The 72,089-nt window shown below is 40.4% G+C and overlaps 1 long non-coding RNA gene across 1 annotated transcript; it reads right to left on the bottom strand.

Annotated features, from left to right (window-relative positions):
- Nucleotides 1–31,318: 31,318 nt before the first annotated feature.
- On the bottom strand, nucleotides 31,319–48,552 carry LOC131839190 (uncharacterized). The gene is made up of 3 exons (XR_009356850.1): nucleotides 48,495–48,552; nucleotides 32,245–32,336; nucleotides 31,319–31,421 (listed from the first exon to the last, which is right to left on the bottom strand). It is a non-coding gene; the product is annotated as an uncharacterized LOC131839190 (long non-coding RNA).
- Nucleotides 48,553–72,089: the final 23,537 nt, after the last annotated feature.

Raw genomic sequence — 72,089 nt, forward strand, 5'->3', positions numbered from 1 at the left:
GCTGGGGGCCCTGCGCATCTCAGGGCCTCCGGTGCAGTGTCAGCGAGACAATGCGAGTCTGGACCGGCGCGATGCCACGCGCCCCTGCCCCATCGTAGCGGGCGCCCGGCTGCGGCTCGGCCTCCCCAGCCCAGCTCCGTCCGTTCCCTTCCTCGGGGACACACAGGTTGACCAGGCTGCTGGCTATCGGCTGTCCAGGGAGAAAATGCCCACCTTTTCTCTCAAAGAACCTTGAATCCCCTCTCCCTAGCTATAGGGAAGCCAGAGAAGCACTCATTTCCTGTTAACTATGACAAAAGACCTACAACAAAGACCCCCCACTCCTCTCTCCTTTTATAAAGTGGACCTTGGGGTGATGATGGAGAACAGGAGGCTGGTGCATTCTCAGGAGGTTTCTGGCCCTATTCCCAGAGGACTTCCATTATGATGTGGGATTCTCAACGCTTCCCGGACCGCCCAGCTTCAGGTCCTAGTCATCATTCCAGAGGAGCAAGGAGAGTCCCGCTCAGGCTTGTACTACAAAGAGTTTTGGAGATATCCCAAGAGTACTTTCTCAAATTTATCCTTTCAATTCCAAAGCACACTACAGAATTCTGTGTTCTCAGCAAAGACGCTGGATTCTCTTACTAAAAGGGGAGTTTTACGATGGACAGAACCAGGAAGAAATAGCACACAGAGGTATCCAAATGCTTCCTCAAATTAACCTTTCCCTAGGGGACCAACATGACAGTTGCGGTAAGAATGATGACCAGAAGAAAGCTGGATACAAGCGACCAGAAAGACACAGAAGTTCTTTACTGAGAAAATATGTCCAGAAATCTCCTCTTTGAAGATCATGGAGACATGTAGGTTGTTACATTTGAGGAAAATGTTGTCTCCATTCCTTGAAAATCTCCTGTTCCTAAAACACAGCCTCTTAACTTGGATTTGGCCATTACTGGAAAGAAACACCGAGTATTTCTGAAACGCCAACCACACTTTCCTCATCTACTAATAAGATGTTTTGACATAGTCTAAAGTTACATATAATAATATTTTTGGTCTCTTCTAGTTTTAAATGTAGGAATCCGGGCTCATTATAAAAGATGGCAAAGTTTTCATAATTGCTATCTTCTGCATTGTTAAATAATTTTCAAAACATTTGTATAAACTATCCCCAAACTAGAACTTCTCAGTCTGCATTCACATAAATGAGGCCCCAAAAGGTACTACAGCTTAGGAACTAAAACAGTTTGGGCCATGGGCTTTTTTCACTGTGAAAAATTTTTTTGATGTTAAAAACACGATTTTAAATATCTTGTTAACACCACTTTTAAGATTTTGATAACATGAAACACCCTATAAGAAACAGTGTCATGAACTAGATTCAATCTATATAATGAAGATGAGATTGTTCATAGTTGGAAAGACAGACAAGTCCGTGTTTTCTAAACACATTTTCATGGTTGTCAAGAATAATTGTCATCGAATTCTTGATGATATTCTTTTTTTGAGGTAAATATATAAATATCTATAAAGGTACCCAGTTTCATATGTTACATTCTTGTTTTTTCAGGTGGAAAGTATTGTTCAAAACATTCGGTGATGTGAAAGGAAAAATCTGTTCTTCAAAAGGTCAGCGGTTTCCCACAGGAGGGGGAGAGGGTCAGTCAGTGAAACAAATGACAGGCTTTTCTGTAATGCATCTTTTTATGGTAGCTGATTCTGCTGTAGTGGGTTATGAAAATGATTCAGTTGATCTTCTGTAAGGACCCTGATTCCTTCCTCAAGTGAGTTCCTACCCATTGTTTCACACAGAAAAATGTACAGATGCTTCCCAAAAAATGAGCTATAATTATAGTACAAAAAGCAGTTATATGTCTTTTATACAGATATATAAGCTAGATTTTCACAAATATTTAGAAGAATTTATGAAAATATCACAGGGTAATGAAAACTGTCCACAAGCAGTAATTAAGGATTTTAAAATAAAATTTTGGCAGGCTTTGGTTGAAAAACAAGTTGATATATGTAAATATATGCTGTTCATACCGTTGTTTTGGTCTCCTATTTTGGAATGGAGCATTTATTTCCGTGGCCTCCATACCGTGATGAGTGCTCTCAGTGGCTCGTGTCCGTGGGTTCATTAGAATGTAGGGCTGTGTGTGGACCCAAGGTTCACTATCCCCCATAGCTTACCCTTTGACTTGGCTCGACCAAACTAAGGAGGCGTCTTTCCTTCCCACAGGGTCTTGAACTTTGGGTAACCTACAAGCATGATAAAGTACTAAGGACACAGAATTCCCCCTCAGCGGCTCATCATGAGGGTCCGGAACCAACTGACCAGAAGGATTTCCAATGAAGCTGCCCCAGTCGTGCTGTCTGCTGTCCTCCTGGCCCCCTACCCTCTCAAGTCCTCTACCCTCCTTAGTCTCCCTAAAACAGACCCCCGTTTGGTTTTGAGATGCCTGCAGACCAATGTGCTCTCCGTATTGCGATCGTCTTTTCTAATATGTCTCTCTTAAGTCTAGATTTCTCTTACACACACACACACACACACACACTACCTTTTAACTGCAAGTAAGAGGGTGTTTGACGTGTTTAAGTGATTTGTATGTGACCTGTGAGGTGTTAGATGAAGTATGACAAAATGTCACCAAGTAATTTATTTAAAAAAAAAAAAAACACACACACACAAAGCCTTGAAGGAAACAGTCCAGAATGGCTAATCACAGCTTTTGAAAGAGTTTGGACGTGTAGACAGCCTGTAGGGAATGTACAAATTGGCTACTTCGGTAAACAAATGAGATTGTGATTGGGCTGGAGCCCCAAAATAATGTGTAAAAATGAACAAACAAAATGTGGAGCTTCCTCTGAAAAGAATGAAGGAGAATTGCGTCCGTATTGAATAGATTGGCACCTTCCCTCTTTTCTGGTGACTCAGTATTTGTTATAGACCTGGCATGTCACAGGAACTCAAGACCAGATGAAGCTTGAATTTGACCCCAACCATCCTCTCATCTCATCTTATTTTACTGAAGTGGCTGACATGATAACCCCGAATTGGGAATTTTTTATTTGTGACCTGACTTGGATAAGCTACCACAAGAGACCAGTAGGTTTTCCCACTGAAAAGGAGAAGGGGAAATATGCAATTGGGGAACCTGTGCAACTGAGCAGCAAGCCCTTTCCTGTGTGTGGAGGCTGGGCTCTGCGCCAGGTTCCCTACAATGTGGTCACTTCCACTAACACACTCGTCAAATACAGAAGATCGAACCAAGATGCCACCCCCAACACGGACTCATTTTCTCAGCAGAACCTGGCTTATTCTCCTAAAAGTGGCAGGAGGGGATGTGAAGCTGCAGTGGGCAGAGACCCCATGGGAATGAAGTAGTCATTTATGGAGTCCAAAAAGAGCCAGACCCTGAACTGAGACTAGTGTGGATGCTCTGTGAGAGGGGACGGAGCTCAGTGGACAGCAGTCAAGTGGCCATTCCACTGGCTTCAGCTCCCCAAATGGCTCTCTTGAATAAGTTCCTCTTCCTTGAAATTAAAATGTTCCACTACACACCTAGATCATGTGGAGAGCTTATTCCAACCTTCTGAATCCTTCCAATCTAAGAAACACAAGGTGCTCATTGCCAGTGTTGACTTTCTAGGTCTTCTGTAGATCAAAGAAAATGTAAAACATGGAGAATGTTTCTGTTGTAAGAAAACAGAAGCAGAGAGAATTATGGCAAACAGTAAGCAAGGGAAACTTGGGCTGTACATTTTGACTTTTGGTTTTTGCTGTTTTTTCCGCTGTACCTATTGACATGGCATCCAAAAATAGTTCTGTTTGTCTAGCTGTTTGTAAACTTGAATAGCAAGAATCAACCCACGTTGGTTCCCTGTGCCAGCCACTAGAGTAAGAAGGAATGACTCGTGGATGGAATTTAACAACAACTCGGCATGCAGGAACTCGCGTGGAAGCTGTCTGGGTGGCTGTGTGTGGACACCGTGATTGGACGAGCGCAGACACAGCAGCATCCTGTGCCTGAAGAAAGCATGCCAATTGCACACCATTGGGTAGGAGACTAGAAATGAGGGTTTCTGATTTTGTAATGCTGCCTGTTTAGCTGTCTTTTCTCTAACTGTTCTTTTGGGGGATGCCACTTGAGTTGTCACCTCTGAGCAATCTCCTTAAGAATGACTTGATGATCATCAGAACTTATCTGGGTCCGTATAAATATGATCTTTCCAGTATTCCTGGGTGGGACACCTCCACTGGAATTTAGAAACTCAGTCATTATTTCAAGTAAATCAAGCTGCCCCAGCATAACTGTACACGACTTTCCTAAAACTTAATTTGTGTTGTATAGGTAAATCATTACATTTACAGAGTATCAGCTTTCTGCTATTATTTTCTAGCTATTTGTGTCTATTGGCATTTGTCAGGATTAGGTCATGTCCATTCCCTCATTCGCACCTGCACCTTGGAAAGGCTCATTCCCCAAAGCTGAAGATGTTCCCTGTTGGTGGTCCCCTCAGCATGAGTACCATGGAAGGACCCTGCTGTTTGTTCATCTGGCCTCTACTTACTAATTTTACTGACCCATCAGGGTTTCTATCTTAAATGTAAGCCCTAGAAGGCTCTCTGTTTGTCTGTCTGTCTCAGATGTTGATGCTTTATTTTTGTTGTCATGGTTGGTTTTTTGTTGTTATTGTTTTGTTTTGTTTTTTTGGTGGGGGCAGGGTTTTGTACCCCATCATGAGTTAGAATCCATTTGTCTGTTTATTTTTCTCCCGAGAGGGGAGGTATAATTTATTGGTCTCTTGGGTACACATATGTTCCCAACTGGAAGTTCGGACGCTGTGATCCAGCATCCTTTGCCGATCGGGACCACACCTTCGACCAATTAAATCAGACATGGCGGGGGGCCGGGATGCTTTGGCAGCTGCCTGGGGAATTCTGAAGTGCAGCTGATGATAACCACTGGTGGGGTCTAGCCGTGCCCTCTGCGATTCCCCAGCCAGGGAGACAAAGAGACCCGCTCTAATTCACTTCCTCTTCGCACTTCAAAGCGGTTGTGACTACACTATGGGATCAAAGGGATTTCGAGCCCCTGGGGCCCTGACTGCCCGAGGGCTCACCGGTCTGTGGGGCCCACAAGGCTCTGAAGTCCACATGGGTTGCTAGGGCAGAGAGATGGGTTCATTGCAGGCATCAAGGCCACAATTTGCAAAAAAAGAACTTCTTCCCCTGTCCCTACACAGCAAGTCTGAGGTGGGGAGACTTCACCCCAACTTACATCACCCCAACTTACACTTTAATCTTCGCTCTATCAAATGTTGCCCTTTACGGTAAATGAATACTTTGTGTCTACATAAAAGTTGAGAATTATTTTCTTTTCAGCCCTTAATTCATATGTCTTTAAAAGTTTATCTGAGGCAGTGTTTCATTACAGAAAAAAATAACAGGAGGATGAATTCGTTGTCCATTAACATTCCCCCGCAGATAGCTGGCCTCTTGTAGACATCAGGTCTCTGCAGAACATACTTTAACTCAAACATCCATTAACAACAGAAGAAAAACGCAGATTCTACTTTCTAAGTCTCCAAATGTATCAGAACATAACTGTGTCTGTCCAACCTAGAGAGCAGAGGAGGGATTCTGGAGCTTTACGATTGGATATGATAATTAACCATAGGGGCTGTCTCTCTCTCTCTCTCTCTCTCTCTTTTTTTTAAATGATCATTTCTAGGAACATATGGTCCCCAATAATTTGACTTTACTGTACTTTTATGCCATAACCTGGTTGATTCTAAATATTAATATGTCAAAACTGCTAGATAAGACAGGGATTGATAACATTGCATTCCTAAAAAGAGGCAAATACAAATACTTTTTCTTAAAAAACTGCCCAAGAAAAGAAAAAAACAACAACAAACCCATTAGCCAATTTACTAATTGGGCTAATGCTTATATTTACATATCTTGTGAATTTTGATCATCATGTCATTCCTCAGCAATAAGTATCTATCTTCATAATATCAGAAGCTAGAAGTAGGTTATCAGAGTTTAGGAATAATTCACTGAGTCTTTTTGGAAATAAAGTAATGACGCAGTTTAGAAAGTAAAGCATAGGGCAAGAACAGACTCCACTCAAGTCGATTTTGATAATTAAAATTTAATCTATTCATGTGCCTTATAGGTAAATTGCATTTTATGAGAAGTCATCTCATTTTTTTTTAACAAATTGAAGTAACATTTTAAATACTAACAGACTGAATTAGTTATTTCTGGATATAGGAATCCTTATGTGTACCCAAAGGCTGTTTGTGGAAAGAATGCACTATAATGTAAGAGGCCCATATTCTGCAGATGGGAAAGGGAAGCCTGTCCCTGCAAAGCAAGGTAGTATCAAGCAGTGGCTTGGTGTGGAGTAAGAAAATAGCTACGTCCATTGTTCATACCTACTACCATTAGCTCATCTAGGAAAGATGCACAAACTCTTAAATGCCTTTCCTACCAGCACAAGTGGAAGGGCTAATGCTCCATGAGCAGAAGCTGCTGGACAAACACTTCACACCTCTCCCGCTATTACGACGATGACGAAGCAGGGCTGTGCTTTTATCGACTTCCAGCCAACTTCACAACATAGCTGAGATTTTGGCAGAATCCTTAGACTTGATTAAATATCTGCAATACTTAGATTTCCCACAGGCCCTGAGCTGGAAGAATGGCTGTCAACAGGCAGGACTGACTTTTCCTGGCTCTGGGTCCCAGGCCCCAGGTACTGAATGCTAGAGGCCTGGACATGGGGTCTTTTGGAGACGGGTCTTTTGGAGACTTAATCCGCAGTGGCCCATGAGACCACTGTCTGCTGTAGCTGGATGGTGATGGTGTAGGGGAGACCCTCTCCCACATGTGTGCGTCTACGGACTTCCATAAGCCTGGGTTCCTCACTTGCAAATGCAAATGGTAGCACTTGCTACTCAGACATGCTTCCGAAAATCACCAGACGCTGCGTGAAACCGAAACCACAGAGACTAAGGAACAAGGAACACCGGCTACACACTGGGCTCAAATATACACCACCTTTACCAGTCTTGGGGACTTTTGCAAATATACGCTGAAGTTCCTCCCCAGCTTGGAAAGGAGCACATGACTTCGCTGTCAAGGACGATGGTCCAAAGAATACCACATCATAATTTCCCTTGTCTTGGAGAATTTAGTCCTATATATGTTTATTTTTTCCCATAATCATAGGCCGGAAATGCATTACATTTTCCAAGGGCTAACTAAGCACATCCGACTTCAGTTTGTTCACATACAAAATCACTGACAGACAGAGGTCATCCTGGCGCTTCGCTGGTCTCGGTCGAAGCGAACACAGATCACCAAGAGAGCTCTTTCCATTAGATGTGGTGGCATCGTGCCCAGTAATTCTCCTATGTTGTTTGATGACTTTTCACATGCCTAAGGGGAAAAAAATTATTTTTTTCCTTTTGGATATGTTTTTCTCATAATAAAAACTCCCTCTAAAACTGAAGGCAAAATTTACTTTAATGTGGAAATATATTCCAGCTTGAGAATGAATCAACGCCACATTTTTTCCGCGGAATGAAAGCATGATGTCACTAAGCTTTTGTGTGTTTTCACAGATGTTAGTCTCCTTTTATCTGGATGTGAACTATCAGGATCCCATTTTGTAGCCACATATTTTGTATGTACAGGTGGAAGCGAGAAATCAGGGAGAAACTTGGCTGAAGTCTTCAGCTGCCTAAATTTCTATTTTTGGTAATTTTGCCCACCCTTAAAGCAAATATTTGGAACGTATCTATGTTGAATGGCCCTTCCCGACTCTTGATGGAACTTTTAGGACAAAGTGAACACACTGTTTCTGCTTCTTGTGCCCAGAGGGTGGGGACAAGGCCATTTTCTCTTTAAATAGTCACAGATTGTATCACTAACCTTTGTGACCTTTCCTAATGATCCATGCCCGTAACTTCAGCTTTAGAATACTGACAAGTTCAACTCTGAGTAGTGTGACCTTTAAAAACATATGTTTTTACTCTCTAGAATTTTTTCCCCATAAAAATTTCTGGTAGTAAGAGTCCACTCACCTCCCTTCTCCAATATGTGAATGAAAATATATGATCTTGATTTCTCAAAAAAAGAATCCACCAGGGCATAGTCCTGAATGATGTAGTCTTGGCTTGTACATCATCTCTAAGTCTATAAGAAACACAGATTTATATGTTTTAATATAAATTGGTCTCAAAGCATTTTTGTACCTCTTCTATCATTGTTCAGTATATATGAGGCTCAAGACAGAAATGGAAAAGAAAATTTAATGGACAGAACCTAAAACAAGGGTATGATGATGCCAGCTATGGTACAGTGGGAAAGAAAAGGCTTTGGAGCTAAATCTAGGGAGACCAGCTGTCCCACTCTGTCTGAGACTGAAGGGTGTCCTGAACCCGTGGACTCGCTGGGCTAACACCGAAGGAGCTGGTCACCTCACCAGCTACACACTGGGCTCAAATATAGACCACCTTTACCGGTCTTGGGGACTTTTGCAAACCAGCTTGTCAGATCTTTAGTCATCTCTATGGTAAGGAGAGTAAAAATAACTAACTAGGGGGACTGGGTGTCCCTAACCAGGGAGTGAGCATCTCTTTGTTTTAGCTCAGGTCATGATCTCGGGGTCATGAGATCGGGTCCTACATGGGGCTCCACATTCAGAGAGAAATCTGAGATCCTCTCTCCTCTCTCTGTTGCTCTCATTCCTGCCCGCGCTCTCTCTACAACAAATAAATAAATCTTAAAAAGAGAGAGACAGAGTAACTATTCCTTCAGATTTTAAAGATCAGAGGCAACATCTGCAAAGAGAATGGTCTGGAACATGATGGTGAAAACAGCAAGAATGCTCTAAGTCCTCCTGATATATCTGACCCAGTACTTGACACACTCTCTTCTTCACTCCTACAACAGCCCACCAGTGAGGGGGTCAAGCCATTTTCATCCCCTCCCAGAGGATGAAGCCTTGGCCTCCAGAGGCTGGACCTCCCCCAGGTCGCTGCCGGCAGCAGGCTGAGCTCCATCTTGAGCGCAAACCCTCTGCGTGCTGCTACCACCTGTGCCGTCTACACCGATAACCAAGAAGCTGGTGCTCCAGATAAAATTAAAAATGATGCATCTTGCCCCCCTCCTCTGCACCCCACACGTGCACATAGCAGTAACCCCAAAGCACTAAGCTTAGGAAGGCCTGCTGCTGCGGTGTGACCCCAGAATCAGAGACCAGTTGCCTTTGGGGTCCTGCGGAAAGCCACACAGATCCTGCCCCAGTTCTCCACAGCCAGGGCAGAGTTTGGGTTGACGGATCCCAAAGCAGAATGCAAGCATCTCCCTCTGACAGCCCGTGCCCTCTGACCCGTTTACTGCCCCATGCGTGAGTGGGCCATGCCTCCACGTCTTAATAGTGCCTTGCACTGGGTGGGCTATAGGCTGTTCTGCAGTGATTTATTTCTGGATCTCAAGAAGCTAGACTTTCATTTCATAACTATTCAAAACTGGCAGAAGTGCTTCTGCTGTCCCAGTGCTCCCGACCCCATCGCCGCAGCTGGACAGGCTGAGGATTCTGGGCCCAGGGATGCGATCGGAACTCCTTGTCTACGGGCATTGGCTTTCCTTTCCGTGGATTGCTCATCTGAGTTCTGGCTCCTGCCAGTCCCATCTTCAATTTATTTTGTGGCGTAAGTGCTCCCGACTGAAGACAGCCTGCGGCCATCGTCTGCCCAACCGTGCAGGATAATCTGTTAAGGAAAATCCCATTATTCTAACCATTTGAAGATCCATGGTTCCCTTGGCATGCTTTCGCACGGTTAGTGTCACCAGGACTCGGGGCTTTGTTGGGTGGAGGCTTCTGTGACCGTTCATGCCAGATTCTACTTGCCTTTCCCATTAGTGGCCAATTTTTAATCCCTTCTCTTACGCTGATGGAGATGTTCTTTTAATCTTCCTTCCCGACACAAGTGGGAAGCTTCCAGAGCCCAAAAAGAAGACGGAAAATGGACTTCCCTTGTTTATTTTAGTTTATTTACTGTGTGAATATTTTTTAAATATTTATATGTCCTATGAATCACTTAAATTCCAAAGTTTAGTGAAGTTATTTCCTTTACTTACCAAGAAAAAAAAAAAAAGAAGAAAAGAAAAGAAAGAAAGGGAAAAAAGTTTGAAATAGTCCTATGATCATTTAATGAGGAAAAAAATAAAAAAGATCACCATGCACTTCTTACTCCTGATTCTCTCTCTCCCTGTCTTTCATCAGCTTTTTGGGGACCCATTATAACCCTGGGTCATTACCATAGCTCAGTCATTTTTGGAAAGTCTGAGTCAACCATTACAAGTAGGCTTAAACTTCAAATATCTTCTGGGCATCTCCCATTGATTTTGCAATCTCTCCTGGGTTAACAGAGAATTAAGCAGATTAGTTTTGCTTTTTAGAGTAATGTATTGTGGCTGGCATAATCACTCCCTTCTACCAGAATCACTAAAGAGGGAAAGTAACATTTATATTGGATTTATATTTTAGGGGGGGGAAAAACACTCGCGTTTCACTGTCTCCCCCCAATATAATCAAAAACCCAAGACCAAATAACCAAGTCAACAACAAAAAAAATTGTTTTCACTATTTTTCAAAGGCTTTTAAGATATATAATAATGAACCAGTTAACTCTATGCCATCGATTTCATTCTTTTCATATCTAGAAAGCAAAAACGTGGACGTGAGCAAAAAAAGGGGCTGGTGGAACCAATAGAGTTTATTTAATTATATCATATCCATGAAGGTGCATGCTCTTTATTTTTAGCAGTTAGCTCATGCACAAAATCATTGATTACTAATTATTACCATAAGCACGATTTCCCCACATTTTCTTACACAAGTTTCCAACATACGAAAACATTAGCAGAACCGCATAATCAACACATAATCACCACCTAGATTTTACAATTAACCTTCATTATGTCTTATTCCATACCTATCCATCTTTTTCATTCCTCTGTCCATAAATCAATCCATCATAAGCACAATTTTAACAAGTTAAATTACCTCATTTTCCACCCACGGAAGTTTGGAAGCAATCAATTAGAATGGATTTCTTTCTACTGGCAAAGAGTACAGGGCCTGATAGATCCTGGTCTATTAATAACCGTAAGATTTGATGGGAATGACACTCAATGAAGTAACAGGTGCCAGGTACTAAGAGGAGCTCAAGAATCGTGACAGTTGGAGGCAGCAGTGTGGAGGGTAGGACATCATCCAACCTCATCATGTAAGCTACAGATCCCATCCTGGGCCAGGACAGACCATGTTCATAATAGCCTGTAATCTTCATGAAGCCTAGATAGGGACGCAGAATCCTTCTCAACACAGTACTCTGGGCAGCACCACCAGCAGTCAGAACTGCCAGGGCAGGTAAAACTTAAATGCCATCCATGGTTGGGCAGACACCCTTGAGACACACCTCACAACTGCAAGGGCAGCTACATAGGATTGATATTGATTATTGATGACCATGAGATTAACAAGTACAGAGTCCCTAGTATATGCAGTCACTGATTGCATTGATTGATTGCATTGATGCAACCACGACTCCTCCTCCAAGTTTTGCAAAGTCAAGTATTCTCCACAAATTTTGCTTAACAAGAGGAGGGAAGGACAGAAGGAAGGAAGGAAGAAAACTGAAGTTTTTCATGATGACTGTAACCCTCCTGTAACCGTTTGGATTCACCAGATGGCCTGAATGCATGCCGGGTGTTGGCGACAGGGCAGAGGTTGGGGATGAATAATGAGGAGGAAGGACGGTTATATGTAAATATGTAGCCACTTTCCGAATATTGGATTTTGTTGGAATAAACATGATTTGTCTTTTATCATTTGGTATGCAGTCTGAAAGGCCTTAATAAAATAACAAACCTCACTGAGCTTTATTTTGAATTTTTATGATTTCTTAGTCTACTGACTGCACACTCTTAGTGGCAGGGTAGAGATTATGGAATAATCTGAACAAAAAGTATGTAATTAAGACAGAAGACAGTGATCACTTTAATATATATATTTTTAAAGTCTACTAGGAGTATAAAAGTTAACTTTCCAAAATGTTCTAGCATACTAGTGGGAAACTTCATTCATCCAGAAGATTCCTAGAAGTGAACTAGCTCATTCTCTAACCAAACCAGAGATGAGACATGAACTAGCATATCCACAGAGCAATGGATTTTGTGACAGGTTTTTTTTTTTTTTTTTTTTAGCTTAAGTGAGAAAATTGCTTTTAATTCATCTAATCTTTACAAAGTCAACGGGATTGTGTTTTCAAAGCGTGCAGATGGTACGGCGTACCCGCGTGGTGGTGGCAGTGGGTGTCTGAATTCCGTGTATATAACTTGTCTCCTTACGTTGTTTGTTTAGCTGGCCACTGAACAGAAAGTGTTCTTTTTCTTCTCTTTCATTCTGAGACGCCTGAGGTCAATAAGGAATATCATGTTTCCAAGTAGTGTGCTGTAAGAAGAAGATTCCCTTGTGAGGTTCAGAAGCTCCATGTGTCCCCAACTGTGTCCACAAATACTTGAGCTGTGTTTCCATTCTGTTTATGGTTCAGCTAAAGCTGTCACATCTTAGAGTGGAGCCCTGGTGGGCAGTGGTGTCAAGACAGGAGCACCCTGGACATTTGCATCGTCAGGGTGGTCTATGGAGCAGCATGGGGGAGCATGAAGACAAAGCATCTTGACACATGTTGATAAAACGATGACACAGCAAACACGTGAAGGGACGCGTGTGTCAGTATGGGCCAGATGATCATCTCCAGGGAAGTGGAGCCAGGTCCTGGTGGGGCTAGTAGAAACAAAGTTTCAAAGAATGGAAAAATCGTTAAGACGCTTACAATTTGCCACAGTCTAAAACACAAACACGAGCTATTTCCTTAAAGACTCTCAGGATCCTGCCCCTTAACCTTCCTTGCATTCCCAGCCTGGCATAAATGCCTCCCGTTGTTGGCAATATTGTCGACAAAATCCTTTTCAGTGGGCTGCTTCAGAAACAATTGAAAATTGTGCATTCCTAGAATTGTATTTTTGGCTTCAAGGACATTTGAGAAGGGCTGACATGCTCTTTACAGAAACAAAATGATTGTGAAGGTACTAGCTTAATAACCTACTCATTTGGGATGTGTATTTAGTATGTGAATGCGAGTTTGTGTATGTGCATATAACATCCTTTCTAGACCCAATATTAGGGAGCCATTGTTAGTATTTGGTTGTTAAGAGAAATTAGTTTATTCTAGGCATTTTTTTTTCTCTAGCCATTTATCCTAACTCTGATATTGACAGAAGAGAGCTTTCTTTGTTGAGTTGTTATAAAGTAGTGTTGATTTTATAGACTGGGAAGCTGCCGTGTATCTGGGATTCTGGGACATCAGGAATTCCCAGCTGTCCCCCTAGAGCATCGTTCTCTCTATCACTGGACTATGACCTTTGACACTGAATCACACTACTGCCCCTCACCCATGTGGACCACCCTACACCTCCCCCTCCTTGTCTGGGTACTGTGCAGAGAGAATGCCATATATCTTAGATGCTAGTTTATAATTCTGGATTTATGTGCACTGTAGAATCAGTGTTATATAAAAAAATCACATTTTTGAGTCTGAAGTTTCTATAGTTTACATACAACAGAAGAGCTTATTCTAGAAAAGTCCGTGGAACAAGGAGACACATTTGTTTTTGTTTTTGTTTTTGTTTTTTGTGGAGGAGTTATTATGATCTTAAAACCTTTTCACCTTGTTTTCCAGAGCCTGTTTCTGGTGTGTGAATTATCACAGGAACAGTGGCCACTGCTGGCTTGTTAATTCTTGGGTCCCAAGCCCCAGGGCAGGGCTAACATATGACTCCTCTTTGACCACAGTGTTTTGAATGCAAGCCTAGATGAACATGTACTAGGTCCTGTCTCTCCAATGGAGTCAGAGAGCATACAGGCAGATTCTCTGATAACCTCGGGCAGCCCTGTGAGAAAAGGTGCTGGGAGCCATAGAGTATTGTTGGTGAAGGGAAAGTAGATTAAAAATAAGGGGTTCTTCAGGACACAAAATCAATGCACAGAAATCAGGTGCATTTGAATATACTAATAATGAAACAGATGAAAGAGAAATCAAGGAATCGATCCCATTTATAACTGCACCCAGAACTGTAAGACATGGAGGAATAAACCCAGCTGAACAGGTTGAGGACTGGTACTCAGAAAACTATAGAAAACTCATGAAGGAAATTAAGGAAGATACAAAGAAATGGAAAAATATTCCATTCTTATGGATTGGAAGAACAAATATTGTTAGAATGTCTATGCTTCCCAGCACAATCTATACATTCAATACAAATCCTATCAAAGTGCCATCAGCTTTTTTCACAGATCTGGAACAAATGATCCTAAAATTTGTATGGAACCAGAAAAGATACCGAATAGCTAAAGGAAAGTTGAAAAAGAAAACCAAAGCAGGTAGCATCACAATTCTGGACGTCGAGTTATGTTACAACAAAGGTGTAGTCATCAAGAGAGCATGGTAATGGCACAAAAACAGACATATAGATCAATGGAACAGTAATATACCAGAAATGGACCCTCAATTCTATGGTCAACTAATCTTTGACAAAGCAGGAAAGAATATTCTATGGAAAAAAGACAGTCTCTTCAACAAATGGTGTTGGGAAAATTGGACAGCCACATGTGGAAGAGTGAAACAGGACCATTTCCTTACACTACACACAAAAATAGACTCAAATGTGTGAAAGACTTAAATGTGAGGCAGAAATCCATCTAAATACTAGAGGAGAACATAGGCAGCAACCTCTTTGACCTAAGCCACAGCAACTTCTGGCTAGAAACATCGCCAAAGGCAAGGGGAAAAAAAGGCAAAAATGAGTTATTGGGACTTCATCAAGATAAAAAAAACTTTTGCACAGCAAAGGAAACAGTCAACAAAACCAAAAGACAACATACCAAGTGGGAAAAGATATTTGCAAATGTTTTATTAGATAAATGTTCAGTAGCCAAAACCTATAAAGCAGTTATCGAACTCAACACCCAAAGAACAAATAATCTAATCAATAAATGGGCAGAAGACATGAACAGATATTTCTCCAAAGAAGACATACAAATGACCAAAAGACACATGAAAAAATGCTCAACATTAGTCAGCATAAGAAAAATAAAAACCAAAACCATAATAAAATACTACCTCACACCTGTCAGAATGACCAAAATTAACAGTTCAGGAAACAACAAAATGTTGGCGAGGATGCAAAGAAAGGGAAACCCTCCTACACTGTTGATGGGAATGTAAGCTGGCGCAGCCACTCTGGAGAGCTGTACAGAGGTTCCTCAAAGTTAAAAATAGAGCTATCCTATGACCCAGCAATTCCACTACTGCATATTTGCCCCAAAAGATACAAATGTAGTGACCTGGAGGGGCGCGTGCACCCGAATGTTTATAGCAGCAATGTCCACAATAGCCAAACTATGGAAAGAACCTAGATGTCCATCAACAGATGAATGGATAAAGCAGATGTGGCATGTGTATACACACACGTGTGTGTGTGTGTGTGTGTGTGTGTTACACACACCATGGAATATTACTCAGCCATCAAAAAGAATGAAATATTGCCATTTGCAATGACATGGATGGAACCAGAAGGTACTATGCTGAGTGAAATAAGTCAGTCAGAGAAAGACAATTGTCATATGATCTCACTCATATGTGGAATTTAAGAAATAAAACAGAGGATCATAGAGGAAGAGAGAAAAAGTTAAAACAAGATGAAATCAGAGAGGAAAGCAAACCACAAGAGACTCTTAGTCATACGAAACAAATTGAGGATGGCTCGAGGGAAGGGGTGGGGGATGGGGTAACTGGAGGATGGCCGTTAAGGAGGGCACGTGATGGAATATGCACTGGGTGTTCTATAAGACTGATGAATCACTGACCTCTACCTCCGAAACCATAATACATTATATAACAATTAACTGAAATAAAATAAAATAAAATAAAATAAAATAAAATAAAATAAAATAAAATAAAAATAAGGGCCTTTCATTCCAATATGGTGAATACTGAGAAACACCTCAGCAAGTGTCCTGACTGTGCAAAGCCACGGGGAGTTGTTAGGATCTCTCTTCTCCTTCTAAATAAATATTTACTTTTGAACCAATTTCTTTGTATTCACAACTTTACTGTTTTTATTTAAAAAAAAAAAGATTTTAGGACTTGTATAAGTTTTAGACTCCACAAAGTGTGGCTCAGTCCCAAATAAAAAGTCACAGTATTTTGGGGGAGAATTCTCTTTTTCCTTTTGTTCTGTTCCTTCCCCCACTGCTTTCCCACTTTTTCCTCTCCCGGCTTCACGTCTGCCTTACACCCATCTCACAGCCTAGTGACGCATCTTTAACACCGTGTGCAGCAGTAGAGCAGGGCTCTCTCTTGTACCAGCAGTGCTGGTCTCCGGCCTCCTGATGTTCTGGGTATTTATCTCCCTCCCAGCGTTATAAAAACCACTAACATTGGGGAGGGTGTCCCTCCCTTGTGATCTCGGGGCCACACAACCCACTCCAGAGTTCCTGCCCTCCACTTCCCCTGAGTTACAAGGACATGAGAATACGGTCTATGTGTGCGAAGCTCGTGCTTGAAACTAGGATTTTTTTTTTTTTTTAAATTTTGAAGAAGTGACACAAAAGCCTGGAGATAGCTCAGGCATATATTCCAGAGGTGGCTGTGGTGTGAGGCACCCTTGCAGCTGGGGGACGGCTGTCCAGGGCCACGCTGGGATCTGACAGATCAGGGCTCAGCGGCCTGTGTTCCCCTACACCTGATTTCCTCTGGGTCTTCACCGTCTCCGCAGGCTCACTCCCCAGATGTCCTGTAATTTCTGTAAACTCCCAGATAGCCTTCTAACAAATTCCTTTGTGCTTATATTAACGGGACTCCCTTTCCTTTGTTCGCATTCAAGAACCTGCCTAAAGCACATGTTAAATCTTATCTTGGAGATCTCACCTTCTGTGCCACTTTCTCATTTTGTATAAGGGGAGGCTGAGTCCGCTAGGAGAGTTTGAGGGCACAACCTACTTCACGGAAGGTACCTGGAACTAGAATCTAGTGACGGGAACTCAACATTTCTCTGTCACTCAGACGAAGTGTCAGATAAATCTCTACTATTGAATCATTTCTGGAGTAAACTCTTTAATAAAACAGAACCCTATACATCTGTATAAGGACTCAAGGATACTGCAGGGAAGTCCTGACTCCTGGTCACACTCGGCCTAATGAAATATAAATTACATTTCTTAAAACCTCTTTTTCTCATAAGTCTTTGCTTTTCTTACGCCCATCACTCAACGGTCCCCACTCCCCAGAATTTGGAGAACAGAAACAGAGGAGTAGAAGATGACGTTGGCTTCTCAATTTTGGGATAGAGATGGCTTACGTATCACATACACTCACCACAAAAGCAATCAGCAAGGAAAGTGTGCAAGATGGTTTAAGGGGAAACAACCATGCTTGAATGCAGGAATGGGGAAAGAGGAACAGAGCTTGGTAACAGAAACAGCTGATAAGTGGCCATATAAGAATCAGAAGGAGAAACCAGCCAGAATCAGGGGAGTGCACACCCTGAGGACCAATAGAAGAAGCAGGGTGTGGTCAACCACACCATCCTGAGAGGAAGTTCAAGAAGCAGGTAGAATCAGTAGGAAAACAGATTTGGGATCTGCTGTGGCCTGCATGCTTGTGTCCCTCCTCCACCCCCACACCCCCCCAAATGGGGGATGGTTAAATCCCATCTCCCAAAATGACTGTGATGGAGGTGAGGCTTTGGGGAGGTGACAAGGTCATGATGGTGCAGCCCTCATGGGGGGATTAGTGTCCTTATAAGACACCCTAGGGAGCCCCTTGCCCCTTCCCTCATGTAAGGACACAGCAAAAAGATGTTGTCTGCGAACCAGGAAGGGGTCTCACCAGACACGGGGTCTGCTGGTGCCTTGACCTTGGACTTCCAGCCCCTGGAGCTGTGAGAAACCAATGGTTTCTTATGACCCTCCCAGTCTGTGGTATTTTGTTACAGCAGCCAAAGCGCTAAGACGGAAACCAAGATAACTACCAAAGATCTTATTAAGAAATGGCCCTTTGGCATAGAAAACATAGAAGATTGGGATTAGCTGAGAAATAGGCAGGCGGTGGGGATGTGAAGGGTCAGAAAGAATATGTACAACTACTTCTTCCAAGAAATCTGCCATTAAAGGGGTGGTGGCAGATGGTGGTTTTTCTTTTTTTTTTAAGATTTTACTTATTTATTTGAGAGAGAGAGAGAGCATGAGTGGGAGTGGGGGGCAGAAGGAGAGGGAGAAGCAGGCTGACCCCTGCTGAGCGGGGAACCCACCATGGGGCTCCATCCCACGACTCTGGGATCATGACCTGAGAGCCAAAGGCAGGTGCCTATCTGACGAAGCCACCCAGGCGTGCCCCCTGGGAGATGGTATATTTAATCAAACCACAGCCAGGGCCATAGATTCTCCCTCCACACAATGCCCTCTTCCTGAGGACAGCCCAGAGTCTACCCCGTGTGTTAAACAGACCTAACCCTTCCTATGAGATGAAAGAAAATATGTCACAGGTCTGTCTGCCGTCCCTTGCCGACACGCGCGGTCATTCCAGTGCCGCTTCAAGTCACACTCTGGGACTTGTCCCCATAGGGAGGTGCCACCTCATGCCTTCTAGGAGGCCATAACCTATTTAAAAAAATAAGTATTGGTGGAAATATGAGGACAGTTAAGATGCTCCCATGTTGGGGGTTGTAAAGTGCGACAAGAACAGGCTGGCTAAGCATACTTACTGGACGGAACTGAAAACAGGTGTTCCAGCAAAACCGCATGCACGAACACGGACAGCAGCATCGTTCATAACAGCCGAAACGTAGAAGCAGCCCAAATGTCCACTGATGGATGGATAAACAAGATGTGGTGCCATCGTACAAAGGACAATTATTCAGGCATGAAAAGGAATAAAGACCTGATTCTTGCTAAAGTACGGGCGAGCTCAAAAACATCAAGCTGAATGAACCAGGCCAAGACACAAAAAGCACATCTTCATCCCACTCGGACGAAATGTGCAGAATAGGCAAATCCATGGAGACAAAAAAAAAAAAGCCAGGGGGTGCCAGGGGCTGGGGACAAGGGAAATGAGGAGCGGCCCTCTGGTTTGGGGTTTCCTTTGGGTGGCAAAGATTGTCTGACACGAGGTGAAGGTGGTGGCTAAATAACATTGTGAATCACTAAATGGGACATTCTTCCACATTTTTAAGAGATTAAAATGGTGATTTTTATGTTATGTGAATTCTATTTCAATAAAAAAATCCTTTGGTTCCTTTTTAAAAAGTACTTTGACCCCTACACCTCAGGGTAGGACATGTTTTTAATCTGAACGTTCCACAGCTGTAGATTCTCAAGGGGTCTCTCGATAACCTTCCAAACCCTCGTTAACCTCAGACATGTTAGCCTGATTTCTAAATCCTACACATGACTCCCGAGTCTGACTGAAATTTGATTTTTTCAGGCATGACATAGTTGGTCAACTCTCCTTTGGAAATGGAATGTTGACTATTTGAAATCAGAAAACCAGGATTCTAGAGACTTGTTTTCTGAGAAAAGAGAGAGGCCAGACCCTTCCACTGAGGATTCAGCCAGCTCATGTCGCTCTTCATGGGACCTGTTTGAAGAAAGAGTTCATGATTTCTTGTGCAAGCTGATCACCAGAATGAGCATTTACTTGTTTTCTCTTTTTTTTTTTTTAAGATTTTATTTATTTATTTCACAGAGAGAGACACAGCAAGAGAGAGAGCACAAGCAGAGGGAGTGGGAGAGGGAGAAGCAGGCTTCCTGCTGGCAGAGATCCTGATGAGGGACTCAATTTCAGGACCCTGGAATCATGACCTGAGCCAAAGTCAGAAGCTTAATGACTAAGCCGCGCAGGTGTCCCTCACTATGTTATTTTCTTAAAAAGATTTATTTTTTATTTATTTATTTGACAGACAGAGATCACAAGTAGGCAGCGAGGCAGGCAGAGAGAGAGGAGGAAGCAGGCTCCCCGCTGAGCAGAGAGCCCGATGCGGGGCTCGATCCCAGGATCCTGAGATCATGACCTGAGCTGAAAGCAGAAGCTTAACGCACTGAGCCACTCAGGGGCCCCTCACTGTGTTGTTCTTACAAGGACAGTGATCTTTACATTCTTTGAAGTTATAAAATTTCAGACACGCTAGAAAAGCTCTCCTCCTCCCGAGCTCCACTCGGACACGTCTGAAATCCTAGATTCTGTAAGAAGCTGTAAGAGCTGCGGGGGATGGCAGGCCCCTGACGCCCCACGAGCATCAGCCCACTGCGGGATCCGTAACATAGGACCCTCTGCACTCCATCGATGCAGGGCTGGCGTGGGGCGGGGCGGGGGTGGGGGGGTCTGACCACCCCCCCCCCCTTTCCGGTGAGCCCATACTTAGCTGTCACTGCTAGAGTCAGGAAAGGGATTTGAGGAAGACAGGCTTCCTGCTCGTAGCCCACAGGTGCAGTGCACGTTGCCAACTTCGCGTGTTCCTGCTCCACGTCATTTGGGAGAAAGCAAATCTTGAGGGACGCACACACCTGGAACACCTCTCCGTGGGCACAGGCTCTTGTGGTTTCGGGAACTGGCATGGGAGGCACAGCTGAAACTGCTGCAGAGGCTGGCACTCCAGCGAGTCCTTCCAGCCGCCGGAGCTCCGCACAGGGAACACGAAGATACCACATAGCACACCGCTGATGACAGTCCCCCACATGACTCACTCCAGAAGCGCGTCCCCACGCTGGGCCTTACCCTTTCTGTGGAAAACATTCTCCAGGGCCCTTGGAAGAGGATGACTCATGCCAGGGGGTATTTTTAGGAATCTGTTAACTTGCCTTCAGCATAACGAATCCAGTTGGAGAGGAGCGCTGAGCCGTTCCCCACGAGCCGATCCCAGTGTTGTCCTCATGCCAGGCTTTCTTGGTGTGCAGACTGAGTCATCTTCCAGGGAGGCAGGAGGGGAAAACAGAAGAAGACTGTTGCTACAACAGGGAATTTGATATGATGCTGAAGAACCCAATAGCATCCCTATCTATGTCTTTATAGGATCACACCTGCTCTCTCCAAGCTCATCTCATAATCCCGGTGAGATCTGACAGCGTCGCTCCAGGGCATTGTAAGGACCACGTTCATATCAGCACGGGGCTTAGAGCGGAGTCGAACAAGCAAAAATGCTTTATGGACAACACTAAGTCCAGAAGGTGCTCGTACACTGGCCCCTTGCATGTCAGACCACTGGACAAGAGCGCCATGTCACAGGAGGGATGCCTGAGAGGTGTGAGTGGCCGGGATGCTTTTCTGGAAGGTTGGGAGTCTCCCAAATGTGTGTGTGTGTGAGCACACGTAGGTATATGTGGGAATGTGTGTGCTTGTGTGCACAGTTATGTGTGTGTTGTACATGTGCATGTTTTGCTTGTGCATGTGTGGGTGATACTGTGTATGCGTTTGTGTGTGTACGTATGCATTTGTGTGTGCACATGTGTATTTGTGTGTATCTGTGTGTGTTGGTAGGCATACGTATATGGGTGTGTATCTGTGTGTGTATTCGGGTGTTTCTGTGTGTGTGTGTGTGTGTGTGTGTTTGTTACCAAAAACCCGTTCCAGCTACGTGGGTCCATCAGGCCGCTGCTGGGTGAGTCAGTGAGTGGTTTGCAGAGTGTTCGAAGCTGAGAAATGGAATCTTTGTTTCAGTAGCAGAAAAGGAAATCCTGCCATCAAAGGCCAAGAGAGCAAGCATTCAGTATGGTGTCGTTTTACTAACGTGGTAAGAATTTCACGTTCTCTGGTAATGATCAAAAGCCAAAAAAAAAAACAAGCAAATGTCCAAAACACAAATTCTTTTCGGCTGGCCTGCCGTTTTCCTATTACTTCCACTGTTGCTGCTTTCCTCTTTGTTTTTTCTCTGGCCCAACATTTACATTGCTCTTCCACGAGGGTTTTCCTGTCCATACAAGCTCTAACCTTCCCTCGCCAGGGCGTGCAAGTTTGTGTTGATGGGTCCTCTACCTGGCTTGGCTGAGTGAAACCCACATCCGTGAATTTACAAGGTGCTTCTCTTCCCCGAGGCGCTGCCACCGCCCAGGACCAATCCACAAGCTTTCCCTCCTCACCACCAGCATTGTTCAGACAGATGGTGCCTTTCCACTCCAGCAGGGAGCCACAACCACCAATTGTAGAGAGTAAATTGGAAAGCTGATGTTCCCTTTTAAATAAGCAAAGGATCACTGATCCAGCTCAGCCAACAGAGAAAACCAGATCTCAAATCTCACCCTGAATTTAAACCACTATGACACTGTCTTTTGCTGGAAAAAAAGAAGAAAAACACCACATAAGATTCTTACATTCAAACTTTGACTGTGGTTTTCTCCAGTTTCACTGAGAGTAGAAAGCACAAATCGTTGTCTTTTTGACAATGCATTTGGCCTGGCCCGGAATGAGGAAGTATTAGATAATGCACACAACATCTTGTGAGGGGGCCATCCTCAGTCATCTTTCCAGACTCAAAATATTTCAGTAACCTGAAGAGGCAGTGTTATCCAAAATGGCCACTATTTAAGAACTACTGATTGTTAAAATGAACAGTCCAGAGATAATTCTATTTTTGAAGTTGTAGTCAAATTCTCCCATTTAGATGCAGGTAGGATAAAAAAGAGAGAGAGAGAGAGACTTTAAAGATATTTATCCCTTGTCTTTAATAGTTATGATGTGCAAATTGCCTATATACTTAACTTAGTCAATATCCCTTCTCCTCCAAATTTCCATTAAATTGTCTATTTCTTCAAGGCGCTTAGATATTCAGGTACTTTCCTAGTATCAGCACAGTGCCCAGGGTTTGAAATTTGCATGTTTTCCCAGTTACTGTTGCTCAGCTTGTGATTACAGGGGGAAAAATATAGGGCCCTTGCTCCACAATTTTATCTCCATGCTATATATAAAATACAGCCATCAGCGTGGTATGTTGTTTTGTACATGGGTCGGGAATAGCAGGGGACACACTGACTGTATTCCAACTCAATGACTCAGAACCTCCAGGCACCTTGTTTTCTCTCCTCCCCTCACAGAGCCACCAACAGTGAGAACACACTTCCTTGGCTGGAACATTCTATCAGGTTAACAGGGCCCCATCTATGAATCACAAAGTCCCAGACTTCACATAATACAAGGGGCTGACGTGCACTTTTCCCCACCGCTGCATCCCTAGAGTCCATCACGGTGCCTGACGGAGCTCACATGATCCAGAAACACTATGTACAAAGGGACCAAAAATCCCTGACCTCGCAGAGAGACCTGCTCCTCCTTCCCTAGGTATTTTTCTAGAGAAGGGAGGAAACGAAAACTAACCAAAGCTCCCAGTCATCACAGCTTCTAACATCTTTTCATCTACCAGAGTGGAATTGCAGGACCCAGTTTCACAACTCACATTTCATGAGATCAAGTTACTTTACAAAAACAAAACAAAACAAAAAAAACTAACTAACTAAAAAAAAAAAGGTCTTGGTCACCTTTGCATTTTGTCATAAACACTAACATCCTGGTTCTGCCTTTGTTCTGATGGAGAGTCTTAATTTTTATCAAGTAGACCACAAGAAGTGCTCCAGCAGCCAGACATGACCTCTGTGTCTCCCAAGAAATGTGTCGGGTTCTGTCAAACACCCACTCTAATTCTATAAAAGCCTCGTGTCTCAGCCCAGACTGTGACAGCAGAGCACTGCAGACCAGGGGGCTAAAGGACAGACATTTGTCTCTCACAGCTGGAAGCTGGAAGTCCAAAACCAAGGTGCCACTGGTTCAGCTCCCGGGGAGGGGACTCTCGCTGGCGTGCAGACGGCAGCCTCCTCTGGGTCCTTGCAGGGCAGAGACACAGAGAGCTCTGAGGTCTTCTCTTCCTCTCCAAGGGCACTAATCTCACCATGGGGGCCCCACCCTCATGACCTCATCTGACCCTAATTACTTCTCAGAGCCCCCCCTCCAAATGCCACCCGCTAGGGATGAAGCTTCAACATACAGGGTTTGGGGAACATAGACGTTCACCCTGCAGCATCTCACCATTGAGGACCATGCCACACAGATGGATTTATTGGCTCTGAACCCATGTGAAGAGAGCAGTCATCAAACATCCACCTCTAACACAAAACAAGGAAGCAAATTTCTGCAGAAGATCACAGATCTATTTTTTATGTTATGTTAGTCACCATACAGTACATCATTAGCTTTTGATGTAGTGATCCATGATTCATTGTTTGTGTATAACATCCAGTGCTCCGTGCAGTCGGAGCCCTCCTTAATACCCATCCCCAGGCTCACCCATCCCCCTACCACTCTCCTCTCTAAAAGCCTCAGTTTGTTTCCTGGAGTCCAGTCTTTCATGGTTTGTCTCCCACTCCAATTTCTCCCCTTTCATCTTTCTCCTAATGTCCTACATGCCATTCCTTCTATTCCTCAAAAACTGAAGCCATAGGATAGTTGACTCTCTTCTTGACTTATTGCACTCAACATAATCCCCTCCAGCTCCATCCATGTTAATGCAAAAGTTAGGTATTCATCTTTCTGATGGCTGAGTAATATTCCATGGACCATATCTTCTTTATCCATTCACCTTTTGAGGGACATCTCAGTTCGTTCCACAGTTTCGCTATTGTGGACATTGTTGCTAGAACATTGAGGTGCATGTGGCCCTTCTTTTCATTACATTTGTATCTTTGGGGTAAATACCCAGTAGTGCAATTGCTGGGTCATAGGGTAGCTCTATTTTTAACTCGATGGGTTTGATGAGAAAATCACACATCTTTTGACATAAACTTTGTGTTTGGTGTATTCTCTGACACCTAATTGAGCCTCAGTATTTTTTAGGATCAATAAATGAAAGGTGCTAGACCTCAGTAATCTAAGAGAACATTATCTATAAAATCAAACTAAGCCAAATAAATGATTTAACCTGGTAAACAGAGTGTAATGTTTTTTGTTTCTATACTGAAAAGTGACTGCCCCAGAATGACAACGTTGTTTTAATATTACTGTTATTAAACAATTCCTGCTGACACGAAGTGGTCAGTAACATCATTTACATCTTTAAGTCCCTCCTTGTTCAGAATCATAAGACTCTGTCATCCGAACCTTTATCTATCTTCCTCTTTCTTGTATTCATAAATGATTTTGCTGCAAGTTTGGTGAAGTATTGAAAAAGTGAGTAGCTAAGAGCACGACCATCTGCACTCAAAATTCATCTCCAAAAGTAAAGATGTGTGCATAGTAGTTTTGCATTATCAGCTCACTTATTTTCATCAATGCATTTTTAATAGACCCATCCCTTAATTTTTTATCATTTTCCCTCAAACTCCCAGTGATTCAGGATTACTCGTTTTAATGAGTCCAAGAGAGAGCTTATGATAAAAATCAAATATTGAATTATGAGTTGTGGTGGAAAGAACATTAAGCTATAAATTCAATGAATTAAAAATAAATGTTTTGGCTTTGTTGTTAGCTAAGCTGTACAATCCTTAAAGACTTATTATGCTTTCCTACACTTTATTTTTATTGAAAATGAGAGTTTGCCATAGGTGAATTCTGATTATTCTTTTCGTTGTTAACATCTACTCAAATTTGCCATGAGTTGTGATAGGTGGTAAAGCCAGAAGGCTTTCGGTAGGGAGGGGGTGTCAGGAAGCTCCACAGACCAGCTAGTCCAACTGCGTCTGAGACCTGTACCTACTCACCCGTGTCCTCTTCTTCCTGGAAGCACAGTGACCACACTTTCCAGGCTTCTTTGTAGTTGTGGGACAAACTGACAGTCGATTAACTATGATCAGAAGTAATGCACACCTCTTTCATCATGCCCTTCCTCTGGAAAATAAAACTTGTCCATGCACAATCCTCAATGGTCTACATTCCCCAGAGCCTCCTTCACATGCATGAGCCCGGCAGCTGGATGAGCCTAAAGTGGGTGGAGCCACAGAGGTGAGGACCCTGGTCTCTGAGTCACCCCCTGGAGGAGAGCCACCACCAGCTAGGAACACCCATTCCTGCATGGTCTCTGAGGAACAGTTCGATCAATCATCACTTTAGAGCCACTCTACATGTTGGTGAGGATGCTTATTAACAACAACATCAGTGCTGCATTCTGTTTCCAGAGCACTGTGTGGATCAGCTTGGCCACACCTACCCATGACTCCAAACCCCTCAGTCGGGTGACGGGTATGGCAATCGGTGTGGGAGACGCAAACAAAGATGTCCCACCTGTTTGGGGTTAATGTTGGAGTTAATGGCTGGACCTGAAAGGCTTGACTTTTCTTGCTACTTCCTCTGTTTTTCTTTGCCTATTCTAACGCTGTGAAATGTTGCGAGGCTGTCAAGCAGACACATATAAATTAACCTCTGCATGTACATCTGTATGTTGATTTGTTCTAATGAATTCCCCTCAGTTCATTACTCAGAGAGCTGTCTCCTGACTATGTCTTGGAGACAGCCTCAGAGATTTGATTTACACCCTCCTATTTCAGTGCCTGTGCAGAGTCAGGCAGAGAAGACAACCCAGCCAGGGACGGAGGAGCCTTCTCTGTTAGGGCTGACTTGTGCCATGCCCTGCCCAGGTGACTGTTCCAGCCTCCTCTGAACCAGCTCCTGATCTCATGCTTGCAGAATACTTGGGTGGGACTTCAAAATGAAGACGGCCCCAGGAAACAAGAGACACTAATACAGAGGTCCTAACAGCTAAGTGTGTTTTCAGATTATCACCTATGTGGTGTTAGCACAAATCTTGACAAGAAGAAAAGTCTACAAATGTAAACAACTTTCTCCTCTGCTTTAGTTCTTGGAATCCGGTCTGCATTACCACTTTCAATTCCTCCGTACTTTTCTCAATAAATCATCGCTTTCTACTCCAGCCTGATGAACTTTATATAATATTTTCTGTAGGAAATAAGATTTTTAAGGAGTCCTTGAATACCTGAAGACTGGATTTCTCTGAGTGTGTGCTGTGAAAACGAACATACGTGAGAGCAAAGAAATGTAGGTGAGTCCAAGTGAAGACCTTGATCTAGGAGTGACATTTCTACAGAACTGCTTTCCTGGGTAAACAAAAAGACCGTTGAGATGTCCATGTTTCTGGAGTGGATTAAGTGTCTAAATATAGGACCGAAACACATGGCGTGGAGGAGAGGACAGCAACCTATTGGCTCCTTGGCTTGAGATCTGAGACTCACTTCACCACCAGCTGCCCATGCAGCCTCAAGCATGTCAATTCTTCACTCTCGGCCTCCTTTTTCTCCTCTGCAGGCCAAGCACTTTGTAATGGATGCACTGTGACGCCCCCCCTAAGAGCACCAGCATTTATCGACCGATGAGTGTTGGCTGAGTAAGGAGCTTACACTCTAGGAGCTAATGAAAAGGATCATGGTCCTAACTTCTAAGGGTGATCTTTTTCATCTGAAATAAAATGTCCTTTAATGCCAATACCAAGCTATTTGAAACTTTATTTAGCTAAATTGAATTATCAAAGCCAAACTGACTGCGTAATTCGATTTGGTCAAATACTCTCTTAGCTCAGATGCCCTATCAACCACATCACACTAGGGCTGTGTGGACACACGTAGTGGTGACAGCGCTGGTCTGAGAGTCAGAAGATATTGAGTAGATTTAAGAACAGAAGGTTTTGAACAGCCCGAGCTTTATATTAAGATGAAGTAATTTCTTCTTCAGATTTTATAAGTTAGTTCTTGAATAGAATAAATTAATTACCAGGGGAGGATAAAATGCCTTAAGTAGAACAAAAGAAATAATGAGAAGGAATATGGAAGTTACAAAAATAGGTGCTTTAAATATACAACTTTTCAAGAGGTGAGCTCTGCATACAAGAATACGAGGTGGGTTTCCTAATGAAACAAACATAGTGGTTTTAAACAACAAAATTTATCTTACAGTTCTAGAGGCAAGATCTTCAAGATGACTCTCTTGGAGGTAAATTCAAGGGTGGAAAGGGCTGCATTCCCTCTGAAATCTTCAGGCAAGAATCCGTTTCCTGGCTTTTCCCAGCTTCCAGAGTCTGCCTATGTCCCTTAGCTCATGGATCCTTCCTCCATCTTCTAAGCCAACAGTGCAGCATTTTCAAATCTCTCCCTGTAGGACTTAGAAAGACCCTTGTGACTGATTACATGGACCCCCATGCCCGGTATAACCCAGGACAACCTTCCCATACCAAGGTCAGCTGACTAGCAACCTTAATTCCACCTGTAAGCTTAGCTACCCTTGGCTACATAACCCAACATATTCACAGATCTGGTTAGATTAGGAGGTAAACATGGAAGGGTAGCAGAATGTACTGCCTAAGAAGATGTCAGCCATAAGGATTATTTTGAGCTGAAGATAATTGAGAAGAAGCAGATAGAAGTCAAGCTCTCTGGCTTCCACCCTTTGCCTCAAAGTAGGACATAAATTTGTACAGGTCTTCCCCCTCTCCCTTCTCTACCAGAAAGGACAAAAATTGATCACCAGAGACAAACCTAGATCCTCATCATCCCAGAGACAGCACCAGAGGAATCTACGCAACAAACTTGCTAATTAGCCTTTATTTCTCACTGGTTCCTGATATATTTGCCTTCCTCTAATGTATTGCCCTAGAAACTCAAATTCTTCTCCTGCATCTTGTCACTTCTCTACAAATTCATCGTTCTTTTGCTAAGATGCTCTATAAGCCCAACTCTAACCTCACTTTTGGGTTACCTATCACTGAGTTTTCTCATGTACATGTACAATGTGCACATTAACAAATGTGTGTTTGGTTTTCTCTTGTTAGTCCGTTTGTTGTCGGTCTCCTCGGCAGAACCTCCACCAGGGAGCCCAAGGTGGGTAAAGGAAAAAGAAAATGTCCCTCTTCTACAACATTTGTGGGGACGTGCAGTAGCTGCCTACCACAGATATCTACCCTTTAATATTGGGTAGTTTGCTTCCAACTTAACCAGTTATACATTTATCCATTCAACAAGTATTCATTAAGCACACACTCTCTGTCAGACAGTATGTGGAATCTGAGATTAGAGTGCTGAACAAAGCAGATGGGGGTCCCACCCTTGTGTTGCACCAACTGAGCTCCAGAGTTAAAGAGAAAATCCAAGGTAAGCTATAGAAGCACACCCAAAGTGACCTCAGTGTTTCCAGTGGGACTTGGACATGTTTGGTGCAAATCCTGGTAGACACTGAGAGATGTGTCTGGTTCGGTCCAATAAGTTGGGATTGCAATTCACAGCACGGAGACTCTCTCTGCTTCCAGGGTCTGGGCATTCACAGGACATACCCCCAGATCTTCTCTCTCACGCAGCTTGGTGAGTAGCTCTCCTAAAAATCCAGGAAGCATTCTAGAAACCAAATTGAGGTGGAGGCAGGTCATCCTCTGCATTATGATTCCCCTTTCAAAATGGGGCATAAGTCCCTGCACTCCCAGGGTCTTAGTAAATGTCTCACACACAGTCAAGTATGAAAAGACCATGATCTTACTTGGTAGACCTGAGTTTCTGCCAAATGCATTCTCTCCATTGTGTTCAGGGAGGATCCTCTTCAGCTCTTAAACGGAGTTTGGCCCATCCTCCTGCCTGGACACCATCACACTTCATGATGGCCACAGGATGACTGTCCTACAAGGTACTCTTGATGTCAATCCCTCACTGGCGCACCAGTGGAAGACAGGTGGGGACAGGAGAAAGTAGAATAGTAAGGGAGGGAACGTGAGGATTTCACAGGGAACCACTAGGTTGTCCTTTTAGCCTGCCTCACCCTCCTCACCCTTCCCAAGACTTCTCAGACCCTACTGCATCTCCCCTTCCTCCCTCGTCTATTCTGCTGGCTACTTGGAGGAAGAAAGTCTCTGGAAGAGAAAGATGAAACTCCATCATGTAAGATGATCCAGCTGCACTCTGATAACAGGCCGTTATGGTCGAGCTTCCCACGTCACCCCCCAGTCACCCAACAGTAGTGTCGTCACGCTCTAGATGGCCCCATGCAGCCAGCAGTCAACCCATCAGGGCTCACGTCCCACTTTCCTGCCATAGTGCTGTCACTGTCTAGCGCCACCAACAAGAACCACAAATGCTTCCACTAGTGCCCCTGGCTAAGATTCCTGAGTGCAGGTGGGCTGAACCTAGGGAAGAGGTGACTTCCTAAATGAGAAGCAGCTGATTGCATTCCTAGTTTCTAGTGACTGAGGACCGGCATCCAAGTGCATTTGTTAAACATCCCATCCAACCATTGTGATGTTTCTGGACTTACATCATGCCCTCTTAGGAAAACATTTAATATATGGACAAATTTAGGAGCCGCTGTTGGAAACAAAAATAGCTAATCTGTTAGGTAATGCTTGCAGATATTAATAGTAAGCCCTGTGCTTTCAACATCTACTTCTATAAACAGATCCTGTTTCCTCTGCTGCTAAACTGAAAGCTAAGTCTTTAGAACTCCCTGCTTACATCTCTTTTTAATAGGAGTTTCCATTTCAAAATCTCATTGACTTTATTGTCGACATAGTGGACTCTTCATCACCAAATCTAGTCAAAGGAATTTCAAAGAAAATGAAGGGAAAGACACTGTCGACGCGTTCGCACAGCTCTGGCTCTCTGGCTCCTTCACACAAGTGCAGAGATTTCCAAACCCTGCTCCCAGCTCCTGCTTTCTTCTCCTCCTCCTTCCTCCTCTACTTCTTCTCTTCGAGGAACTCATTTTTGTTCCTGAATAATCCCAGATACACACCAGTTGACCAGAGAACATTTATTCATAAACATGAGTCTTCACCAGCACGTGTGGGAGGAAATGCTTTGGGGCCCAGAAGGCAAAACATCCCCAGTGCTGCATCATTTCCCCCCCATAAGTTTCACTGAAAAGGGATAGAAAGTAACGTAAACACCATGCCTGATAAAGCACGAGAGGCTGGGTGCATGGACCACGTGACTCCGCACTGTCCAGGCATGTATAGTGTATCCATGTTCCAAAGATCTTCTGCCAACGAATCCTGTTTACTGGGAGCGGAGCAGAGTGGGAACAGAGAGAATCAGGATCGCTTTAAACACCAACCGTCTAGGCCAATGACATACCCTTGAAGTTGGAAGATAAATGTCAAATGTTGAACTGGTCATCGTCTATTTCTTGTGATTAGGATGGACGTACAGGGGTGCCTGAGTGGCTCAGTGATTCCGTACCTGCCTTCAGCTCCAGTCACTTGATCCCAGGGTCCTGAGATCGAGCCCTGCACTTCCCCTTGCTTGTGTTCTCTCTCTCACTCTCTCTCTCTGTCAAATAAATAAATAAAATATTTTTTAAAATTTTTAAAAAATAGGATGGACTTATAATTTAAAGCATAACCCCAGCTCATATCGATGAAACATGCAGTACAGAAGGGCAGTCTGCCTGTGACCAAGTCAGCTTTGCAGGGAGGATTAAACATTTAGTGAGCAGTAAAGAGGACTGTGACTTTTCTTTCTTTGGCCAGAAATAAAGGAGGGAATGAGCAGCTGTATGCTATGAAAAATCAGTCAACACGCGTCTATCCCTGGACTTATTTGTGTCTGGTGCTGTGCCAGGCAAAGCAGGATTTGCAGGGCAGACAAGAGCTCTGGCATCAGTGGGGTGGTTGCTCATAGGACAAGGGGACATGGAAGCAATAACCAGAAGTCGGGGGAAAGGCAGTGGCATGGAATGGTGAGCAAGTGTGTAGAGTAAGAGCTCAAACGGCTCTTCTTCAAAATCTGGCTCCACGACCAATGGGACGCCAAAGCCTCTGAACCTGAGCTTCCGCCTTGTAAAAAGGACCAAATGTAATAATACTTGTAAACTGCACACACAGAGGGGCTGGTATGTGGCAGCACTCACACATGTTAGCAATGATTATTTCTTAAGATGTTTTCCTATGTGGGAAGTCTGGTGTTTAGGCTTCTGTTCTATGAATTGTACACTATCCAGGCAAACTGTAGTTTTCATCTCAAGATGATGCATACCTTCTCTAAGAAAGGAATTTGTAGATAATATCATAATCCCTTTGTTTGCTCTCTCAATCCTATTCCAACTACAGCAGGATACAGGATGAAAGACGGTCTAAAATGACGCGGTTCTTACCTCCACTCTCCAAGCAGGAAATGTACGTCGTGGGCGGAGGAGGAAACCTCCTCTCTTGGCTTGTGCAGGGCTCCCTGTCTCAGGGCCAGATGCTGGGGAAAGCACAATGAGACAATGAACATTGTTTTCTCTTCTTATGTTATTCTTTGAGCTTCCCATTGTTTAAAAGAGCATAAATTCAAGGAACACCAGATGCTGTTGTATTTCAATTAGTAGCAATTATCACTCCTATTCACTGGGAGCTGACTTAACGCCAGACATGGCTGTTAGCAGCCTTAAAGTCACTCTTATGATGAGGTCTATAGGGATGTAAAATTAAGTACATGTACTATGGCTGTGGATGGTCTCTGTTCCGCTCTCAACACGTTGATACGTGGAAGGTCTCTCGGCGATCAACGAGGAAGATACCATTCTTATCCCCATTTTGGATGAGTGAGCTGGTAAGTGAGCTGAGGTGAAGTCAGTGTTAGGCTCCCTGTCACCAGTGGAAAAGACCTCAAACCTAGGTTTCCAATGTGTACAGTCCGACTCTTCAGCAGCCACTCTGCTAGCACGGATAATCAAAAACTAAGCCTGCCTTACTAAACTGACTTATGTGTCACACTAGAATAAATGACCAGGTTATTTTTGTGATTTTGTGGGTGTGGATGTCTGTGTGTGTGTGTGTGTGTGTGTGTGTGTGTGTGTGTGTGTTACCATATGCACCAGACATCAGATAGCTAACAGGAGGGCCAATGGAATTGGGTCTGGAATATTATTATTCTGGCTCACAAATTTTACCAAGCTAGCAATGCAGTGAAAAACAAATTTCTAGACTTTATTTTGAAGTAACTCTTCAAGGATGGTTTGACTGTGTATTTGAAGACATTGCAATTTCCTTTTTCATTGCATTAACTTGTCAATTCCAGTAAGTTTTGCTTCTGAGATAGGAGGGCAGGTTAAAATGCATGAAAAGGAAATTAGGCAGGATAGAGACTCTAACCTGGAAACAGAGGCACCCCTGCTAATGCAGTGAAAATTAACTCATCACTGAATATATACGCACAAAGGGACTAGGAGCAGATTGTATACATCTGTACTAGACCGGAAGGACAAAGGCCGGTTTCTCATGAGGCAGGCAAGCAACCATTTGTGAGAGTTGTATTCTTTTATTTCCAGTATTGGCTAAACGCGGTGCTGCATTTTATTTCAGACTATGTCTGAAGACAGGAACTGATTCAATTCTATTGGCCTCCAGAAGCCTCTGATTCTCCTGTTTTTTGTTCCTTTTGGCTCAAAATTATTTGAGGCAAATGCTCCTTTTCACCAGCAAATAAATCTTCATTCCAACCATAACTGATTCTAATCTCATTTCTCATTGATCGTATCTTGTTGGCCCCAAATTCTTATTTATGTGGATGTGTCTAACCTAAAATTCTAGCTCTTTAAATGCCGGCATTATTTTTATAGCATTTCTCATTTCTCAGTGTGCCCAGATCCGGTATCCACCCTAGTTGCTGGGACGATGCCTATCTTGGTGCATCTCTTTCATGGGTCTCCATGAGTAAGAGTGAGGAAGAAATGATTCTGACAGTGTAATAACAAGTGCTCACAGGACTTAACAAAAGTTGAGAGAAAGTTGAAAAGATTTTTAGGCTTATCAAATTATTAACATAGGACCAAATAATTCACTTTTTATAAAATTAAGTTGTGTGTGTGTATGTGTGTGTGTGTGTGGTAAGAGAGGAAATATAACTTAGAACCTAGAATCTTTGCAGCTGGTAAGCAAGCAGACATCTAGACCAAGCAGGGAAGCAGGATTCTGAAAAAGCAGGGAACACAGTAAACGCGGGAGGTTCCGGAAGGCAGAAGATGAAAGACCGCTGCCCCAGCCCCACACCTGCCCCGGGGCTCTGTCGGCCTTCCTTTACAGCTACCAAGACGGCCCCTGGGCTTTACAGACTTATTAAACGGCGTCCTTGATCCTAGAAGAGCAAGCTATGAAGGAAGAAAGGGACACGCCAGATATCTAAGCAGCAGGAAAGCCAGGCTGTCCTTGGGTGTTTGCCAAGCAGTGCGGCCGCCCACAGGGTGGAGGGGGGCCCGGCTCCGCGAGCCCCTGCGGTTGGAGCACCTGTGGTTTTTGCTCACTGCTGCTTAATTCTTCTTTCTATCACCAAATTCTGACTATAGGCTGCGTCTGGTGTGAGAGCCAAGCTTTTCACCGGCTCTGAGACGCATTTCCCAGGCTGGTTTTGACACTTAGAAAAGATCTGGAAGAGGAATTATAAGGTCCAGTTTGGCCAAAGGCAAGAAATCATGTCTCCCTGGAATGAAAGGAAATGTCTCCTTAGGAAGCTATGCGTTTCTTAATGAGGAAGACTTCATCACTTACTAAAATACATGTGCTTTAGGATTAAGGAAGAAAAAAAACAAATTATTTCATGTATTCTCAGGCATGGGAACCACCATACTATCTTATAGATGGCTGTGTCGTTATAGAGTGGTGAAAATGTGGCTTTTTTAAGAAAAGAGATGGGAAATGACCAATTTTCTAAGTTCCGTCTTTGTAGTATCCGGTGGCTTTGTATCCTGACTCTCACATGCTGCCGCTATAATAATTAAAGTATCTGACAACACAATAACACTCTTCCAGCTCCTACTTATAAAGGTTTCGGACATCCCAGTATTTCATGAACTGAATCTACAATGAGCCTCTGTGTGGTAGAGTGGACAAGGATTCCCCTCTGGCTTCTGAAGCTCCTCTTGCCTCTGGAGCACCCCAACTACTCCCTTACTGTCAGGGCAATCAGTACACAGATTCCATTAACCAATGAGTTAATATAAATGAAATAGAAGTGGAATAACCTAAAACCTTTTAGAATTGCATTAGTCACTAGGCGCTTGGTAGACATAAGCAGATCATTAGCGTTTTGGATATTCTAGTAGTTGTAATGATTTTAGCTTGCAGTCAGGTCAAGAGACATCTATAGATTTGTGTCCAACACTGTGAATGCAATGATAAAAGGAAGAAATACTATGAAATTATGAGCAAAAGCATCAGTACACATTTAATTTTTTTTAAGATAATATAAAATGTATGCACAGGAGATAGCACTGGGGCTTTTCTCAGCTTGAGTTCTGGGAAAGAAAAAAAAAAAAAAAGAGTTGGTAGAATTTGAAACCATAAATACACACCTGGAATATGTTTTGAGGAGGTCTATTTATGCTACCCACAAGGTCCAGAAACCATCAAACTACCATCAAACTAAGACAAGAACCCAAGAATTATTCCTAGGCCAGTTGCTTGCCTGGAGCTCTTGGCAAAAGTAAATAAAACTCCACCACGAGAGATGCTCACAATGCAGGCCACGAGGGTTTCCCATTGCAGAAAAGAGCCTCCCTCCACGAGTTACACAACAGGACATGAGTGATAGCATGCAAAACTAAAGTCAAGTCTTAAACCCAGTAATTGGAAATAATAAAAATGAAAATTTGAAGAGTATTTTAAAAAGACTGTAACTAAAATGTTTCAAGGGATAAATATAATCAAAATCCTAAAAAAAAAAAAAGACACAGTGAAAAAAGATTAAGTGAAACCCACTAGCACTTAAATTAAAAAATACAGCCTTTGAAACTTAATGGAGAGCTCTAAAAGCAGGTATAATACAGTGAAGGAGAGACTCAGAAGAAGACAGGGAAACGGCGCAGACAGACACCAGGAAATATTAGCAGGAGGACAAGAAAAGGACATGAACCTGCAGGTAACTTAAATTGTTATGGTAACTTAAATGGCAATTTAAACTATCATGAACTGTGGGATGAAATAGTTCAGCATTTGTGTCTGTGGAGTTCTGCAAAACAAGGAGAGAGAAAACAGTGGTCAGAACAAAGGTCAGAGCCACAGAGTTTGTACACAGAAAGTAAATGACAAAGGAATAAGACCTTACCCAGAAAGAAGAATTTTTAATCTAAACCTAGATTACTTAACAGAAGAAATCCAAAATAATAATAATAACAAAAATAATAATTTAGAAGTTATAAAATTCTTCTAAATAATTCATTGACCAAAAACACCATCTCAGTAAAAATAAAATAATACTGCAAAACAATGTAAGCACTGTATAAAAAAAATTCATATGGTAAGCTAAATTTGTATCTGGAGAAAAATAAGTTTCCACTAAATTCATGTATTAGGAAACAAGAATAACAAAATTACTAAGCAAAATTTTTGACAAAAAAGTAAAATTTGCTACCATTAGTAAACCTCGAAATCCAGAATGCTTCACAGAATAAATATGAGAGCATAATAAATGAAGTAGAAAACTGTGTATCAATAGAAAGGGTCAGAAAATGTACTTTAAGGGTCAGAGAATGTACTTACTACAGGGTGTGAAAAAAGATAAACTCTTAAAAGTTTGAAGAATAAAAATGAGGAAAAGGTGTATGTAAATAACAATAGAAGTGAAATTATTGCCTGTAACTCGTATATTTAAAAATGGAAAATGGTGGCCCCTGAGTGGCTCAGTGGGTTAAGCCTCTGCCTTTGGCTCAGGTCATGATCTCAGGGTCCTGGGATAGAGCCCTGCATTGGGCTCTTTCTGCTCAGCAGGAATCCTACTTCCCCCTCTGCCTCTTCCTGCCTCTCTACCTACTTGTGATCTCTCTCTCTCAAATAAATAAAATCTTCTAAAAAAATGAAATATGTATTTTATATGAAGAAGTTATACTGACAAATTAAATTTTTTACATAAAATGAACTTCCAAAATACATAAATCACAAAAAGGATAAGAGAAGAACTAAAAGATTGAAACAGGCTTTTGAATCCATGTAATTGGATTAGTAGATAAAAATGTATCCCTCAACTCTAGTACCAGAGAGACTTAAGTAATATTTTCCAAATCTTCAAGGAATGTAGTCCCAATTTTATACAAACTTGACAAGTGGGAGAGAACAAAGATAGAAAATCTCCCCAACTCATTAACCAAGGCTAAAATGACCTTGATTTCAAACCAAGAAAGATAGTGCAGTGTAAGGAGAGTTCCAGAACAATCTCACTTTCAAATGTGAATGTAAAATTCTTGCGTTCAATATTAGCATACATGGGGATGCCTGGGTGGCTCAGTGGGTTAAGTCTCTGCCTTCGGCTCAGGTCATGATCTCAGGGTCCTGGAATCGAGTCCCACATCAGGTTCTCTGCTTAGCAGGGAGCCTGCTTCCCCCCGACTGCCTGCCTCTCTGCCTACATGTGATCTCTGTCTCTGTCAAATAAATAAATAAAATCTTAAAAAAAAATATTAGCATACATGGAACACTTCGTCAAAAATTAATGAGGTACTGTAATGACTAACCTAACGTAATACAAATAAATAAACAAATACATTAGCATACTGAGTCAATAAATTTTTATAAAAGATTTTATTTATTTATTTATTTGCCTATTTACTTTTCAGAGAGAGAGCACAAGCAGGGGTAGCTACAAACAGAGGGAGAGGAAGACTCCCCATTGAGCAAGGAGCCCAGTGTGGGGCTTGATCCCAGGACCTTGGGAGTAGGACCTGAGCTGAAGGCAGACACGTAACCAACTGAGACACCAAGCCACCCGGCCAACCAACAATTTTAAAAAGGATCACACAACATGGTCAATTTCAATAATATCGAACGAAATATGCGTTAACAGTAGAAATTCTATCAGTTTAAGTCTCTACTCTCAGAGAATGACCTTAATAAATGGGACAGCAATTCAGAGATACAAGTGAGAGCCCACATTTATCAAACATTTATTTGTTTATTGCAGAGAAGTCTCAGTGACCAGAAATCATATAGACAACTTAGAAGCAATTATCCAATCAGCTGGAAATTTGCAATTTTTGAAATAGTATAACTCAGACTTGGCGGTGGGGTAAGTGCAAGGCCTGTGACCATGAAAAGGGTTGGGAATCAAGAGCATGGGGGCGAGAAGGAAAACCCCGGATCTGACACTGAACAACCTCACACTGGGGTCATACCCATAAACTCTCTTGGGGAAAGTAACCCTGTAATACTTTAAGATGCTACAAGTCTTTCCCTGCTGGTTTGGTATCTCTGTCTACCCTGATTAATTATGGGTTTCATGGAGACAAAGTGAATTAAACTTATAGAATCAGAAATTCTGATAAATATAGAAGAAATGTGTATTTGAAGAATTTAAATTCATCTCTTATCATATTAGAATATATAACAAGATGACATTTTAAATCCAATTTAAGATGATGTGAGTGAAACATTTTTATTATGCTATGATTTGAAATCTTGTTACGTTTATAAATGGTATTGAAACAGATAAGAGAAATTAAAAATTGCTGTCTTTATTAGTTTATTAGATCCTTAATATCTTCTTGTGAGCTAGGGAATGCAAATTCATCAGGCAATTGAGATGATTAAAAATGAATTTGAATATATTACATTTACAAACATAGTTTGAAATGTTTAAAGGTATTTAATTAATTAAGCTACAAAAATACATTTACCTTATGGTTAAAAATCTGATTTTTTTCAGTAAACCAATGGTTAAGTATTTAAACAAATTTAACACCTAAATTGCCCTTACTTTGATCCAAAAGCTACCCTTGCAGACAATCTCTGAATCTCTGTTCTCCCAAACAACAGCAAGCCACCTTTCACATCAGCAAGCTCATTAACAGATTTGGAAGACTAAAATATGGTAAAAAAATATATATATATTGGATAAAGAAAGATTTTATGATTAAGACCAACCTTTGATAAAATTTTACACCTATGCACTCTTCTGGCAGGTGTTCTAAGGAGTTAAGGGATGGAAGTTTGGAAGAGACCGCTTTCCTTAACTCATGGATGGTGCATTCCCAACGTCTGAGCAAACCACACTCCTTAATGCTGAAATCTTAGAATTGTTTCTATTACAAATTGAGAACAAGACAAGTCATAAACAAGTCCATTACCAGAGCTTCTTTTTAACATTTTCCAGAAGGTCTAGATAATGTAATAACATCCACAAACTAAGTAACAGTTAAAAGATTGGAAAAGAATAGAAAAATCTTACTATTTTACCAAACATATTATTTTCTACTTGAAAAGTTAAAAATAAGCTACAGAATCCTATTAGAACTAATAAGGGAATTGTATCCATTTTGGCAGAGGATAAAATCAATGTGCATTAATTAATAGCATTTGCAAACACTAACACAATTGGAAAAAGTGATTTTTGAAAGCTCTAATCTAATAGCACAAAAGCTGTACATAGAAATACATATAACTGAAAAATTTTATGTTGAATAAAAAATACTGAGAGGTATAAAACAAGATCTAAGTGAATAAAGAGTAAATTCCATACATGTCTAGAGACAACAATTCTATAAAATACTCTCTCTCAAGGTAGCTATAATTTCAATATTCATTCTATCAGAATCCTAACAGGTTCTATGATAAACATGTACAAATATACATGTGAAATAGTATTAATATGCCTGTGAAAATATAGAGAAAAATGATTTTAAAAACCTAACATTTGATAGCACTTACTAAGTGCCAGGCACTTTGCTAGGTACTTTAAATATTGTTACTCCTTTGAGCCTACAAAAATCCCCAGGAAGTAATGATGTCATCTGCATTTGGAGGAACGGATTGATTAAGCAACTTGGCCAAGATCAGTCAGTGTGAGGGCAGGGGTCTAAAGTCTTCTGGACACTGCTTCTCTGACGAACAAATAGAAATGCACAGCTGAGGACACTGTAAAGACCACCAGTGGGAGATCCTATCACAATATAGTGTTACCTAGTAAAATACTGTGGAAAAGGAATCTTGTGGGGGGATGGAAAAATAGGCCACTGGAATACAAAAGCAAATCCTGAAGAGGACTTGTCAGAACACTGGGACTCCACACACAATAAAGCCTGAGATATATGAACGTGTGCTGGAAGATGAAGAGGGACCATTCACAGCCTGTCCCGGCAGAGCTGGCTCTTCATCACAGATGATGTGAGAGCAGATCCCTACCTCACAACCTAGAGACGCAAAGTCCCGATAACCTGAAGGTCTCAATGCAAACATAAAAATTGCAGTGCTTTTGAAGCAAAAGTAGGAAAATGTCTTTGTTCCACTTGAGGAAGGAGAATTTTCTCCTCAGGTAAATCTTAGAAAGCAACCAATATGGAGGAAAACAAAAGATTAAGTTTGAGTTTATTAAAATTCAAACCATATCCATGAAAAATAAAATCACCAACTGAATAACATAATGTACACATTAGAAAAAGAGGTCTACAGTCCACATAAAAAAGAAAAGATCATTATACAGGATATATTGAACTCTTACAAATACATAGAAAAAGAAACTTTTAAAAAGTAGGAAAATAGACAAAAAGAGTCACAGATAGGAAATGGAATTGCTAATAAGCTTCTAAAATGTGATTGGTTTCAGTAGTCGTCAGAGAAATATAGAGAAGTCCATGATAGAACACAATAAAGTACCCCAACCACCAGTACAGATGAACGTCTGATCGCAACAACTGGGCACAAATGGAGGAAATAAGATTGCACATTGTCTGAGAGAGTGAGAATTGGTACAATAGCTTCCGATAGCAATTTTGTAATACTGGTAAAGCCAAAATGCATATATTCTAACCCAGCCGTTCTCCAGGTTAATCGTGGACCCTGGAGAATAGACGCCCCCATGTTCACTAGTTTCCCTGCACAGACCAGGTGTAGCAGGGTTTGAAAGAGAAGAAAAGTAGAAACAACTTAACTGTCGCTTAGCAGGTGAATGCATAATAACACGGTTTCTTCACACAGCGGCCTTTCATACAGCAGCTACAGGGAATGAACTGGATCTGCATTTGCAGAGCGAAATCTCCCAATTACAAAGTACGGAGGAGAAAACAAAGTCACGGAAAGATATAAACAGGATAAAAAATGCAGATGCATTTAAAAAAAAAAAAAAAACCCACTGCAGTGTTATGGATGCGTAGTTGTGTGCTAGAAGCACAGACACAGAGCTAGGAAAGGTTTCGTAAGTAGAATTTCCACGAGCGGTTAATTTGGGGGCAGATGGGGAGGATGTGGGACTTGATAAAGGGTCATGTGAAGGTTTAGCTGTATCTTTTCAGTTTTTTTCTGAAGAAAGATACTAATACATAAAAACACAGAAGGATAGAAGGGAAGAGACAGTATGTGTGACTGAGCAAGAGGGACACAGAGCAAGCTGCTGACTTGTTAATCTCGGGGGAGGATCCATAAGCATATCCGATAACATTTCCTGCATTTTTGGCATGTTTGCAATGTTTTGGTAATTATAAAAACCATGTGAAAGGTCTATAAGTAAGAACAGATTTTCTAGATTATTTTGATCTAAATTTAACCGAAAATAATAATCGGATCTGATAATGACTGCGAAGATCTTGGAGTATTATGGTAATAGTTTTAACACAGGCAATTGCTGCTGTCATTTCCATGGTATGCCTGGAAAAGCTTTTCTTTCGAAAAATGGGTAAAGAAAGAAATATGAAATCCAGATGTATATAATGCGTACATAATTTAAAACAAGAACTACAGCCTGCAAAAATCATATTTAGGATAACTTATTAAAAATGCTACTGGAGGGGCGCCTGGGTGGTTCAGATGGTTAAGCGTCTGCCTTCAGCCCCGGTCATGATCCCAGGGTCCTGGGATCAAGTCCCACATCCGTCTCCTTGCTCAGCAAGGAGCCTGCTTCTCTCTCTCTCCATCTGCTGCTTCCCCTGCTTGTGCTCTCCCGTGTACTCTCTGTGTCAAATAAATAAACAAAATCTTTAAAAAAATAAAATAAAATAGAAATGCTACTGGATTTCACTGAAGAGTATGGAACTTATCTTGATGGAAGGTTCACGGAAACATTCAAAGAAAGCAGCCCCAGAAACCAAGTGTACAGATCTATGTGATGTGTACGCACCCGCAACAGAGAGAACGGGGAAGAAGCCAGGGAGTGAGAGGGGAGAGACAGAGAATGTGCTAGATTGTATTTTTAAAATCTCTTGTAATGCATCACAGAGTTGGCCACTGGCAAGAAGTACAGACGACCTTCAGGGGCCCCCACAGCAATGAGTGACCGTGCATTCCAAGAGGCAGGAGGGCTGGGTCTTCTACTGGAAGACGCGCTCGCAGATGTCGGTGACCAAGAAAGAGGAAGCACAGAGCACATGGGAGCAGGAGCGCTGCCCCCGTCTCTCCCCGCCCCGCAGGGCAGTGATATCTGGGACACCCGAAGAGTGACACGTTTGTAGGTAAGCAAGACAAAAATCGAGAAAGAAGCTTGTTCTCTGGGTCTCGGCCCTCAGTGGCTGTGAGGAGGAAAACCTGTCACCTCAAGCTGGCCCTTGATAGTATGAGGAGCTAGAAGTCACATCACGCAGCTGGCGGAGAGGAAAAATGTACTATTTTTGTAAGATAGACCCCGCTCAGACTGTGTATGGGATAGGCCTGGAAGAAACGACCACAGATTTTTCTCTTGAGAAAAGTACCCCGAAGCTCCATGCAAAGATGTGAAAATTATTTTAATTTCCTGACATAAATGCATAAAGGAAATAAGTTTAGAAGGCATGAAAATATGAACGTAAAAAATTCAGCGAAGTTTCAGAGGCCACTAAAACGATGCAGCAGGCTTGAAAAAAAAACTCCATAAATTTTACAAATTAAAAAAAATCACTGAGATTAAAAACAGAATATAGTAATTGACTTTGAAACCCAGTAAATGTGTAAATCTTAACAAATGTAGTGTGCTGGTAAATATACCAGGGATGGGGGAAGAATTTTATGAAGTTATACCATAAAAAGGGAAAAGGAGCAGTTATAAAAAAGGAAATGGGCAGAAACATGGATTATAGACTGAGAGCAGGTACCCAAGGACCTTGGGACCTTGGAAGGAGAACCGGAATCAAGAGGGAAGGCGAGATTCAGACGCAGCAGCGGAAGTTCTTTCAGAAATACAAATCCAGCGAGCCCACCGAACACCCCATCTGCAAATCTCGTCGGCAAGCCTACAGCGGCAAAGCCAGTGAGGTATTTAACGTTGCAGAATAACATAAACGATAGGCTCCCCACAGAGGCTTGGCAAGTAAACAAACAGAAACAGCCAATGCCAGAATTCAGTGGAATGGTCTCTTCAAAATGCTGAAAAAAAAAAATCACTGCCGACCTGAAGTTTCATAGTCAGTAAACTCGAGAATGAAGACAAAATAAATACATTTTCTATCAGAGAAAAACTGAGAGTTTATCACCAACAAATTTGCATTGATAGATAACATTTGAAGAATGTCTTTCAGAAAAAAGCAGTGATTCCAGGTGGACCATGTGGACTCAGGAGGTGTGGAGAGAAGAGAAGAATGTGTGTGTGTGAAGCAGTCAAGTAATGTCTGATTTGTGACACCAGAATAAGACCAAACTGTATCCAACTATACAGGAGTTGCAAAAGCTGACCCAGTTAAAGTACTTAGGATTCTTGATTTATCCGAGAGTGTAGTATGAACGGTGCTTACATCTCGATTTCATTAAGTGAAATGTGCATGTTAAAATTTCCGGGGCAACCTTAAACAAATAGAAAATGAGTTTATAACTTTTTAAAGGGTAGAATAAAAATGGGGACATGCCAGTTCCTCAGTTAATGCAAACAACGCTGCCTGAAGATAAGTACAGCACAGAAGCAGCAGAGATGAGATGTTGGGAGTGAGTCTAAATATACAGTAAACACCATAAACGGGAAAGAACTGAATCATCTGGTTAAAAACAAAGATTGTCAGGCTCGATTAAAAATATCTAGCCATATGCTCTTTACAAAAGACACACCTAAAATAAATGTGAAAAGTTTGCACCATGCAAAACATCGAAATCAACCTAGTTAGGAATTAATAAAAAATATAAGTCAGCAAACACACCAATTTTAAAAATCCTTAATCCAGTATTTGATATTTAAAATCCTGCTGACAAAACACTATCTCAGGAAGAAATGAAAGTATTGATAATCCTGCATCATTAAAGAAATTAACTCAGCAATTCACGATATTTCCACCAAGAAAACAATCTCAGTGAGTTTTGTAAAATCTACCAAACATACAGAAAACAAAACTCCTCTTACAGAAATATTTCTAGCAAATATAAAAAGGAGAAATAGTCTTATTTATGAGACAAATGATGCCTTACTATCACAACCAGAGTATCGCAATGCAAGTACCAAAACCGGTGTCCCATTTCACAAGTGCATCAGAAAAATGTACTCGCATCCCAGTGAACTTTTCAGTGTAAGGAAAATAATTAAGGTAATTTACTATGTCAACAAATGGACAAAAATAAGCCAAATGATCATTTATTAATGCAGAAAAAGCAGATGATGATACTGAACAATTGTTCATGATAAAAATGTGAGTGAACTGAGAAGAGATAACAGCTTCTTTTATCCAATAAACATTATATGCAAGAAAAACCCCGAAAGGGTAATAATTTTCATGTTTCATAGTGAAATGCAACTATTCCCTTTACTCTCAGGTAATCCGTGCACAAGGCAAGGCTGTCTTCTTTTCTCTTCACCTTTGTCTTGATATCTTAGCCATTGCAGTATGATTAGGGGAAAAATGTAAAAATAATTAAAAAGGAAAGCACACATATGCCATTATTTAGGAATGACATGATCGCTTTAGCCCAAAACATAAATATGTAACTGGAATTAATTAGAGATGCACTGGTGATGCTTTAAGATGTGCAAATAAAAATGGAAGTTGTCAGCAAAAAACAAAACAGGATGAAATGTTTAATGATACATTGTTAAGAAAGTTCTACATATAGAAGATATCTAAAAGTGAATTATTTTAAAAGATATGTGAAATAATTATGGAGAAAGTTATGAAATTGTTTCTAATGCCAAAAAAAAGTCCTTGAAAACATCTAATACATAGAGCTCTGTCATGATTTTACATAATTAGAATCCCCCCCAAATTTGCACAATCTCCAAATTGTTCTATAGAGTCGATGTAATTTCACCATAATCCTAGACATTGCTTCACGAAGGATACATTCTGTCTGTCAACTTATATGGAAAAATGAAGGGCCAAATATATTACTCAGTTCATTTCCGAAGAAATTGATTGCGGTGAGGGTGGAGTTCTCTGTTTATGAAGCACCAAGATTTGATAGAAAGCTGTCATGATTAAGATTCTTGAATAGAAAGACACACCATGAAAAGAATAAAGAGTCCAGAAATAGACCAGGCCACAGAGAGAGCTGGGCCAGGTGGTTTGCAGATTCCTGGGAAAAAACCTGAGCTGTTCAATAGCACACTTCTCTGAATTTGGAAAACATTAGATCTCTATTTTACACCGTGCCCCCAAAAATCAATTTTAATGTACTAAAAGACATGACCATGAAAAATAAGTTTTTAAATCCTTAGAAAAAATACGGGAAAAAGTGGAAATAACTTAATAGAAACCATGTAAGAGACTGAAAGGAATTTTAGAGAAAAAATACATATATACAAAACCAATGGACATCTTGCAAAGAAACTCGGGCTCATCAATCACCAGTGAAATGCAGATGCAATCCCAGTGAAATATAATATTACAACTACTAGTTTGGGAATTTAAAAAAAAATCTGACAATATCAAGTCTTGCTCACTGGCGGGAGTATAAATTTGCAGAGCTACTTTAGGAAATGATTTTGGATTTCCTGTTGAATCTAGAGCTGTGCTTAAAGAAATGAGGTTTATGGTTCTGTTCTGTATCGTAAGAATAACTTGCACATATGGGCTAAAAGGCATTCAGGCTTTGTGTAACCAGAAAAAAATTGAAAACACCTAAACATGCACTGACAGGAAAAATAAACAAATTATATTATCATTCTGCAGTGGACCATTATCTATGAATGAACTAACCCCACACAACCATGAGAGTGACTTCCCCCAATGCAATGTGAGATCTTAAAAAAGCAAGTTACAAAAGGAAAAATACTGCAGGATTTCATTTTTTTATATTTAAAATATAGTCAAGGCTAATTATATATTATGTGGGGATATGTGTGGAGTAAACCTTTAATATGAACCAAAGTAAATGATACACACAGACTTTAGGATCCATCAAGAGGGTGTTTAGAGATGCCATTGGGGCCTTCACTAACCTTGGTGAGATTGTTTCTGAGGCTTGGCGGTGAGGTATGCCTTAAACCATACCTTCATTATGTGTACTTTCCATCTTGGTATGTTTGAAATGTATGGCATATTTCAGAATTAATAAACTATAATAAATAAATATGTCTGGAAACCTTTTTGGTATAAAAATATTGCAAACCATCATTTGAGAATGTTATCCATGGGCTTGTAAAAATACGTATTAAGCCGATTTTGAAATGTGGGATAACTGAAAGGAGTGTCTTGATGCGTTCAATCTGGAATTGAAAAGCAAACCGAAGACTATCATATCGGGTATATTATATATCAAAAAGCAGCGTACAGTGAAAAGTATAATACTTATCAATTAGATACGTCTTTTGTATCTCAAAAAGGGACACTATTAAAAAATACAGCCCACCTCTCCTAACTTCTGCTGGACAACCAGGGAATCAAGTCTAGACCTTGTCGGGATAACCTCCTGTAACTTGCAGCTGCACAGACAGAAGGCTTTCTATAGGAGTGGGGAGTTGTAAGGCTAGCATTGTACAAAATCAAGCCAGAGCAGGTCCCTGAGGAATCGCCTCCTCTGCTCCCACCGGTCAGAGTGCGAAGTGGGCCAGACACCGGTGCGGTCCAGTGCTGGTCAATGCTTCTACCCCAGAAATGGCCTCTGAGGCAGGTACATGGGAAGGTGATGGGGAACTTAAAATTCAGCATCATCCCCTCCCCGGGAGGGGCCAGAGGCTCTTGAAGCTCTGTATTTGGTGCTGAGTCAATCTTCTAATATCCTTTGAGGGTGATAACTCTGGGCATTTCTTTCTTTCTTTTTTTTTTTTTTTTTTTTAAGATTTTACTTATTTATTCGTTTGTTTGTTCGAGCAGGGGGAGGGCCAAGGGGCTGAGGGAGAGGGACAAGCCAACTCCAGTGTAGAGCTCCACAGGGACCCCGAGATCGTGAACTGAGCCAAAATCAAGAGTCAAATGCTGCACCTGCTGGGCCACCAGGGGCCCCTCAGGCCATTTCTAAACAACAGAGATGAAATTGAGTGACACCAGGACACTGAAAATGGCACAATGCTGCAAAGCTACACAACAGTGCATGCCCAATATGGCAAAACTTGGAAATTCATCTTTAGCCAACAACAAATAGGCATTGCTCATTCCGACGCTGTGTTAACATTTTGTCGCCCCAGAGGGGAAGAAGTGTTACAGTACCTCGCGGTTCTGTGCACTCAGGACTTGGTAAGAGAGAGCGGCATGAGGGACCCTCCAGCCTTTGCTGGAAGTGCTTCCCGGGCCGCCGAAGCTCTCTGTCGCCCGCAGCTTGCAAGGCTGGCCCTGCTCTATGCAACTTCCAAAGGCCCCAGAGCTGAACGTACTGTATCAGTCCACAACATCACAGATGACGTCACACAATAATGTAATAATGTAACTACGTATTGATTTTGATGATGATGGTGCAAAGAAAGGAAATCATTTTCGTCACACTTAATTTGCATGTGTGTTTAACCGGCAGCAGGTGCCCTAAGAAGCCACGATCACTAGGCAGCGTGAAGACTGGATGTCATTGGAGGAAAACGGACTTTTGGGACTCTGCTGCCTGGGCTATTCAGACTCGCGGAGTCTTCTGAAAACAGAACAAACTGGAAGCACTTTTAGGTATGGGATGCGATGCAAGCTGGATAAAACTGTTAATAAGGAAAGAAAATTGCCTTCACAAATATTTTGAAGTAGTGGACCCATTTAATCTCTTAACAAGTCTGTAAGGAATATTTGACAGCAGGGAAGGTTTGCGATCAGTGGATTAAAAAAACACCATTTCATGTACTGTTATTTAACTCTAGAAAGGATATTTTTATGTCATTTGTGCTAATTTTAAAATAAACCTTAATTTTAGGGCACTTTTAGGTTCACAGCAGCATTGAAGGAAAGGGACAGGGGTCTCCCAGGTAGCCCTCTGCCCCACCCACACCCAGCCTCTATCAACATCCCCAGCACATGGCACCTTTGTTATACCCACGAATCTGCAGTGAAACACCGCTAACACTCAAAACCCATAATTGTCATTAGGGTCCACTCTTGGTGTTGTGCTTTCCATGGGTTTCCACAAGTGTGTGATGACGCGCACTCACCATTGTAGTATCACCCAGAATAGCTTCATTGCCCTAAGATCCTCTGTGCTCTGAGAACTCATCTACTCTACTCATCGTCCCACACCCGGCAACCACTGATCTCTTTACCGTCTCCATGGTTTTGCCTTTTCCAGAATGCCATACCGCCGGATCATACATGTATGGGCTTTTCAGACCGGCTGCTTCCTCCTGGTGATATGCGTTTAAGATTCCTCTGTGTGTCTCTTCATGGCATTTCTTATTAGTGCTGAGTAATACTCCATTGTCCGGATGGACCACAGTCTCTTTTCGGTTTTGTTTGTTTGTTTTTAACATTCACCTAGTGAAGGACATGCCTCCGAGTAAGTTCACACTTTCACAAGAAACAGTCAGACCGTCTTCCAAAGTCGCTGCCCCATTTTGCTCCCCGCCCCCGGAAGTGAGTGGGGGTGCCTCATCTCCCCTTCCTCACCAGAGTTTGGTGCTGGCGGTGATCTGGTTTTCTAACATTCTCACCTCGGCGTAGTGGTATCACATTCTTGTTTTATTTTGTAATTTCTTAATGACATGTGATGCTAAGCATCTTTTCATGAGTTTGTTTCCCATCTATCTTCTTTGAAAGGTGAGTAACTTACACTATTTTTTCAACCTCCATGTGACGCTAAAATATCCATGTTCCTTTCTACCAGCAATAATTCTTTACCATTTCACTGAAAATAGATATAAACTATTCTAAAAACACTTCACCAGTCTTGCACGCTGATAGAGCATGTACTAGAATCACAAAATTAGTTATAACATTTAAAACATTTGTAACATTTAAATGCTTAATTTAAAACATTTACAGCTCACACTTAGACACTGAAGACATTCCTGTGAGAGTAAACATCTTCGCACTGTGATCAGTTCTTCATTTGGGCTTGTCACACTCATGGAAACAACCATGAAATGCAGGTTAGAATCAACACCCCGTTGACCATTCAAGAAAGTGGTTACATGCTGTGTAGTAAGACCAAATTTGAATGAAAGACCAAATTCTGTTTTTAAAAATGTACACCGCTCTTCATCCAAACATTGTAAACCATTACTGTGATCAAGTTCAAACATTTTAGAAACATCAACTTAAAAATCGGAGGAAATGGAGACTTCACTGGAAAAAGCAACAACAGAGCCAAAATTATCACAATATTTTAAAAAACCACTGATGGGGGAATTTTACACCAACTGCTGCATAGAGCACATGGACTATGATACAATAAGTCAGAAGTGGTTCTGTACATGTTTTTTTAAAAAAAGATTTTATTTATTTATTTGACAGAGATCACAAGTAGGCAGAGAGCCAGGCGGGGTGGGGGTTGGGGGCTGGGGGAAGCAGGCTCCCCACTGAGCAGAAAGCCTGATGTGGGGCTCGATCCCAGGACCCTGAGATCATGACCTGGGCTGAAGGCAGAGGCTTTAATCCACTGAGCCACCCAGGCATCCCCTGTGCATTGTTTTGAGACAGATGTAATAATGCTTACACAACCCTTATAGAAACCACCTGGTACTGGAATTTTCATCAGGGGAAGTCTAGACGGGTACCACACTGGGCATCTTGACCTGGGGGGCGACCATCTCCAACACGATAGCTCTGCTGAGGTGACATTCTACTTTACGTGCAGAGCGAGGTAGACTGGAGAGACTCTACAGAGGTCGTTATTGTCTGCTCTGACGGAGGTCATGGTTGGAGACTCAGATGTTTTCAAAAGAGGATAGAAAGGAAGAGAACCTTTAGTTCAGTGTGACTATGAATGTGTATGTTGATGCAGATGAGCATCTCTGAGAACCTCTGGGATGGCGCCAGAGAGCTCCCTCTCCACAGACGCTGGTCAGCTCTGTAGGGCTCACACATAACAGACAACTGTACGCTCACATTCTCTTGTCTCGCTAACTAGTCTTCTACTAACCAGCCTTGTGATTTGGCCAAAGATAGAAGCCCACCCACCTCGTGTTCTCCCTGAGCTGCTCGGGTTCTATGCGATCCCATCAGTCTTCTGGCTAAGTGGTTTCCTCTGCCCATGCTGACTCCTCTCTGCTCCAAAGGCTGAGGGAGACCAGAGTCAGTACCTGGAAATGTTTAGGTAAAGATGGTTCTTGGATAAAAATCCAAGAAAATCCAAGTGTCTCTCCTGGTGAGTACATAATTGAGATATCAAGCCAAAATATCAAATATTTACAAAATGAGGTACGATGATCTAGGTCACTAAAATGGATTAAAAATTTCCAGACAGAATGTGGACTCTGAGAAGTAAACTGAGGGTTTAAAGGGGAGGGAGGTGGAGGGAGGGGTGAGCCTGGTGCGTATTGCATGGAGCACTGGGTGTTATATGTAAACAATGAATGTTGGAACACTACATCAAAAACTCATGATGTACTCTATGATGACTAACATAACATAGCAAAAAAAAAAAAAAAAAAAAAAAAAAAAAAATTCCAGACAGAAAGGTAATGGCGATTCAGCAATCTATGGGTCAGCAGTATTTTCAGGACACAAATCTGATAATGAGATGTATGATGGGTCCAAGGGGAGGAAGGGGTACAGGTGAAGGCAACAACACTGCCCCCCCCACCCCCGCCCAGGAGAAGGCTGTGACAAGCCCGATCTTGCTGGAGATGGTGGGAAGGAAGGTCAGATATGAGAACACCATAAGAAACAAACCAACACACTTGGAACTTTTCAGATGTGTCTCCTAGGAAGAGGGGAGGAAGGGTTCCACAGGATCCCAAACTTCTATTTGCTGACCAAGTGTGGTGGTTCACCCATCTCTGCCTTTTTCTCGGACCCTGTCTCCCTCCAGCAGAATCATGTGACCCCCCTCTACAGACCGGTCTGTTAATCCTTAAATTGTGTGATGAACCCATGAAAAGAAGAACTAGCTTTCATAAATTGGCACCACCCCTCAAACTACCAGTATTATAATCCATATGTATTTATTTTTCTTCAGATTAAAGGTACTGTAGAATACAAAAGTACGTGTGAAGTAAAACACTCTAGTTTTTACGAGATAGAAAACTCAGATAACCTATAATACCCGGGTCCTCTAACGCGTGGAGCCCAGGCAACCACCAATGCTCTCTCTCTCTGTTTCAATCTAATTATTTCTTAACTCCAACTTCCTTCATTCTTCTGCCTTTGTCTTCAAGTTGGCCATCTCTTTTTCCAGAATTCTGTACTTTCTCCGAGGATACGCAGCCTAATGTGAATTCTTCTTAAATGGGTTTACAGACTCAAACCCAAGCACTTGGGACTAATCCTTACTTCAAAAAAGGTAGGTAAGTTGTCCGATCCTTTTCAGATACAATGCTGTCTTATCTAGCACCTGTTTGCCCTCTGGGGAAAAGGCTTCTGAGTCCTTCACATACTCAGCCCTCAACTTGTTTTCCATTTGAAACTTTACGGTTTCCTGAATGAGAGTCCCTGTCCTAGAAACTTGTTCAGTATTCGAAGATCGATAGAATCTGCCTCCGTATCAATTTTGTCAGTTCTCCCTTTCAGAAAGGATGGCCTTTCAGATTGTCCCCACCAGCCACCGTGGGATCCAGGGGAAAGCTTCTCTGATTCTAAGTCCTCCTCTCCTGTCTCCACAATGACATTGCAGATTGTCTGGACCACAGAGAGGCTTTTAGCACTTTCTCCAGACAAAATATTCCTCACGGAATGATGCCTTCAAGTGTTTGCTGGCCCTGAAGGGGAGCCCATCCCCACAAGCCCCGCACCCCATCGGGGACAAGTGCACTTGCAGCCACTGGTCTAGGACGTGCTCCTTGGCTGCCGGCAGTGAGGCCTCGCGGTGTTCCCATGCCCGAGCAGAAATGGGAGTAACCCAAGGGAGAAGATAGCTCTCAGTAGTGGGCCTTCTGAGCTAGATCTATGATGAATATTCATCCGACAGCTATGAAAATACACTCTCAGCCAAGTGTCCCAGAGCCTACAAAGCTTGTTACACTATAGCATCATGTGCCTGAGACAAACAGATCTCATTCTGCTTGTTTTTCTAGTTCCAGTTTTCTTGGAAGTTGCGTATGTGGGAACACATAAAGTATGGTTTCCACACCTTGAAATACTATGTTAAGCTTTATCGTGGGTTACCCGGTAGACAAAATATCTGGGTGTTTCCTTTTATTTATACAAAGATACTGTATTTGATGGATCTGATTGATATCACACAGTTGCATTCCTAAAAAATCATTTATAGAATCTCCAGGATGCCAAAGCTTTGAATGCATTTCCAATTTTCAAGAACTATAGTTTATTTTCTTTTTCCTGCCGTTTGTCTTTATTGGGGAGAGCAGGATGGGGGTCAGGGAGAGGCGTCATCCACAAGAGAAGTAAGGAAGAGCCTGGGTTGGCAGAGAAAACACGCAATTTAACCAGATGGGAGAGGTGACGAACATCCACAATCTTCAGGAATAAAACCGAGGGGTGTTTTCTGCAGTATCTCCAACCCGCGAAAATGTAGGTTTGGCCTCATCTCTGAATCAAGTGAATATCAAAAGGAAAGCAGACAACTGTAACTAATTCTGGGCTTCCCAGTGATGGGAACAGACAGTTCATTGATGAAATACACACACCGAGCTAGAGGGGCCCAGGCCACCGATGGCTTCAAAGGTAATTACCAGCACCTTTTACTATGAGGAGAACCCTAGTATGAGCTAGTAAACGTCCGGATTTATCATTCACTTCCTCTCCTGCTTAGATTATATGATTGAGTCAGACAGCTCTGAAGTGTGCAAGTTAATAAAAATGTGTGTTTATATGTACATCTTTCCCAAGAGAAAAATCCGAAGAAGTCCGTGCTTGTAGGTTGGAGCCGTTTTCTGTATAAGCCCCTTTGTATCTCTTCAACATGTAGGAGCTATTTAGCAGTAGAGAAAATGAGTTCTATGTGCACAAAAACAAAACCACAGAGAGAAAAAAGAGGAGAAATCTCTAAGATAGAGAAAAGCAAAGATAAAAAGAAGAGAAAGAAAATAATAGCGACACAATGTTGCATGCATAATAGTAAGGATATAAATAGAGTTCTTAATATAGCGTGTTAGTAATCAGATTTTAGTTTCTAAATGGCTCTAAATGAAGACCAGGTTCTAAATGAAGATCTTCTAAGTTATTTTTTATTACTTTCATAGTAGAATACAATATAGATGGTCACAGAAAACTAGAGCTACAAACACAGCAAAAAAATTAAAAAGATTAAAATGTGTTCTACGACAAATTTATATTTGTATAACCTTACTATCATCATAGAATCACCATGTTCTAACGCAAAGGACAATACCTTTAAAATGTCGTTCTTTTGAAAACTCTTGTTTCATAAATTAAGGTCAACCAAATCATGGCATTTTTTTTAATAAAATTTGCCTTTTTTACAGGATATACAGGTTACTTTAAATATACACCCAAACACATACCACCTCATAACACACAAACTCAATGTTTCTTATATTAAGTGACTTTAAACTCCCACAATATGTGATTACTTCATACAGTTTTGCGACCGTTTTCTAGGAGACATTTTTGCTTTTGTTTTTGTAGCTAGTCAAGGTTGCGGAGATCATAATACCCAAAGGTCAAGACTTGGGACTTCTTAAGGATAAAGGAGTAAATCCACGTGAATTCCTATGATGTAATGCACAAGATACAAGTCTCCAGATTCAATATGTTCCTGTTTGGGCTCACAATTATGTTACCACCAGACTGACTAAAATTAGAAGGACACACGGTGTCCACAAGGATGGGAAGCCATTGGAACTCTCAAAAATTGGCAGTGTCAACTAAAACTGAACATATGCATACCCTCTGATTCAGTAATTCCACTCCCAGATATGTGCCCAATGTCTGCCAAAAGACATAATATTAAAGCAGCATTGTTCACAACAGCCCTGTCCTGGACTCATCCTGAATATCCCTCCCAGGAGGGGAATAAATAAACTCTTGTGTATGAATGGGGGCGAAGGAGATATTACCACAGTCGGGGAAAAGAGCGAACTGCTCTTACTTGTAAGGGCATGAACCTAACTAACCTTACGCTGAGATAATGTAACCACGCACAGAAGCCTACACCCCACTTGTATGACATCCCCAAACAGGCATTGCGTGGAGGTTGGAACAGTGGTTACCCCAGACTGGCGGTTGGCAGCCTAGAGGTGTTCTTTACTGGGATCAGGGACACGGTTGCAGAACACACATGCCTGCAGAAATTCATCAGGGATGGTCTTCAGACCTGTGTGTAGTTATGAGTCAGTGAAATCCACACATATGCGAATAAACTAAATGCCTGGAAGAATTAAAACAGAATTCTACAAAGGTTACTTTTGTGTAGTAGAACTATGATCAAGGTCACTTCCTTCTCTGTACGTTACTTTGTGTCTCTCTTGGTTTCTAAACTGAACAGACACCGTCCTACATGTATGATCGTGAACAGCCCACAAGCAGGTTTATAACAGAGAAGTTGCCATAAAGACAGAAATGAAGGCAAGAATAAAACTCGAGTTCTTTATATTTTCTAAAGTTAGTTCGCAGGGTTCAAAGTTCAGTTCAACATTTTTTTTTTTGCTCAATTTGTCCTTGTTAAGTTTCGAAATTTATGGGAAGGATGCGTAAGGCGTGGCTCCCTATTTAGTCTACAGAATGATTTTTTTTCTAGTGCGGCGTGTTATCTTTTTGTTAGAAGTGTTTGGTAGCTTGCATTATCCTCATAGAAACTGTCCAGAAATTTAACTCTTAGGCTTCGGGGAGAGATGTCTTCACCGAAGATGAAAAGGGCTGTTTTATCTCTGTGCACGTCACTGAGGTTTGTTAAATTGAGGACAGCTGTGTGGAGGAAACGGCTCTCTCATTAGAACAATGTGCGAAGTAAACCAGTGCAGGCAGGAAGGGAGCCTGAATAGTGTTTGAACAAACTTCCAAGGTTGAGTTTTGTGTTTATAGGCAGATGTTGGGTACACATCTGTTTCTACCGACTGCATATTCTTTGGGCTCAGAACAATGGAGTCCCATTCAGACAGGCCCCCTGAAAAAAGTTTTGCTTTAGTCTGTTGAGTTGTTTGTGTTTTTCAATTGAAATGTTTTATTGGGATGATTGTAGGTTCCCGTGCAGTTGTAAGAAATACTTCCCCATGGTTAATATTTTGCAAAACGATAGTTCAATATTACAACAAACTTACTGACATTCATTCAACCCATTCATCTCATTCAGATTACCTAAATTGTGCTTGTACTTGTGAGTGTGCGTGCGTGTTTGATTCTTTACAATTTTACCCCATGTGTATATTTGCGGATCCACTACCACAACCAGGAACTGAACACAAGGATTAGTCATTTTGCCCTTTGCTAACTAGACCTATCCTCGCTCCCTGCCTCCTTCCTAAGTCTTTGGCAACTGTTAATCTCTTCATTTCCAAAATCCTGTCATTTCAAAAAGTTATAGAAACGGAATAATGTATTATGTAATACTTTAGAATCGACTTACTTTTTTTCACTTACGCACTATATTTCCCTGGAGATTCATCGAGCAGGTATCAACAAATTTTTATTAGGCACGGCTGAGTAAGACTGGAATTTTAAAGTTGTATTTTACCTATCAATCCATTCGATGAAATACGTCTGAACCATTTTCAGTTATTTGGCTCTTACAAATAAAATTGCTCTGTACATTTATCTGTGAAAATACGTTTTAATTTCTCTGGGATATATGCTTGAGTGCATTCATTGGGTTTTGTGTTCATTGCATAGTTACATTTATACAACACAGCCAGACAACTTCAGAGCAGGTCATGCCCCTTTACACACTACCGGCAAGGTGTGAGTCACCCGCTTTCTGTGATTCCTCACCAACACTTGATATTGTCGCTACTTATTTATTTTTTCATTTTACCTGTTCTAATAGGTAAATAGCGATACCTCACTGTGGTCTTAACTGGCACATTCCTAATGGCTAGTGATGTCGAAAATCGTGTCACGTGTTTATTTGCCATCCATGTATTTTTATCAGCCAAATGTCTCTTTGTATCTTTTGCCCTTTTTTGAGTTGAGCTGTTCCTTTACTGTTGAATTTTGAGAGTTCTTTATCTATCCTAGTTATCAGTCTTTCAGAAATGCAGCTTACGAATCCTTCCCAGACTGTAGCTTATCTTTGATCTTCTTCAGAAGGGCTTTCACACAACAAATTTTTTTTTAAATTTTGATAAAGACCAATTGATCCATTTTTCCTTTGAGGATCATGCTTTTGATGTCAATTATAAGTACTCATTGGCTAAGCCTTGACCCCCCCCCCCAAAATATTCTACTATATATACTTTTTAAAGTTTTGTAACTTTACATTTAAGACCTAGTAAATTGTGAGGGGTTTTGGTTTTGTTTTTCTTTTCAGATACGAGGTTTATGTCAGTGGTATTTCTTTTTGATTTTTGAATGCTCAATTTTTCTAATACTGACAGCTTTTGCAAGTTTGTCAAATATGACTCAAGCATATTTTTTTGGGAGATATTTCTAGTTTCTATATCCTGTCCCACTACGCGTATCCCTCTGCCATTAACACACCATTTCGACAATTGTAGTTATACATTAACAAACCTTAATATAGGTTAAAGTGATTTCTGTAACAATATTCTTCTTTGTCAAGATTGTTTTGTTTTTTCTAGGATCTGTGCTTTTACATACAAATTTTATTTTGTTTTATTTTATTTTTTAAAGCTTTTATTTACTTATTTGATGGAGATCACAAGTAGGCAGAGAGAGAGGAGGAAGCAGGTCCCCTGCTGAGCAGAGGGCCCGACTCGGGGCTCGATCCCAGGACCGTGAGATCATGACCTGAGCCGAAGGCAGAAGCTTAACCCACTGAGCTACCCAGGTGCCCCTTACATACAAATTTTAGAATAAACTTGTCTATGTCTACCAAAAACTTGCCAGGATTTAGTAGTTTCTATAGTTCAATTTGGGGAAAATAGACATTTTACTATGTTAACTTTCCTAATTCATGAACATTATATGCCTCATTTGTCCAGGATTTGATTTATCAGAATCACATTTTATTTTATCAAAATCATATCATTTTGAATGTCTAGTAGGCAGACCCTTTTTTAAAGTACTTCATTTCCTTTGAAGTGATAATAAATGATATGATATTTTTAATTTAATTTTAATGCTCATTCATTGTTAATGTGCAGAAATGTGATTGATTTTCTGTGTTGACCTTGTGTCTTGGAAATTTGTTAAACTTACTTATTCTAGGATTTTTTTTTTTTTTTACATTCCTTGGGGTTTTCTATATAGACAACCACGTCATTTGCAAATAGGAAGTTTTATTTCTTCCTTTCCAATCTGTAAGCCTTCTTTAAAAAAAAAATGCTCTTTATCAAGCTGTATTCCTAATTTGCCAAGAGATCCATCCTGAATCACAAATGGGTGTAGGATTTTGCTAAGTGTTTTTCTACAGCAATTAATAGGATCAGATAATTTTGTTCTTCGGCCCATTGACATGGATTGTGTTGGATGTTGAGCAGGCTTTGCCTACTGCAGTAAATCCTACTGGATCGTGGTATATAACTCTGTCTGCACACTGTTGTATTCTACTTCCAAATATTTTGTTGAGGATTTTTCAGTCTAAGTTCATAACGGGATCATTTCTTTTCTTTTCTTTTTTTAAGATTTTATTAATTTATTTGCCACACAGAGAGAGAGAGAGAGCACAAGCAGGGGGAACAGCAGAGGGAGAAGCAGAGTCCTCACTGAACAGGGAGCCCAATGCAGGGCTCCATTTCAAGACCCTGGGATCAGGATCTGACCCAACGGCAGACACTTAACTGACCGAGCCACCCAGGTGCCCCAAGCACCATTCTTATTTTAACTCTTTGTCTTATTTAGTATCAGGAATAATATCAGGAATACCTACTTCATAAAGTAGGTAAAGAATTAATCTTTGCTCTTCTATTTTCTAGAAAAAAAAAAAACTGTGTAAAATTGGTCCTAATTCTTCTTCAAATGTCAGGTAGAATTCTCCAGTGAAGACACATGTGTTTGGAGATTTCTTTCTTCAAAATTCATACATTATAAATTCAATTATAGGCCAAGTCACAGTGTCCATTTCACCTTGGTTGATTTCTGGTTATTTTGTCTTTTGAAGAATTGTTTCATTTCTTGCACATTGTTGCGTTTATGAGCAGAAACCTTCCTGTACTTTTCACTTATTGCTCATTCACGGCTCCTGGATCAGAAGGATCGCATCGTATTCCTGATATGGGTGATGTATGTCTTCCCTGTTTTTAGTTTTAGTCAATCTTGATAGAGGTTTATTAATTTTATTTTTTTAAAGAAATAGTTTTTTGTTTAATTAATTTGATCTATTGTTTCTTTTCTCCAATTTGATTGATTTCTGCCTTTATCTTGATTATATAATTCCTTCTGCTTGCTTTGCAATGATTTTAGTCTCCATTTTCCATTTTTTGGGGGTAGGAACTTCTAGGTGATTGATTTGACATCGTTCCTCTTTTACATTTTTATTTAAATTAGTTAACTAATTTATTTATTAATTAATTTATTTAAATTAGTTAACATGCATACAGTGTAATATTAGTTTCCAGTGTACAATATAGTGATTCAACAGTTCCATGAAACATCCACTGCTCACCGCGAGTGCCTCCCCCATGCCCCTCCCCTCTGGAAACCATCAGTTTGTTTTCATTGTTAAGAGCCTGTTTCTTGGGGTACCTGGGTGGCTGAGTCAGTTAAGCAGCTGCCTTCAGCTCAGGTCATGGGATCCTGGATCCTGGGTCCTGGGATCCAGCCCTGCATCTGGCTCCCTGCTCAGCGGGGAGCCTGCTTCTCCTTTTGCTACTTCCCCTGCTTGTGCTCTCTTGCTCTGTCAAATAAATAAATACACTCTTAAAAAAAAAAAAAAAAAAAGGTCCATTTCTCAGTTTACCTCTCTCTCTCTTCCCTTTGCTCATTTGTTTTGTTTCTTAAATTCCACATACAAGTGAAGTCACAAGGCATTTGTTTTTCTCTGACTTATTTCAATTAACACCATACGCTCTGGCTGCAGCCATGTCATTGCAAATGGCAGGATTTCGTTCTTTTAGGACTGAGTAATATTCCCTTGTATGCATGTGTATATAGACCACATCTTCTCTATCATTCATCAGTTGATGGACACCTGGGCTGCTTCTATAATTTGGCTATTGCAGATAATGCTGTAAATATCAAGATGCATTTATCCTTTCAAATACTTATTTTTGTATCCTTTATGTAAATACCTAGTATTGCAATTGCTGGATCATAGGGTAGCTCTATTTTTATCTTTCTGAGGAACCTCCATATTGTTTTCCAGTGTGGCTGCACCAGGTTGCATTCCCACCAACAGTGCACGAGATTCCCCTTTCTCCACATCCTTCCTAACACTTTTCTTTTTTATTTGTGATTTTAGCCATTCTCACAAGTATGAAGTGGTACCTCATTAGAGTTTTGATTTGCATTTCCCTGACGATGAGTGATGCTGAGCATGTTTTCATGTATCTGTTGGCCATCTATATGTCTTTTTTGGAGAAATGGCTGTTCCTGTCTTCTGCCCAATTTTAATTGGATTATTTGGTTTTCGTATGTTGAGTTGTATCAACTCTTTATATATTTTGGTTACTAACCCTTTATCCAATATGTCATTTGCAAATATCTTCTCCCATTCCATAGGTTGCCTTTTAGCTCTGTTGATGCTTTACTCCACTATGCAGAAACTTTTTATTTTGATGTAATCCCAATAGCTTATTTTTGCTTTTGTTTCCCTTGTGTCAGGAAACCTATCTAGAAAAAAGTTGCAATGGCCAATGTCAAAGAAGTTATTGCCTGTGCTTTCTTCTAGGATTTTCACGGTTTTGGGTCTCACACTTGGGTCTTTAATCCATTTTTATTTATTTTTGTATACAAGTGAAAGAAAGTGGTCTGGTTTCATCCTTTTGCATATGGCTGTCTAGTTTTCCTAACACCATTTGTTGAAGAGAGACGATCCTTTTCCCATTGTATATTCATAACAGCTTCACTGAAGATTAGTTGACCAAATAATTGTGGGTTTATTTCTGGGTTTTCTGTTCTGTTTTATTGATCTACGTGTTTATTTTTATGCTAGTGCCATACAGTTTTAATTACTATCACTTTGTAATATAACTTGAAATCTGGAATTGTGATACCTCCAGTTTTGTTTTTGTTTTTCAAGATTGCTTGGGCTATTCAAGGTCTTTGTGGTTCTATACAAACTTCAGGGTTGTTTGTTCTAGTTCTGTGAAAAATGTTAGTATTTTTATAGGGATTTGCATTAAAATGATAAAACTTGATATAAATATAAAACAAATGTATTTTAAAAGAATGATTTCTACAAGAGTCTATATCTATTTGTATAGACAAGATTTACATTGGCCATAACACAAATTTAGTGCATTCTATAAGCAAGATTTGACATTTTTCAGAGAAATGGCTACTGTGATGGGAAAGTTGCCTTGTGCATACATTTCACTCATAATTCTGCTCAAGAGAATGGCTCAGGGGCTAAGTAGAAAAGGAAACTAGTGGAAACTGAAACCATATTCATAATTAATATATTTCACATATACCATACATTTCCCCTTAATGGAAGATAGATTTGAACGACCCATTAGGAAATACAAAAAAGAAACCTGAAATATTTTTTCTTGGCAAGCAAGATGCCAAACAAGAGGACAGTTGATAACATTTCTCTATAGAATTATAGCTTCTGTTTTTCAATGTGCTTTAATCTTACACACTTAAAGGAAGAAAGACATCATTCGTAGTTTTTATTTTATTTTTTTTAAATAAACCTGTAAATTCTTTAAGGATTAGGGTCAACCAGCCTTTCTGGTTGTGTTGCTTTAAGTGTTGAAGGCAGGGGAAACCAGCCAGGGTGTCTGGGCAAAAAGGGCAGCGTGACTGGTGTGGGTAGCAGTGGGGGAAATGGTGTGGCACAGAGTCTCATATATTCTATTTTGATAGTGTTGCTTTTGAGTAGCCTTTGAGACATCTAAGTGGAGATGTCAAGTCAGCATTTTGATCTATGATATGGCCCTCAGAAGAGGAGTCAGGGCAAGGAGCATTCACATGCTGAGGGTAATTGAAACCAGAGGCTGGAAAGAAATGTATGGGAGAGAATGTAGAGAGGCATGAGAGGACTTGGAAAGCCTTAGAGAACTTAATCATGTCTTAGTCAGGAGAATGGCAAGGAGCCAGAAAGGAATATAAACAAGGACCTGCAACAGGATGCCAATCAGGAGAGTGTGAAATTACAGAAGCCGAGCATGAGAACTGTTTAAATGACACCATAAAACGAGACAATGTTTTAATACTGCTGTTAAGAGCTGGCTGAAAAAAGCATCACTCCCTCTGTCTTATGAAAAAACACTTCTCAAGTCAGAGACCAGATTAGAGTGTATGGAAGGTGACGGGAGAGTGGGGAAGTGGAAACAGAACCGACAAAGCTTTCAAGGAATTTGACTTTGGAGATGAGAGAAAGAGGAGAAGCTATTGGAAGATGCTGTGAGTTAAGGGGGCTTTAACTGTTTTAAAAAATAGTCCTTCTTTGAGTATGCTTATTAACAGAAAGCAGGGGACTAACAAGTTCAGAAGGGAGGAAAACAGATTGAGGGAGAGAGGTCTGCTCTACATGCAAATGGGCACGAGGGAAGGGTAGATACCGATGCAGACATTCTGTAGACTTCACAGAAAGCAGGGAGCCTTCCTGGCTGTGCACTTTGTTTTCTTTTTCTGTAAAATTAAAGATCATCTGTTGAGTTTGTATTTTTGTTGTGAGATAGTTGGAAAAGAGTGTAGAAGTAGTAAAAAGTAATTTTGGAGTTGGGGAGAGTCATTTGCCTATGGATGTAGAGATGAATGCTTGGCAGTGCCATGGGTGCAGCTAATTAAAAACAAAGAAGAGTGTTATGTGCATATTTATTTATATAGGCACATGCATAGATGTATACAGTAGTACACACATAAATAGGATGCTGTCCAGAGGGGTAATATCCACACATGTCTCTGTGCCTGCAAACATACACATATATGTGTATACCTTTTTTTTTTTTTTTTTTTTTTAATTGGACAGAGAGATCACAAGTAGGCAGAGAGGCAGGCAGACGGGCTCGGGGGAAGCAGGCTCCTGGCTGAGCAGAGAGCCTGATGCGGAGCTCGATCCCAGAACCCTGAAATCATGACCTGAACTGAAGGCAGAGGTTTAACCCGCTGAGCCATCCAGGCGCCCCTATATATGCAGATCTTTACACTTGAATGTAAAGAATTGGTCAGTGACATATCTGACACTCATGCATATGGATCTACCTTCACTGATGTATCAGAATACCCATCTACATGACAAAACTTAAGATCGATTTTGGTTTATTTCTTGGAGTTTTATTCATTTTGGCACATTATGAATGAGCATGGACTTACTGTCTTTGCACTAAGGCAAAAAACAGGAGAATTATTCTGGAAGTTAAATTGACTATGTTATCTGTAAAACAGTCGACTGTAATACCCAACTCTATATTTTTACCTTGTCGTACTTACTCAACTCTAAGTAATTAAAAAGCTCAGTGTTTCAACAAGTTCCAGCCTCAGGGGTTAGGACCAGAAACCACAGTGACATAGCTCCTATTTTATAAAAGCCTACTTTCCTACAGGTTCCTTTTTATGTTAAAATGACACCAAAAATCATTTAACCAATCAGATCTCTCTTATATGTTAACTTCAGCAAAGTGTAGAGCCTGTTAATTAATACCTACAGGATTCTCTGGCTTCATCATCACAGTGAGGGGACAAAAACAATTTCCAAGGTTTAACCTTAGGTATTACTAAAATAAATAGATAGATAGATAGATAGATAGATAGATAGATAAATCTCTGATTTTATACTTTCCGGAAAGCTGTAGATGAAAGTTGATACCAGGTTTGTGTTTTCTGGCTTTTTATTTTTACTTTAGAAGTTTTCAGAGCCTTTAAGTTTGCCTCTAAGAGAAGGAGTTTAGAGTATTTCCCAGGATTTCTCAGAAAACAAGGATGTGCACGTGTGTGTGTGTGTGTGTGTGTGTGTGTGTGCAGGCATGTGTGTTTGTACCTATAAGACCCACATACAAGTGCCTCGCGGAACACATTTTCAAACTGAGAATTGATGTTTGCTGCCCTATCTTAGTTCACAGCTTTCCCTAAATTTACTTAATTCCTTCTATCTCAGATATTTTAGATTTATGTTATCTTGCTTATTTATCTGTAAGAAAAATTTTGAAACAAAAGAGAATAAATAAACAAGCTTTATGTCAAAATAAGATAGCATTTTTTCTTCTTACCAATCATCATGATTATCATAACAATAAGATGTCTAAAACTGGCATTGTCTTTTAGGTAATGTTTAATCTCCATGCTAAAATCAAGTCATAACATTGAATGATATATATACAATCATAGATAAAGTGAATTATTATGCCTTAATTATCAGGTTTGTCAAAAAGCAAAATTTTTGAATTAAAAAATACTGGTAAAATGACCTCACAGAGATGTGGAACTCAAGTATTTTCTATCATTTAAATTTGTGAATACCTTGATTATTTAAAAAATCATAAACATCAAAATATTATAATTTGCAGTCTATTGTTTAATTCCTTTAAATTAATTTAAGTATGTAATATTGGGTAATCAAATAATTTGCCCTGAATTAATTAGATTAATTTAAATAAGAAGGAACAGATCTATGATAGTAACAATCTGAGAACCAATTACATTCCTTAGTCATTTTTATATATATATATATTTGAAAATCACTTAAAATACTGGACCCAGCTGCAACCACTTAGGAGTTACACATTTATATGCATTTTATATAAATATATGTATATTACACAAGTATATTTATATAAATATATGTATTTTATAAATATATAAGTCCTAAGTGGCATTCAACAGGGTCCAGCATTTTAAGTGATGTTCAAATAATCTGGATTTGGTAAGTAAAACAAGCTTTAGAAAATCAATTTTCCTTGAATTTCATTTTTATTTATTTGTGTGGAAACTCAGCCCATGTGTTTCTGATTCTTCACATTTTCTCATCAAAACATTTGCTTTGGACATAATACTTGTAATAAGTTCCCTATCCAAAAATTGGGGGATAGCTTTTACTCTGAGGAAATTATTGAGAAAAAGCAGCTCAAGAGAAATTAGTGCTTCCAAACCAATAAAGTTTAAATAGTAAACTATTCTGGACAAATTTTCCCCTAATATTTAGAATTATAAATTATGCTCTGTATTAAGAAAATATGTATATTCATTTTTCCTATTCCTGTAGACAGACTTCCAATGAATTGGTTGTGTCTAAGAACACATCTTTTAAAAAAGCTAGAATTTTAATATGAAGATAACATAAAACCAAAATTATACTTTAAAAAGAGACCCAGGGAAAAGCAGCAGAAATTAAATGTACAAAATGATGAATTTTTAGTTTATGGGTATATTGTTAATAAATCCAAGATAGTTTTTTTCTTTCTTTCTTTTTTTTTTTTTTCAAGATTTTATTTCAGACAAAGATCGAGCGTGAGAGAGAGCGAGCCTGGGCAGGGCGGGGAGGGGCAGAGGGAGAAGTGGACTCCAGCTCAGCGGGGAGGTGGATCCCAGGGGCTCGATCCCACGATGCTGGGATCATGACCGGAACTGAAGGCAGACACTTAACCGACTAAGCCCCTCCAAGATAATTCTTAAGCAGTAATGTTGCTTGAAACTTCTCATAGCCAAATTTGCTGGAGCTACAACTATAACCAAAATTCTGAGATTAAAAAAATTTTGTGTACATCCTTTGCATGTGGCACTACAGTTTTCCTAATAACATTTGTTGAAAAGATTGGGTTTTTTTTCCTATTGTATATTCACTCCTGATTTTTCAAAGATTAACTGAAGAAATATAGGTTTATTTCTGGGTTTTCTGTTCTGTTCTATTAATCTTTAATTTAATTAATTTAATTAATTAATCTTTAATAATTGTATCTATTTTTGTGCCAGTACCGTATTGTTTTGGTTACTACAGCTTTGTAATATAATCTGAAGTCCAGAAATGCGATACCTCCAGCTTTGTTTCTCTTTTTCAAGATGGCTTTGGCTATTCATGGACTTTTGTGGTTCCATACAAATTCTAGGTCTGTTTGTTACAATTCTGTGGGAAATGTTGGTATTTTGATAGAGATTGCACTAATAGTGTAATTTGCATTGGGTAGTACAGATATTTTAACAATATTTGTTCTTCTGATCCATGAGCTTGGAATGTCTTTCTGTTTCCTTGCATCATCTTCAATTTCTTTCATCAGTGTTTTTTAATTACAGAGAACAGACCTTTCAACTCTTTGGTTAGGATTATTCCTAGGTACTTTCTTATTTTGGTTCCAATTATAAAAGTTTTTTTTTTTTTCTTTAACTTCTCTTTCTGCGTCCTCATTATTCAACGGATTTCTGCACACTGAATTTTTATCCTATGACTACTGAATCTTTATCAGTTCTAACAGTTTTTTGGTGGAGTCTTTTGGGTTTTCTATAAATAGTATCATGTCATCTGCAAACAAGGAATGTTTTACTTCTTCCTGACCAATCTAGATGCTTTTATTTCATTCTGTTGTCTGACTCTGTGACTAGGACTTCCAGTGTTATGGTGAAGAAAGGACGTGAGAGTGGACATCCTTGTCTTGTTCCTGACTTTAGGGGCAAAGCTCTCACTTTTCCCTCATTAAGGATGGTGTTAACTGTGGAGTTTTTATACATGACCTTTATTATGTTGAGGTATGTTCCCTCTAAACTTACTTTGTTGAGGCTTCTATCATGAATGGATGTTGTACTTCATTAAATAGTATTTCTGCATCCATTAAAATGATCATATGGTTCTTATCCTTTCTCTTATTGATGTGATATACAACGTTGATTGATCTGTTAATATCAAACCACTCTTGTAACACAAGAATAAATCTCACTTGACCATGGTAAATGATTTTTTAAAATGTATTGTTGGATTAGGTTTGCTCTATTTTGTTGAGGACTTTTGCATCTATGTTCCTCAGGGATATTGGCCTATTGTTCTCTTTAGTGGTGTCTTTATGTGGTTTTGGTATCAGTGTAATGCTGTGTAATGCTGGCCTCATAAAATGAATTTGGAAGTCTTCCTTCCTTCTGTATTTTTTGGACTAGTTTGATAAGAACAGGTATTAACTGCTTTAAATGTCTGGAAGAATTCATCTGTGAAGTCATCTGGTCCTAGACTTTTGTTTGTTGTTTTTTGAACACTGATTCAATTTCTTTGTTAGTTAACAGTGTGTTCAAATTTTCTACTTCTTCTTATTTCAGTTTTGGTAGTTTATGTTTCTAGGAAGTAATCTATTTCTTCTAGGTTGTCTATTGTTATGGAATATAGTTTTTCAATTCTTCAAATTATTTGTGTTTCTGTGGTATTGGTCGTTATTGCTCCTTTTGCATTTGTGATTTTACTTATTTGAGTCCTTTCTTTCTCTTTTTTTTAAATAAGTTTAGCTAAAGGTTGTTCTTTTTTATTGGGCTTTTTTGTTTTTCCAAAGAACCAGCTCCAGGTTTCATTGATTTGTTTGTTATATTGTTACATTTTAGTTTATATATCATTTACTTCTGTTCTAATCTTTATTATTTCCTTCCTTCTGTTGGTTTCAGATTAGGTCATTCTTCTCATTTTGTCTAAGTCTCTATGCCTGTGTGTGTTAGGAAAGTCAGATACATCTGTTCTTAAGAATAATGGCTTTATGGGGCACCTGGGTGGCTCAGTGTGTTAAAGCCTCTGCCTTCGGCTCAGGTCATGATCTCAGGGTCCTGGGATCGAGTCCCGCATCGGGCTCTCTGCTCAGCAGGGAGCCTGCTTCCTCCTCTCTCTCTCTGCCTGCCTCTCTGACTACTTGTGATCTGTCTCTGTCAAATAAATAAATAAAATATTAAAAAAAAAGAATAATGGCTTTATGAATATGAGGTCCTATGCTGCCCTTCCATGTAGTGTCCACTGTTTCCCAGGGCCTGAAACTTCCAGGAATATTTCAATGTGTGCTGTGTATGCTCTGCTCTTCTGTCCTGGCTTCTTTATCCTTCAGGCCAATCCTCTGCAGAATCTCTCCTTGCCTGTTATGGGCAGTGTTTCGATCCTGGCCTAGATGTGTTTTACATAGGTGTGTTCTGATCTGCTTGTGAAATGAGGTTGTTGCCAATGCCACCAGAACCAAGCTCCCCCCAAACTCCCAAGTTGGGAGATGAGGTATAAACAGGGGTTTGGGCTGGTCTTCTGGGGAGGGAGGCCACCGCACTGGGACTGAGGAAGTGAGACTGGGCAGTTCCACTGGAGGTGGGTTGGCAGATCTTGGTGTAAGCAAGTTAGGCAGCCAGTGTCTGCAATGCACGGATTCCCACGGGTGGCCCCGTGCGTATGTTGAGGGATAGGGAAGGAAAGGGTACTAGCCCGTTCCTTTGTTCCTGGAGAGATCTCAAAATGAATGCTGCCTGTCTGGAACATGTTTAAGATGAGCAAATAACCTCCCCACTGTGTGTCCCAGGCATTCATCAGATTGCCGTTTCTACACTGTATGCCCAGGGCTTGTTTGCCTGCCTTTTCTCCAAGAATAGCCACAATGCCCTCCAGGCTCTGTCTAAGCCAAGTCTGCTGACCTTTACAACTCCAGGCTTTAAGCCCCACCGGTTGCGAGAAGTCACAGAACTTGACCCCTCTCATTTTCCAAGCCAATTGCTAAGGATATTCATTGTCCTTGTGTGCTCTCCCGGGTGCCAGTCTATCTCTAGCCCTTCTCTGCAACCATAGTTCCCTTGCCTGTGCAGCAGCCGGGCCCCATTTCTCCCCCTAAAGCATGTCTCTGCACTCCCTGTCTTCTTTGATGGGGCCTCTTCTCTACCTTTAGTTGTGGAGTTCATTCTGTCAGTCTTCAGGTCAATTTCTAAGGTGTTGAGGATGATCTGTTTGATAATTATCTAGTTGTATTAACGGGACAAGCAGGGCCTAGGATCCTCCCACTCTGCTGCCAACTTCCAACATTGATTCTTGCTGAGTCATTTTTAACTCAAAAATATCCATACTCTAAAATTTCAAAAACTAGGAAGTGTAATTGATTAGCATCAATCAAAAACTAAGTCCTAAATTTTAAAAGAAAGAAAGGAATGAAACATATGAGAAGTGTGTAGATGTGACATTTTCTAGTTAGCTAAATTCTGAAAGATCTAACTTATTTAAAAGATGTTTCAAGAAAATGAGATTTGAAAATTCAAACACATTTCAATGAATCTGCAACCATTTATTACTAGGCATTAATTAAAGAAGATTAGAGTTTGTTAAAACAGAACCATTATTAACAGTTTTACATATAGTCTTACATATATTTTACATATGTACCATGTATATAATAAACAATTGTATTATATATATGTATATATTTTTAATCCAATCTGCTTTGTTATTCCTAATAATCTATCTGTAATGGAAAATACCTACATCTACAAGGTTAGGTTATGGCTATGTCTATATTGATATATGCATGTACATAGATATCTATGTATCTATCATTGGTAACATTTGTAATACACAGATATATAGTCCTTTTTAATAGTTGTTTAAAATTCTATAGTATGGATAAATCAAAATTATTTTAGTAGTTGTGTACTTTTTTAAAAGAAGACTTTTTAATCCGCTATGTAATTAAAGGATTTTTAGAAAGTCTGTCTTGGCAACTATGAATATGCTTGCAAACTTCTCTGTACATGTGCAATGGTCTCTCTTGAATATACTACAAAGAACAGAACTGATGTTTCATGTAGAAATATTCTACTTGAATAGAAATAACAATTTTTGAAACATACTAAATTTGATAGTACCATATAAGATATTCTATTTCTCCATATTTTCTTTAATACTTGTCATTTTCAGGTTAAAATAATATCAATCAAAGGAGATTTCATTGTGGCCTTGATTTGTATGTTTCTAATCACCCCTGATGTTTAAAGTTCTTTATATTTATATTGCCTGTCTCTAATTTGTTTTATTTTGTTATATATTTTATTTATTTATTTACTTATTTATTTATTCAGTGAAATGTCACCACATATTTTTGGACCACATTCCTATTATATTTTGTTCTTTTGTATTAATGTGAAATATACAAATGTGTATATATATGTATATATAAAGATTTTATTTATTTATGTATTTGTCAGAGAGAGAGAGAACACAAGCAAGGGGAGTGGCAGGTGGAGGGAGAAGCTGGATCCCAGGGTGCTGGGATCATCACCTGAGCCAAAGGCAGACAATTAACCAACTGAGCCACCTAGGCATCCCAGGTATTTATATATTCTTGAGGCTAATGTTTTCTCAGTTGTGTGTACTGTGTATCAAATATCAATATGTCAAATCTATTCTCCCAGTTTTAGCTAAATAAAAACTTTTTTAAAGATAAAAGTTCTTAATTTTATTATAATCCAGAATGTGATTTTTTATTCTATCAATACTTTCTGTTTCTTGTATAAGAAATACTTCTGTACTTCAGGTGTGGTAAATAGACATCAATTTGCTACTTTGAGTTTTATAGCTTTTGACATGAAGTCTGTATTACTTTTTGCATGTGTGATTTGAAATAGCAATCCATTTCTGTTCAAACTCACAGGATGACCAAAGAGAACTGAAAAAGGACCAAACTGAATGTTAAGAACTGAAAAATTTTAATGTATTTAAAAAAAAAAAAAAAGCATAATGAACAAGACTATCCAAAAGACTAGAAAGAAAAATTATGAGGGTAAAGAAAGATGAATCTGAGGAAGTTAAATACAATGGGACAAAATGAGATAAAGAGATAAAAATTTGAGAGGAATTTTATGAGACAAAGAAGGCAGAGTTAACTTTTACATGAAGTCCAGAAAGATAAAAGAGAATGGGCAAAGGTGATACTTGAAAAGATCATAACATTCTATTACCAGGAAATAAATCCAATGTTAAAGAAATCCAATCCAAGCAGGATATGTACAAAGAAAAAAAAAAAAAACTATGTCACACTCATTGTAATGAAACTGAATAATATTAAGGAAAACAAGAATCAAACAAACAAACAGGGGAAAACAAAAGAATCTTAAATGCACCCAGTAAGAAAAGATAGAGCTAACTTTTTAAAAATATAACAAGAACACTGTAAGGTTATCCCTTCAGGAAACATAAGAGAAAACGAAAGTCAAATCTTTCATGAAAAAAGGGTGGAATAAAGATATTCTCAGACTATCAAAAATGGAGAGACATCTCTCAGAAGTGCATTGTCACTAAAGAAAATTCTAAATAACACCTAACATGTTTTATAATCATGAGAGGTTTAACAATCCTAAATTTGTATGCACCTAATAATATTATCTTAAAATACATAAAGCAGAGTTCCACTTCCAACAATGGCAGAGTAGTTGTATTGGACCAATTCCCTTCCATATAATAATTGTAAGTTCTGAACAAAATTTAAAAATGCAACTCTCTTAAGACTGCCAAAAATAAAAACTAATGTTCTTCAGAGATACATACCAAAATCCATAGAATCTACAATAATTATTCACAAAATTTGGAATAAAAAGTTATCAGATTTACATAGAAACTGGAAAGTATACCCATGCTAAGAAAAGAGGAAATCATAGGGATGATTGAGATGTAGAAATGAGGGGCACCTGGGTGGCTCAGTGGGTTAAGCCTCTGCCTTCGGCTTGGGTCATGATCTCAGAGTCCTGGGATCGAGTCCCGCATCGGGCTCCCTGCTCAGCAGGGAGCCTGCTTCCCTCTCTCTCTCTCTGCCTGCCTCTCTGTCTACTGTGATCTCTCTCTGTCAAATGAATAAAATCTTTAAAAAAAAGAAAAAAAAAAGAGAGATGTAGAAATGAGCATGACAAGATCTGAAAGCAGTATAATACTGATGTTAAGGAATGTAAGGAAAATATACCCATAATGAGTAAAAAAATATAAAATCTCAGTCAAGTACAAAAGTTATAAAAAGAAACAAACATAACTTCTAGAAGAAAATACAGTTGTGAAGTAAGTTGTTGGAAGAGTTTAATAGCAGATTAGATTAATAAAAAAAATCAATGTACTTAGATATGAATTGAATTATATTTTCAATTTGAAGAAAAATTAGAAAAACTAAACATATGTAGAAATCAATGGCAAAATTACACAAGAAAAATTCACAATCAGATAAGTTTCAACTGAAGAATCATAGAAGAATTTGACAATATGAATAATCCATTAATTTGGTGGATATTTATAAAATTCTGTACCCAGATCCTATAAAAGATAAAGACATAAGGCACATACCTTAAAAATGGAACATTTGTGGGGCACCTGGGTGGCTCAGTGGGTTAAAGCCTTTACCTTCGGCTCAGGTCATGATCCCAGGGTCCTGGAATCCCGCCCCCGTATCAGGCTCTCTGCTCAGCGGGGGGCCTGCTTCCCTCTCTCTCTCTCTGCCTGCCTCTCTGCCTACTTGTGATCTGTCTCTCTGTCAAATAAATAAATAAAATCTTTT

Source organism: Mustela lutreola, chromosome 8, assembly GCF_030435805.1.
Source record: "Mustela lutreola isolate mMusLut2 chromosome 8, mMusLut2.pri, whole genome shotgun sequence".
Classification (NCBI taxonomy): domain Eukaryota; kingdom Metazoa; phylum Chordata; class Mammalia; order Carnivora; family Mustelidae; genus Mustela; species Mustela lutreola.